The following is a 72,089-nucleotide window of genomic DNA, read 5'->3' on the forward strand; positions in this document are numbered from 1 at the left end:
ATTGGAGGGCAAGGTTCTAGTAGCTAATGGGACCAGGAAAGGCTTTCTATAGAAGGTGGAGGCTCAGCTGAGTCTGGAAGGAAATCTGGGATTCTATAAGACTCTAAGAGTCTTAGAGTGAGAAAAGAGAATATTACAGACAATAGACAAGCATGGAGATGAGAGAAAGAGTATCACACATAAGGAACAACCAATAGGTCAGTATAGTTTATTCATAGAGTGCATGGAGGGGAATAAAGTATAAGAAGATACAAATCAGTATTTTAAATGCTCTGGTGGATCCATGATCTCTTTCATTAGAGGATTTCAAGCAATGCATTTTCATTTTGTGTAATGTTTGTCCATATCCTCTCATAAATTTTCTGTAAGAAGGCCAACATGACTTGCCAGGAGACTTTTCCCTGGATCTCTTGTGCAGAAATTGTGTGGCTACGAATGGAACCCATAAGCCATCCATTGGATGGTATCCATTACTCTGATTATTTGAAAAGAACACTTTCTTTTCTAGTCTTATGGCTCTCTGAGGATCCCCTTACTATATATCAGTAAGTGTTTTATAATTGGGAACAATATTAGTTATAATGGCACATCTTGTAAAAGGATTCACAGTCTTTTAATTTTTCCTCCTACCTTTCTGGCAGTCAGAATGTCAGGGCATTGCTTCAGTTAACAGCATTTAAACTTAAAGTTATAGCTTTATAGTTTCACCCTTTTAAAAAATGGCAATGTTGCCTTTGTAAGCCCACTATGTTTGGATTGTGAATGCCTTTGAAATTTCTCCAGAGGAAAATGGAATTTTTTTTAATATGGTAACTCACACTGTTCATCAAGATAGCTGGAAGTAAAGCCAAGTTGGAGATCAAGTTGGCTGTGTTTGTGTTTTTCCTATATTTGGAATTCACTTCTCAAACTAAGGTTCAGGGTGGTTTGTTTCATCATCAGAGCCTTGGTTTAATAAAAACACTGTTGCTTTCTCATCTCATCATTTTCTGATTTTATGCAATTATCTGTAATGAATATTGGTAAGAAAATGCACACACATACACACACAAAACACCACAATAAATGCATAATCTTTGAATCTCAGAATTAGATGGAACATTTAAGATCGTCTGATCTAAAATGCATTTGATAAGGAATAACTTCTTTAATAACGAGGAATGGATTGTCCCAGGAGGTCATGGAAATAGCCTCTGAATTTCCTCCAAATTCAGTGATTTTGTGATTGGCAGTGATCCAAAATCCACTTAAGGATGTCCAGTGAGAGGGAACCAACTCCCTCTCCCAGGAAGTCCATTCCACTTTGGGATGGGTCCAATTGTTAGAAAATGTTTCCTTTCATAAAGCACAAATCTGCTTCCCTTGTCATCTTCACTAGTTTCTCCTCATTTTGTCCCCTAAGGTCAAGCAGCATAATAAATTTTTTTCCTTCTCTTAAATGACAGGTTCAAATGCTTAAGAAAAGTTCTGGGGTTCACAATCTTCCCTTAAGTCTTCTCTTTTCCAAACCAAATATTCCCATTTCTCCATCAGATTTGCATATGGCATAGTCTCCAGTTCCTCACCATCCTTCCCCTCTTTCTCTACCTTCACTATCATTGACTTCCAGAGCTGAACCTAATGTTCCAGATATGGTCCAACCATTCTTTTGTTCCCAAGTTAGAGATGGGGGAAAGAACCTGTGGATGGATGGAAAGAACCTGTAAGCAAGCAGAACAGAATTCAAATCCAACCTCAAACATTTACTCGCTGAGTAACCCTGGACAAGTTTGTCACATAACTTTTGTCAGCCTCAGTTTCCTCAATCATAAAATGGAGATAATAATAACACTTTCATTCCAGTATTGTGAATTTTAGATAGATAATATTTATTTTAAAAAACTTTTAGAGTAGCTTTGCACATAATAGGTACTATTAGGTTTTTCCCCTTCCTTTAATGCATTCTAAGATCTGACTAGTATTTAGGAAGCTGTTATTTAGCATTTTTTGAAACAAATTGAGTATGTGATCCACTAAAACAAATTCTAAGAACTCATATTTGTCCATATTAAATTCCATCTTATTTGGTCTAGCCTTTTGTTCTAATCTGCCTAGGTCCTAGATCCTTACAAGACCCTCCACTGCCCGAGTTCCCTCTCCCAGCACTGTCATTTTCAAATTTGATGAATACATCATCTATGCCTTTTTCAAAGTCATTGATAAAAATGTTATATGACACAATGCCAAATGTAAAGTCCATTTATTATATATATGCTCTGCCAAGATAGACCAACAGTCCATTGATTAGGCATCATCCATTGATGGGCATGGTCAACAGCTGACCCTCAATCAATAAGATGCCAACCTTTCCATGACATGACTTATTTTGATCAATTTCTGCTGCTTTTCCACATTGGCTAAAGATACACATTGTGCCAGTACAACACAGTTAAGAAAGCCATTGGGATTACTGTTAGGATTATAACCATTTTCTTTATGGAACTCATCCCAATGTTTAGTCAAACCCCAGTGTTCCCCAGACTTTAACATGTGTGATGTTCAAGCGATATAATATCTAGGAAAATAGTCACTTTATTAATAATGCTAGCATTTTAATATCATTTCTGTGGCACTCTCGTATGCCAAAAATAATCATGATGGTGAGCATGTGGTTTATATGCCCTTGGAAGTGGGCTCTTCCTGGAGGTGGCAAACAATTCTAAATGGTTAAGTATTAATGAGAGAATGAATATTACAATGAGGCACTGGATCTATTCTAATGAATGCTGATTATATCATTTACTTCTAAGTTACCCAGCTTGGGCAATCTATTCCAAGAGTTTATCACCACTCAAGGTTGGATAGGGGTCTAAGATTGAGGAGATCTCATTATCAGTCATATCTTTTAAGAGACTGGAACTGTGAAATAATGAAAAGGGGATCTCAGGATCTCCTAAATCATTGGTTATTAATCATCTTTTCACTCATCTGAGATATAAAACCTAAGAAAGTTAGTGGGCAACCTTCAATATTGAACCCATGTGCTAGAGATATCCAATCTGTTGGGAATGGATCATGTGTTACCAAGAAGAGAAATCTGAGGTCCAGAGAGGAAAAGAATCAGACAATTAGTAAGGAGCAGAGTTTAGATTCAAACAAAAATCTTAGGACTCCAAATTCTGTGTTCTTTCCCTTTTCCCAAAATTATGCCTTTGAAGTTTTTTGAGCAAGAAAATAGCATGATCCAGAGTTCTATTTTAGGGCTATTAGTCTGGCAACTGCATACATGAGAGATGAAAAGGGGTTGAGACCAGGGAGGGGCAGAGAGAACAGTCAGGTGTAATTAGTGTTGGATTACCCAGCAGGCATATGTAGGAAGGTTCCTACATATTAGAGCTCCCTAAGTGAAGGGAATCAAACCCGATCTCAGTCTCAAACAACCCATGCCATACCATAGAGAAGTTTCCCTTCTCTCCAATCCAAGTATTCCAGGGTGGGAGTGAAGGAAACAATAATATTAATCCTAAAGGCACATAGGGCAGCTAAGTGATGCTGCACTGGATAAAGCCCTGCCTGGACTCAGGAAGACTCATCTTGAGTTCAAATCTGAACTCAGACACTACCTTGCTGTGTGACCTTGGACAAGTCACTTAACCCTATTTACCTTCGTTTCCTCATCTGTAAAGGGAGGGTAACAATGTCTGGAGGTTATGGCAAGTTCAAAAACATTTGTGAGGAAAAAAAGTTTAAAAAATAATAGAGCAATGACATTAGTTTCCATTAAAATTATAATTTTTAAAGTCCTTCCGTATTAAACAGATTGTTGAGTATGAAAGGGCCTCAGGATATACTGAGTAAAATCGGCTCCTTTTACAAAGAAGGGAACTGAAGCCCAAGAAAATAGCTAGGTGGTGCAGTGGACAGTGGCCTAGGTGTAGTTAGGAAAACCCTGAGCTCCAATTTGCCCTAGTTTGTGACCCTGGGCAAGTCACTAAACCTGTCTGCCTCAGTTTCCTCAAGTAGAAAATAGTACCTACCTCCCAGAGTTGTTGTGAGGATGATCAAATGAGGTAATGTTTGTAAAGTGCTTAACACAGTAACCGGTACATTGTAGTCACCTCAATGAAAAAAATGCTAGTTCCCTCCACCCTCCCCAAATGACTAGCCCAGATTCACATAGCTAGCACATATCAGAGCCAACCTTCAAACCCAGAATCTTCACCCCTACTTACTGATATGCTTATTATAAATAATCACACTATCTCCTCACCCTAGTGTTTTTTAAAGAAACCTTTACAATTTCTAGGTACTGGAATAATCCATAGTCCCACAATGCTTTAAGATTTGGAAAGCACTTGGCTCATAACAATCCCATGAAAATGGAAGACAAATATTAATAACTCATTGTACAAATAAGGAAACTGAGGCTTAAGTCATTTCCCTGATGGAACACAGCTAATGGGGTCAGAGTTAAATTTGAACCCAACCTTGCTCACAACAAACCTAGCACTTTTTCATTACTCTACAGCATATTTAAAAGGAAAGAGCTTCAAAGTTTCTGTGTTCTGACTCCCAGAGACCTTGAATTTTCCATTATTTATAGCAGTCCATTAGTCAGTTAGTCAGCAAGCTTATTGTTATTAAGGCACTCTGGTAAGGGTTCTGACTAGAAAGGAAGACCAAAAACATAGCCCTGCCTTCAAGGAGCTTACATTCTAATGGGGGATGACAACATGTAAGCAACAAGGGGCGTACAAGATCTCTACCTCCTCAATGGAGGCGATCAATAACCCAGCCCTAAAACATGAAGACTGAACAAGGACAAAACCTGAGATGATCAGCCTCCAACTGAAGAAAGGGGGATTGGGAGGGAAGGGAGATTTGTCTACCACCCAAGCACTGGCTAAGTGGACCCAAGGACAGATGTTAGCTCTGGATGAAAGCAGCCGCTCACTGCTGAGGCAGTGCCGAGGCCAAATCAAACCCTCCTGCCAAGGGTCTCCTGGCTCTATCCCCATCTCCTTCCTTCCTCCCCTCAGTTTGTCATTGACCTTTAAAGATGATATACAGACCTTGATGTGGAGAAAGGGCAAGTTGAGATCAAAGTATAAGAAACTGAGACAGAAAAATAGACAGAGGGCAGAAGGCAGGGAAAATGAAAAGGGCAGAAGGAAGACAAGGGGGCTTGGAGGAAAGATGGATATGGCCAGAGGACCATGACCAGAACTGGAGTGGTCATATTAGAATTTGGAGATGACAGGACTCGTTCTAAGAGAAAAGAAACGTTTTAACTGAAAAACAGTACCTGGCATTTCTGTGGTACTTGGAAAAATAAGCCCAAGGCTGATAGCTTTATTGCTTATTACTTGTATGGCCTTCAGCAAGTTGCTTCCCCTCTTTGGTCTCAGTTTTCTCATCTGTCAAATGGGAGTGGGGGAGATGTCCAGTTCTAGAACTATGATTCAGACTAATGGCTGAATGTAGACATTGATTCTATCAGGAAATTCCTTATTTTTCATCCATTCCTTCAGGAAATCTTTTGACAACCATTTAGTAAGTGCCTACTATGTGCCAGTCACTGTCATAGGCCCTGGGGATACACAGAAAGAAAAAGAAAAACAGCCTCTGCCCTCAGGGAGGTTATCAATTGTGTGTGTATTGTGTTAGATAGAAAAGCAAATCCATATCATATGCCACAGAAATACTGAGGAACTTTGGCAGCAGATAAGAGAGGGGACATTAAGTCAACAGTCAACAAATTTTTATTAAATGCTTACTGTGTATCAACAAGCATTGTGGCAAAGAAGAAAGGCAAAAATATGGCCCCTGCCATCAAGAAGCTTACCTTCTAATGGGGGAGACAACAGGCAAGCAACAATGAACATATAGGATGCTCAAAGGAATCAAGAAAGATCTGGACTAGGAGGCAGCATCTGAACTGGACCTTGGAGGCTTCTGAGTCTAAGAAGTAGACATGAGGATGAAGTACATTGCATATAAAGAAAAAGAAAAAGTCTGGAGATGGGGGGAGTGAAATATCTTAAACAGGAGCAGCAGATAAGCCAAAGGCCTCTATTTCCCTTCCCCAGACTGAGCCCCAACACTGAGCTGAAAACAAACTCCCAAATTCACGTCTTTGATCCAAAAATGATTCTAATGATGGTGGTGGTGGAAATGAAAATGGTACTAATAACAGTAACTACCATTTCCATAAGGCTTTAAGGTTTTTCAAAGCATGAGGTGTTATGACTCCTGATTTAAAGATGACAAAATGGAGAGTGAGGGGTTCTGTGCTCTGTTCAATGTAAAGCAGCAAATCTGAGGGAAGATTCAAACTCTTGTCTTCTTGACTCTGCGTCCAGCTTCCTAGCTACCAAACCACCTTGTCGCCTTGACCTTAACCAAGGGGAATGCTACATCCCAAATCTCATCCACAGGGAAAGTGGCACGCAGTCTAGTTTTCGGCAAATGTGAACTGATGCTTGCCCTCCCTCCCGCTGTGAGTCAGACCCCTTGTAAACTGTGAACATTTAGAGTAGAAGCCAGCTTGGAAAGAAGACTCATTATTTACGGTTGAGGGTATATCACTTGAAGGCTTTACTTTGATCCATCATTACAAGTCAAGGCAAGTAGAAGCATCAGCTGGTACATAAAGGATGATTCTATGCAACAAATGGACTTATGAATATGAGCCATTCCAACAAATACTTACAGTATAGGGGGAATCTGACCATGCTTGGCTCACAATCAATCAGTGAGTCACTACCCTCCGGAGCAGTTGGGTGAGTATTGGAGGAGGGACGTTATAAGTTGCCAATCTCTCGTTGGGCCCTGGAGTCTGAGGTGGTTTTCTGATTTTCCTTGCACAAGATCTGAAATAAAGGAAAGCAAAACATAGTGTTAGATGTGACCAGTCCTGTTTATACTGAAATAGAAATGTATTCTAAAATGGCATTTATTCATGTCAAGAAAGGGAATGTAGAGTGCAGGGACAACCCTGTTACCATGGAGCTTTCTAAATTTGTGCTCAGAGTTCTGGGCTGTGGCTAGTATGTATAAGGATGGAGGGTCCCATAAACCTGTATATCTGGGGGCTTGCATGAGAGTCTTCAAGCATGAGCTATCCAAAGGTCTATTTCACAAGATCAGAAAGTTTCTGAATTGGAAGAGATCTTTGATATAATTCCACCCATATGTGAAGAAGAATCTCCCTTCTCTCATACAAGGCAAGTGGCCATCAAGACTCTGCCCCTCAAAGCACCTCATTGTACTTTGGAGCAGATCTAATAGTTAGAAAGTCATCAAGCCAAGTTGAAATGTCATCAGCTAAAATTGGTATCATTGTGCTTCTGCTTGGACCCATTCTTTGCTTCTCTTTCTGCCCTCTGCAATCAAACAGACGATGTTTGTCCTTTGTTCTCTCTCTCTCTCTCTCTCTCTCTCAAATTTTATTTAAGACAATGGAGTTAAGTGACTTGCCCAAGATCACACAGCTAGGCAATTATGAAGTATCTGAGGCTGGCTTTGAACTCAATTACTCCTGACTCCAGGGCCAGTGCTCTATCCACTGCACCACCTAGCTGCCCCTTTATCCTTTGCTCTCAAAGAAGACCATGACATCAGGGAGCTGAGGCCATGGCAAGCACATGATTGGATTTGAGTAAGGGGGGTGCTGGACTAAGTCAACATCCTCACTTTCTTCTCCAGAGTCATCTGGATCCAGTGGTCAGCTATGAATCAGTCTGACTGAAGAGAGCCCTGGATGCCAGGCAATCAGGATGAAATGAATTGTCCTAGGTCACTCCTAGTGAGTATCAAGTGTCTGGGGCTGGACACTTGACTCCTAGTCGAGTGCTCTATCCACTGTGCCATCTAACCAAACAGAAGAATTTCTCCAAAGGCAGCTAGGGAAGGGAAGGGAACAAGCAGCATTTGTTAGGCACTTGCTATTACCAGGGACTGAGCTAAGTTCTTACAATCCCCAAAGAGGGAGAGAAATCACAAGGATCGAGGGCTATTATGATCGAGTCACAATAAGGAAGGGTTTAAAAGGACCTCTAAAACCTAGACCCAAGCAATAATCCTCCTTGCTGTATGATTACTGGGTAAATGATTACCCAGTCTGTGCTTGAAGGCTCTCAGGGAGGAAGAACCCTCTTAGCCCATCTGCCAACTTGGGGACAGCTCAGATTATTAGGAAGCATTTCTTTACCTCAAGTCTAAATGGATCTAACCTCTTACTTTTAGCCACAGTTATAGAAAGCATCCTCTAGTACCAAACAGAACAAGCCCAGGCCTTTCTCCATGAGGGCCAACCCTTCTATTCCTGAGGCACGTCCTGAGCTTTCTCTTCTTCAGCAGACCCTCGCATGGTGTGACCTTGGACTCCTTTATCATCCTGATCTCCTCCTCTAGACTTTCTCAGACTCACCAGGTCCTTTCTAAATTGTATTCCCCCAAACTGAAGGTGGCCTTCCCGGTGCAGCTTCATCTGTCTTTCAAGATGGTTTGCTTTCCTTCAAATGCCCATCCTGCCCTTCTTAGCCGAGACAGGAAGCTATGGCTGTGAAATAGTGAATCTACTGTCCAACATAGTGGATGTGTTGCCAAATTGCTTGTTGTTCTTGCTTCTCTAGCATTTGTTTGCTACAAGGGATGGTTTCCTAGCTGGGAGGGGGGGGTATAGTCAGAATTGAAAGTGAGCTAAAAAACAAAAAAGCATTAAAAATAAGATTAAAGACTTTTAATCTTTTTTCTCTCTTCAGGGTTCAGCAACTACTTCCTTCATGAAGCCCTCCAAGTAATCCCAGGTGTTAGCATTCCCTCTCGCTCTCTCCCTCCTCTCTCTCCCTACTCTCGGTCTCTCTCTGTCTCTCTCTCTGTCTGTCTGTTTCTCTGTCTCCCTGTCTTTCTTTCTCTTTCTCTCTATGTCTCTGTCTCTCTCTCTGTCTTTTTCTCTCTCTGTCTCTCTGTCTCTCTGTCTCCTCTCTCTCTCTCTCTCTCTCTCAAAACTTCTCTTTCTTCCTCCCCCTTCTCCAAATTTTCCCCAAAGAATACAAGCTTCTGACTATCACAGAAAGGTGGGGGGACTCCACAGTATTGTTCTTTCCCTTCTATCATGATACAACAAAAATCAATAAAAAAGCAACTCAGTAAGTGCCAACTAGATGCCAAGATAAGTCCTGGATCCCTGGAAGACATAAATCAAAATGAAGCCAACCCTCTGCCTTCAAGGAGCTTCCATTCTATTGGTATGATCCAGCATAACTTCAGAGAAATAAATACAAAATACAAGCAAAAACTGCAAGTAATTTCAAGATGGTGGGAGAGTTAGCAGCCAAGGAGAGTGGGAAAGGAATCCTGGAGGAGAGCAAATATGAGTTGGGCTTGGAAGGAAACTTGAGATTCCAAGAGACAGAAATGGGGAGGGGGGGTGCAGTCTGGCCCAACTGTGCATGCTAGAGATGGGAGGGGAACCACAGGGTCAAGAGAATAGTCATGGCCAGTTTGATAGGTGATCTCAACTTTGTATCTTCCCCAACATTGAACACAAGACCAAAGTATTTAGAGTGGCCCCCATAGTCCATCCTCTTTGTGCCCCTGAAATGGTTGTTATGCATTTTTGTGAGAAACCTCAGAAAGAATAGGTGCCTGCCCAACCAAAAAGGAAAGAGGACAAAGGTCAGGGAGGTGGGGGTCACCCAAGACAAACTTCATGGGCTTGACGATTTATTCACTCATGGGCTGGCCCTGCATCCTGGATAAGACAGAGAGAATCAGGGCCGGGAGGCTAGAGGGACAAGGAGAGATGGATTACCCCATAAATCAATCCCAGGGCCCTGATTACAAAATAAACCATAAGGGCAGAGGCCGGTGGTTTTTATGATATTGCCCAGCCCACAAAATTTATTTACCGCCTCAGTGATCACCCTCCACCTCCTCCCCCCTTGCCCTTCACTGTAACCATCCTGCTGCAGGAAGGGGGGAATGGGGGTGATGGGAGGGTGGGCCGGTGCCTCCTGACTGGCAGGAAGGAGACTAGCAGGCAAACAACCATGATCAGACATATGTGGAGGAGAAGATGGGATGAATGAGACAGGTTTGTGGCCCATGGAGGGAAGCTCAGCAAACAAGAGAGAACAGGTGAGGCTTGGGGAGTCTAATCACCCCAATACTCATTATGCAGAGACTGGTGACCTCTTTTACACTGGGTGACAGTTGGAATAATTGAGTCTTAGAACCTCAGGCAGAGAAACAAGGTTGGAAAGACACCCTGAGATTCTATAATTCTAAGATCTAATGGCCCATGGAGAGATAGCTTAGCCTTCAAAGGAATGAGGGCCAGCCTTGGAATCAGCAAGCCCCAGGTTCAAATCCTTCCTATGACATCTACTAACTATGTGACCATAGACAAGCAGCATGGTTTGGAATATTCCTAAGCACACTAAGCTTCTGGGTCTATGTTAATATTATGGATTAGAAGTCATATAAACTATGATCAGTGGGTCCAACCTAATGGAAATATGCAATATGAATTCAAATAAAACTACAACATGGGGGGATTCGTTTTTCACACTAATCCCAATCTGGCTATTTACTGGTTGTGGAGTTAGGGGATCTGTATTCAAATCCTGCCTGATACTTCCTCTGTGAGCCTTAGGCCTAGGTTTACTTATCTGTATAATGAAGGAGGGTAGGAGTTGAATTAAATGGCCTTTGGAATCTCTTTCATCTCAATATCTCTATGATCCTATGAACTTCCCAGTCCTCTCCCAGATAACTGCAAGACAAGTTTCTGACCTGCCTTTGTGTGTGTGGGGGGGGGGGGGGGATGGCATTGTCACACCAGGAGTTATCACAAGGAAAAAATAAAAGTTCAGGATCCCACCTCAAAATGGTCTTATGATTCAAAAAATCACCAAGCCTTTATTAAGGGCTTTCTATCTACAGGGATGACTCTGATTCTCAGGTTCTAAGCTTTACAGATTCTCAGGTTCTAAAAACCTGATATTTTAAAATTCTATTACAGAGTATACTCATTCATTCCCTCCCCCTCCCAGTGAGCACCAGATCATCGGAGGGTGCCTGTACCCCTAAGGCAACAGGGAGATGTCACATTCCATTGAGCACAGTAGTCCCCAACCTTTTCAAGGAGGAGGCCCACTTTTCATCTTCAGAGATATCCCCAGCTCCCCCTTCCCACATGATCACCGATGTGCTCTTAGCAAGGAGTAAATTGAGAAAAGCTGCAATGACAAAAGGCTTCTTTGAGTTCAGAAACACTTGCTAATGAATTTGTACTGTCTTCATCCCAGAATCTACAGCCGGTTTAAAAATTGTCTTACATTTTTGTTCAAACTGGATTATTTGCTCAGGCCATTGAAGGTATGCTGGCTTATTTATTAGACTTGTGCCCAATGCATATGTTGTCGGCACCAAATAAAGCTTGAGATGACAAGGCTGGTGGCTCGCAAGGCTTGCCAAACTCTTTGTAATAACTCCTCAGCCTCCCAGGGATCCATGGCCCCCAGCTTGGAAAGCACTGATTTAGCCTGGAGGCATAGCAGTGAAGTCTACAAGCACTCCCAACATCCAGGTGAGCCATGGCCATCCCCCATCAGCCAAGTACCACTCCAATTTGCTGCTCCTCAAACCCAGGTAGCTGGTCCCAAACCAAGGCTTTGCCCACCTGCGAACTCTGAATCAAGTTCAGGGGTCCATTCTACAGTCCCAAGTTCATTCTCACCCAACCTGGAAGCCTCCTGTTGACACAACAAACTCTGAATCCCTAGCCAGGAGTCTCTCTGATTGCTGGATATTTCCACAACCTGACCCCCATGTTTGGATTATCCTTCTTTCTCATCTTTCAGACCTGTTGGAATCTCCTCCTACAAAATAGGGCTCTCTACAGTTTATAGATACCAGTATGCATCCAGTATATGGTATTTATAAACCAGTATACATAGAGTACAGCAGTTTGTACTGATAGAATTGGAGCTCCCTGAGGGGAGGGACTGTTCTACTTTTGCCTTTGCATTTCCAACATGAAGTTCAGTAACAAGCAAATAGAAAATGCTTAATATATTAGAGCTTGACTAAGTTCTGTTTCAAGGGGTTATGAAGTGGAGAGGGACCTAAATGGTCATTGGTTCAACACCCTCATTTTAGAGAGGAAGAAAATGTGACCCAGGGAAGGGAAATGACCTGGCTAAAGTCATATGGGCATAGGGTCAGATTTCAAACTGGAAGGAACCTTAGAGGCCAAACCCAAGACTTCCATTTTGCAAATGGAGAAACTGAGGGACAGAGGGGCAAGTGATTTTTCCTGGATCACACAGCTTTTAAATATCTGAGGCAGTATTGGAACCCAGGGCTTCTGCTGTAGCTGTTCTCAGCTTCTTCTGACAATGAATGAATGTGCTAGATGGTGCCAACTACAAGTTTGATTCTCTTGGCACCATCAAACATCCACTTTTAATTTGGAAAGGAAAAGAGGGGGCTGGAGCTCACCACTGCTGGCTCTGTAAATGTCAAGGCCAGAGTGAAATCTCCTCCAGTTTTATTAAACTATGTAAATCCCACGAGGGAGAGGGGAGGAGAGATCAAAGCCATCCAGGATGGCCTCCAGAACCTCCCTCAGTACCCCCTCAAGTCCAGCTTCTCCACAACCCTGCCCAGGCCAGGAAGCCTCCTCCAGCTGCCCCAGGATTCTCCAAGAGCCTGACCCCACCATCAAACACTTCATTACAAACAGTCTTTGTATGCTTTGTTATTGTTTCCTGTGGACCCATGTGTTTTGTCTCCTTAAAATTCACCAGCTCCAAAAGAGCAGGATCTCCTCATCCACGGCTTGTCACTCACCTGTGTGACCCTGCATAATGTCATCCCTTCTCTCAGGATCCGTTCTCTCTATAAAATGAAAGTGCAGGACAAGATGCTCCCTTTGTTCAAAGGCTCTTACAGGCTCTCATTCTGTTCTGTTCCAAAGCCTTCCCAGCTCTGATGATCTGGGTTCTATGTTGCAACTCGAACGTTCCATTCCAAGGTCCCTTCCAGCTGCTGAAGTTTTGTGTCCAAAGGTCTCTTCCAACTCTTTCACATTGTGGTCAATGTTCTAAAATTGCTCTTGGCTCTCCCACTTTGTGTTCTGTGTTCTAAGTTCCCTCCAGGCTCTCTCAACACGTTGTGTTCTGTGTTCCAAGGTCCCTTCAGGCTCTCAATCTTTGTGTCCTATGTTCTAAGGTCCCTCCCAACTCTCACGTTTTCTATGTTCTAAGATCCTTCCCAGCTCTCACATTTGTGTTCTGTGTTCTAAGGTCCTGGCTCTTGCACTTTGTTCTGTGTTGTTAGGTCCCTCCAGACTCTTACATTTTATACTATGATCATCCCAATGCTAATATTCTCTTCTATATTCCATAGTCCCCCACCCCAGCTTTGCTATGCTTTATTATGTTTCAAGACCCTTCCTACATCTGAAATTCTATGCTCTAATAGGCTCTAATAGCTCAACTCTGAGGACCCTTAGAACCTATCCTCTTCTAAGGCCCAGTTCTCATATAAGATGACTCTAATTTAATGTTCTGTTCTATGTTCTATGGTCCTTCCCATCTCTGATAATCTACATGGTACCATGCCTCCCACATCTTACATTCGATGGTCCATGTACTAGGGGCCTCCCAGCTTCCATCTTTGTTCTAAGGTGCCAGTCATAACATTCTCTGTCCTAAGGTCCCTTTCTCTTCCCAAGGCTCAATTACCTTATCTGTTAAATGAGGGGGGGTAAGTTTTTCCCTCTTGCATCTTTCTCTGACATTTAGCCACAGTTCTTTCACTGTCCTGCTGGGATTATTTTGGGGCTTTATTTTGCCCATGGGACCAGTAACAGAGGAAAGTCTCAAAAGGAAGCCTTGAGAAGAGTTGGAATTGGGGGTGTGCAGCTTGGGAGCCCAAAGAGCTCAGGAGATTGTGTCAGTGACTGCTGAGTGGATCAGAGCCCCACCAAGTGGGCATGAACACCCCTCTTGGAGGATGGATTTGTGCACGGGCAGGAGGGAAGGAGGTTTTTTCTCCTTTTCATTTTTTCTGCATCACAGAAGATCCATCATTTCCTTTTCCTGTAATGATGTTGACCTGATTAAAATTTTTATTGGATTTTTACAAAATAATTTCATACATAACATTCCCCGGAGCCCCTGCAGGAGGGAGGTAGAAGCAAAAGAGGTAGGGAAAGGGAAGAATAGAGGAGGGGGGGTAGTCACGTAAGGAGAGAGGGAGAGATGAGTATATTAAGCACAAGGTGGAGAATGGAAGTATTTGATTTTACACAGAAATGATCTGGCAGGATGGAGGAAAGATTAGATCTCTTCCTTTTTAAATAGTGCTCTTGGAATAGTGCAGCTGTGAAAATGGGTTTGGAATTGGCAATTTGAAGCTTGTGGAGGAAGTGTCTTGGTTCCCACAGAAGGGCCTTTGAGGGAAGCGAGGGATTTGGTGAGAGCCAGAGCCCAGACCTGGGCAAATTCCCGTGGAGATGAAGGTAAGAGGATGCTGCAGCCCAAGTTCCATTCACGTGCCCCTTCTGTGGATCCAAGGAGTAACAGCAGCTTGGTCCTCTAAGCAAAGAAACATTCTTCCCACAAGGCCTCTGTGAGGTAGAGAGAATGTATGTCATTATCACCAATTTACAGATCATGAAACTGAGACTCAGAAGGGTTTAACAATTTATTTTTGGATGATCCTAGGATATACTTGGGGAACTTTCCAGTACCAATTCATATTTAGTTTATTATCTTAAGAGCCAGACTTGGAGTCAGAGAGTCCTGAATTCAAATCCTGCCTTAGGTATTTACTAGCTGTGTAATACTGGGTACTTATTTTCTGTCTGCCTCAGTTTCTCCAAAAATAAAATAGAGGAAAAATAATCTCTCTATCACAGCATTATTATCATAGACATAACATATAGAAAGGCCCGCACAAACCTCAAAGCATCACAGAGTGCTAGTTAGTATTACTATTGTTAGAGATTTGTCTAGAGGTATTGGGAAGTTAAATGACTTGCCCAGGGTCATACATAGCCAGTATAGGTCTTGAACTCAAACTTGAACCCATTTTTCTACCATACTCCAGGACTGGTTTTCTATCAACTATTTCACATTTCCTTCCATTAAACAATTTACTCAATGTTCATTCATTTAAAAAAAATTTATTTTCAGATCCAAATTCTATTCCCTCCTTTTGCCCAAGCCATTGAGAAGGCAAAAAATACTACATCCATTATACAAAGGCAGTCATGCAAAATAAGTTACCCAAGCTTAAGGAAGCCACAGTGCTTAAATGTACATCTTGGTGGAGTGGAGAGAGAACTTGCCTTTGAATCTGGAAGATCTGGGTTCAAGGTGTGCCTCTGACACATAGTAGCTGTGGGAGGGCATCAGTAAACCTCTTAGGGGCCACTCTCTAAACAAGTTGTGGATCCCCATTCATAAAGAGCCCAGGCAAAAAGAAAAAATCATGGCTATTGAGTAGAAATACCAGAATTCAGAGCTTCAGAAGTCCTTAGAGATGATCTCCTGCAGGAATTTTTAACCTAAAGTCTGGGAGTTTATTTAAAAAATATTTTGGTTTTGGGCAGCTAGGTGGCATAGTGGATAGAGCACTGGCCTTGGAGTCAGGAGTACCTGGGTTCAAATCCGACCTCAGACACTTAATAATTACCTAGCCGTATGGCCTTGGGCAAGCCACTTAACCCCATTGCCTTGAAAAAAATCTAAAAAAAAATATTTTGGTGATTGAATTTCAATATGATTGGTTTTCTTTGTAATCCTTTATATTTTTATGGTTTTCAAAACATGATTCTGGGAATGTATCTATGCATAGGCTCCCCAGACTATCACATAGCTACAGAAAACCTTCAGTAGCCCTACCCTTATCCAACCCATCATTTTACAGATGGGCAATCTGGTACCCAAAGAGATGAAGTAACTTGTCAAGATTTACATAGTTAAGACATAGCAGAGGCAGGATTGGAAATAATCTTCTCTTTCTGTTCTATCATTTCATCTGTCCTCTAGCCCAGAATCCTACCATCTCACTGGTCTTCTATTCAAGCCAAGGGGAGAGGAAGGAGGACTGTGGAAAGCTTAAATTTTTAAGTAGGGACTGAAGGACAGAAAGGTGGGGGTCTAGGATCAAGCTGTAGCTAAATACTTGACTCTACATGTGAGCAACCCCTCCCTGGCATACACACACACACACACACACACTCACACACTCTCCACCTCTACCACTCAAATGTTTTTTATGATCTTCTACCCCTGAGGTTTTGTGGACTAGTATTGCCTTCAATCTTTCTTTTGGAACACCCAGGAAACCTGAGAGAAACCATCAGCAGAGAAGACAACCTCTCCACCCCTAGAAGTGATATTCCTGCCATTCTCACCCACTTAGGGCCGTAAATAGTAATTCTCTGAACTAAGATGTCCTAGAAGGGTTCAGCCAAGTTGCTAAACCTTTCTCCCTCCCACTCACACATTGGGCTATTTTTGCTAAGCTACCAGATTTTTAAAAAAAGGGGAAAAAAAACAAGAAAAGTTGCCTCATGTCTAGAGAGTCCGATAAGCTGACTGGAGTGTAAACAGGCCCGACTGGCCCAAATATTTGTTGCGTTGCTGAGTAACTGAACAAACCATCCCTGCTCCCTAGCATTTGAGGAGACAAGGACTTGGAGGAGAATTTCAAACAGATGTCCACTGCCCAGAATCAGAGGCATTTCATGCAGCATCAGGGACCACCCAAGACCATTATGCATCAGCCTGAATCAGTTGAACTTTAAGGTCATGGAATCTCAGAATGTTGAGGGCCATAACTGAATAAGGATCCTCTGTTCAGTGATCCAAACCAGTGCCAATTTAGTCTCAACTCCAGGGACAAAGAACCTATGATGTCCAAAGAAGAGCCATCCTTTTGGGACCAACTCTCCCCGGGACTGACTTTCCCTGATTTTTCCACCCAAATCTGCCTCTTAGAAACCTCCACTCTGAACCCATTCTAGTTCTCTGGGACTAACTAAAAAGAGTATTTCCATGGAAAGAAACAAAATGGTAGAGTCTCAAGTTTCAAGTAAACTGGAATTTTGAAGACCCTATGCTTTAGTTGGTGTAACAGGTCACTAGCTGTGGATCAAGGTAAAAGACTTGAGTGTCAATACTGACATTTGTTACAAGGTACCAGGAGATTCCAGGAGTCTTGGAAAATTACTGGAAGCTATTCAGATCATTCTCTCAATTTAATATTATTTAGAGTCTCTGTAATTTGAAATACTTGTTCTTGTCTTGTCATGATCCATCAAGATACCTTTAACTTGTTTACACTTTCCATTAGATAGATAGTCTGTTATTGATTGGCAACTAACCCAACAGAAATTGCTTAGAAATCTAGAATTTTCTACTAGTCCCTGAAACTAAAGTTCTAGATTTCCTTTGTTCTAGAGACCTAGAAATTTAGGTTGTTAAGGGATTATTGTATCATCTGATCAATTTTTTGTATTCAGATACAAAAATGGACCTGTTATCTCATGGATTCAGGAATTCCTCTTCATGATGTGGATCACAACTTATTGCAATCCTTGCCCGTGTCCTTCCAACATTTTGACATGAATATTGGAGGTCTTTCTTACTTTTTTCCAACATCACAAGGGTACTAGTGGAGCACTTAGGCGCTTCATCCATCATCCCTCATTCTCTTCTCTTTCTGTCATACAATTTTCTGATGACCTCTTTCACTCTTGTTCTTCAGAGCTTCTTTTCATTATATGTTGCAGCCTGCTCAAAAGCATGTACCTCTCTAACACCCTCCAGGTAATGTTCGTTTTTAGTTCGTGATGACTATGGTGTTCCATTGCTGATATATGGTGATACTAGCAAAATGTTTATATTAAAAAGATATGATAGAAAAGATATGAAAAGTTTTAGATCAGCAAAATAATCATGTAATTTCCCTGAGGCAATTCAGACCACTCTTCTCCTTTTCAACCAAGGACCCAGCTCATTGTATTGTGGATATACATATTATTGGACAAGCTCTATGTCTATACAGTATCCACTCAGATGTAGGTTGAAATGTGGGCATTAGGCAAACATTTGTCATCCACTTGATTTTTCCCATGTAGATGTACAAACCAAACTCTCTATATTGAGTACAGATTATTGTAGAAGGTTCAGTGATGGGGACTTGGTTTCAATCCACAAAATGTCTTTCACAAAGACAAACATCCAGAAGATCTCATTATCCTCAGAGAATCCTTCCTTGATCTGGATTCTGTGAGGATGTCCTCCACCATTGTGGTTCCAATGGCACACATGTTTTATGTCCCCACTGACATTAATTATCAGAAAGTCATTGAACAAGGTCATTCCTATTTTTATGTCTTCCAAAGAATCCTGAAAGATGATGACATATTGATAAGAGACACTTGGTGGCAAACAAGCATGGTATGTTTTTATTTTCAAAATACCCAACCAAAAATCTCAATGGGATCTTGTTCGCTGCACTTTTCAGGAAACTGTAACATGAAAAATGTGTGATCCCTTTTTAAATATCATTTGCAAAAGCTAAGAGTCTCATGAACAACGCCCTCAATTTGTGTATAGATGACCCTCATAAAGATTTTGTATAGATGGGAAGTTAGGCATAGAGGTTAGTATTTTGGGATGTTCTTTTGATCATCTTTTTTTGCATCAATAAGTTCTGAGATCGTTTGTCCCGTGCCTTTAGGATATTCTCCTTCTTTAGAGACCTTGTATATTAGTCCCTAAATGACTTCAAAATTTTATTATCTTTGGCACAGATCTCTTCTATATATATATAGACTTGATCCAAACAGGCTGTTTTCCCCGTCTTTGTTCTCTTTCATACCATTTCTACTTCCTTTCCAATCACCTCAGGGATTCTAATATCAGGATCTACATGTGGTGGTTCCACAATCTTTAAAGGAGAAAACAGTTTGTTGCAACTAATTTTTACAAATCTGTTCCATTTTTCTTATGTTTGTCAACCTCTTTCCATTTTCATCCCCAAATGACCTTGGGATGACTTTGCTAGGTTGGATATCTTGCCAAGCTTTCTCTAAACTGGTTTTTTCCCTCTTCTGCTTCTCTCTACTTTTTGAGATACTATTTTTTATGATCATTCATTATCCTTCTCTGTAAGATTTAAGGATGTTTATAATCTCTAGCAGCTTGGTGGATAGAATGTTGGAGTCTTGAACAGCTATTAATGTTGTCATCCTGAACAAATCACTTCACCATTATCTGCCTCAGCTTCCTTGTCTTAAAAATGGGCATAATAATATTGGCTACTTCTCAGGGTGGTTGTCAGAACAATAATTGTAAAGTAATTTGTAAATTTTAAAGTATTGTATAAATATAAACACTTAGCATATAGCTTGGCACAGAATAGATGTTTTCAAAGATGTTTTATATGTATGTTCACACACACATACAACAGGACAAGCTGCGTATGTGTATGCATACACAAGTTATATATTATATATGCATACATAAAGTTTATACACACACACACACACACATAATTCACTGTTTCTCTGGCAGCCATCACTCTTCATTTGGCAAGTAAGTCAAATGGTTTTTGACTACTACGCTTTCTGGGCTCATTTGTTCTTTTTATTGTAGAAATTAGTTTATATTGATTTAACTTGTGGATGAAATTATTATTGTTGATGGCAATGCCACTTCTGTTATCCATTTGCCTTTTCAAAATTTTTCAACTGCTTGTTCAAATAATTAAGGGTTGACTCATTTGTATGCCATTTCTTTTTATCACTAGTAGTCCTTGTTTATTTTTAAATTCCGGCTGTAGCTCTGACAACTCGATAGTCTAACTGTGCAGACAGCTGACTTAAGGAGAGTTCTTACGTTCATAATAAGCTATGTCTGTCAGAATGTAGTCATTTTCATTTTTAGTGAGATTATTTGCTGCTTACCATGTCCACTTCCTACCAATTTTTTAATGCAAGTGTTGGTGATATAGAGGTGTAAGGCTTCTGTATAATCTATAAGTCTTTGGTCTCTCTCATTTCTTTCTCCTGAACCATATTTGGTATAACTTATAAATATGTATTCCTAATAGATCAGAGTCCAGAGGGATTCAGTTTATTTGCTTTGATGCATGTGGCGGTCTCCAAACTCAACTGTTTGGAGGCAGTGAACACATCCCACCCTAAATCCTCCCTTTTCTAGGCTATATATACTTGGTTCCTTCAACTGGTAGGCATATTGTCTCCTCTTGACAACCTTGCCAACCCTGAGTTCCTAGTACAGTGATAATAACTGTTGTTGGAATCAAGAATCTGGGAGGCTATTCCCTCTCCTTCATAACTAAAGGATCCCACTCAACTCTAAATATATTCATTCACTGACCAACTTCAAGGGAAGCTTGACTATGTAAAGAGAAGATTCAGGTTCTTTTCTCATTCTCCCTGATTCTTTATTGCTGTTGATGAGTCAGTTCAGTCATGTCCAACTCTTAATGATCTCATTTAGGGTTTTATTGGCAAAGATACTGAATTGGTTTACCATTTTCTTCTCTAACTCATTTTACAGATGAAGAACTGAGTTTAGTGACTTGCTGAGGGTCATAAAGCTAGTCAGTATCTGAGGACAGATTTGAACTCTAGTTCTCTTCACACTTAGGCCTGGACTCTATCCCACTTTGTCACTCAATTGTCCCTCAAGTCTTAGGGAAAATTATTTATGGTTTATGTTTGGGCTTGTATCTAATGTCTCTCCAAAGAGAGGAGTAGAAAGGTATTCAGTGTCCATTGTAAACAAGGACAGGACCACTATTTATTTCTCCTAAACAAAAGAAATTCTAAACACAAGAAAACTCACAGATATGCATTGATAAAAAAAAAGAAGCAACAATAATAATTTATAACTACTCTTATACTCTCCTGAGGTGATGAGACAAAAACCATCCAAACAAAAAGCAATTTATGAGATTGTTGAATAATCCTTTTTACATTTCACCTTGTCTTTGCACTGTGCAAACAATTCCTTGTAGATGCAATTCTTCTGACGAGTCCAGTCAGGAGCTGATCTTTCCTCCCTGGTTGGTGATCATCATCTCTGATGGAAGAAACTCCCAAGTTTCAAGTCAGCTCCAACCAAAGAACTTGGGCTCTCCAGAACTCTTGAACTCCCAAGGTTGTTTCTAAGGCTAGATACATTTATCTTGGGAAGATCATTTGGTCACCTCTAATCAGGAAAGAAATAGAACAGAGACAGTAGCTAAGGGCCACAACCCAGGCTCAGGTTCGGGTTTGCCTAAGGCTACACATATGTTTTAGTTAACAGTTCAACATTTCTGCCCAGATGAAGGAAGAACTCCAACCATATCCCATCTTATTCCTTCACAAAGTCACTCAAAGATTCCTGCTATGTTCATCATCTAGAAAGAGTTAAAGGATTTCAGAGCAGGGACACTACTTTTTAAAGTTCACTGAATCAGTACCCCTTTCTGTTCAGTGGTCAAGAAAAGAATTTCTCCTTCATCTAAAAGAACAAAGCCTTTCAGTACTGAGTTATCAGAGAAATTTAGCATGCCCTCTCTAGAAGAAGTCTTATAATTCCATTCCCACATATATTCCATAGAATACAACCTAGGATTGTAGGTTCCTGGATACATAGGGGAAGAAATGGAACTAGCAACCATTTTTCTATCTGCTATATCTCAAATAAATAATCATATTAGCCAGTTATTTTGCTTCTTGTTCTCCCTTTGATCTGGAAAGAGGTAGGAGATGTTCTCAGAAATATTTGATGAGATCCCTCAATTGATAAATGTTCAAGGGCTATGAACACACAGTTCTCCGATGAAGAAATCAAAACTATCCATACATATATGAGAAAGCTCTCCAAATCACTTTTAATTAGAGAAATGCACATTAAAACAACTCTGAGATACCGCACACCTATCAGATTGACTAATATGACAAAAAAGTAAAATGATAAATGTTAGAAAGGATATGGGAAAATTGAAACACTAATGCATTATTGGTGGAATTGTAAACTGAACCAACCATTCCAGGGAGTAATTTGAAACTATGCCCAAAGGGTAACTAAACCAAACTGTACATACTCTTTGATCCAATAATACCACTACTAAGTCTATATTCCAAAGAAATCACAAAAAAGGGAAAAGGATCTATATGTGCAAAAATATTTGTAGCAGCCCTTTCATGAAAGCAAAATCTTGGAAATTGAGAAGATACGCATCAATTGGGGAATGATAAATCAAACTGAGGTATTGAAATACTATTGTGAAATAAGAAATGATGAGCAGGTAGCGTTCAAAAAAGTCTGAAGTGACTTGTACAAACTGATGCGAAAAGAAATGAAAATAACCAGGAAAACAATGCACGCGGGTTCAGCAACACTGGATGGTGATCAACTGTGAATGACTCAGCTCTCTCAGTAACACAGTAATCCACAAAAGGTATAAAAGACTCATGAAGGAAAAGATTGAAGCTTATTTTTTCAATGGTTTTATTCTTTATCATAGTTACTTTTTCCTTTTGACCTCTTTCTTCTTCCACAACTGAGACTAATTCAGAAATGTTTTTTTACATGATAACATATCTATAAATTATAGCAAACTGTATCATTTTCAGAAATGGGAATGGGAGAGAGGGAAAGACAAAAATTTGGAACTCAGAATCTTGTAAGAATCAATGCAAAAATTTCATACTATGTAATTGAAGAAAAATAAAATACTATTAAAATATTTTGTTGGACTCCGTGGGCTAACCACTTACTTTCCCTAAAGTTCCAAGTCAAATATCATAAGGCCTTGTATCTTCTCATGGAAATGACCTTAATAATAACTTGGGATATAGAATGTAAATTCTATAAGGTCGATTGTTTCACATTTTTGCCTCCCATCAGAGTTTAAACTCTATTAGAATAACACTTGGGATCCTATGTAGGAAAGGAAGAGTAGCAGCTGTGGTCAAAGATGCTGATGCTGATGACGATGATATTTGTCCTTTGTTCCCAAAGAAGACTGACATGACATCAGGGAGGTGATGCCATGTCAAGCACATGAATTGGATTTGAATGAGGAGGTTGATGTGCTACACCAACAACCTCACTTTCTCCTCCAGGAATTGGGATGATGGGAGATGGCCCTGGATGGGATGCAATAAAAGTTAAGTGATTTGCCCAAGATCACACAGCTAGTAAATGTCAAATGTCTGAGGCTGGATTTGAACTCCCATTCTCCTGACTTCAAGACATTATAATTCTCTATCCAGTTTTGAAACCTAACTCAAACACTGGATTCAGAGTCAGAAGGTCTCAGTTTAGTGTAACTTAGCTAGTCTGCTGTAGGCTTGAAATTGAAGTCTCATCCAGACTAATGTCTATCTTCTACGCCTCCTACCTAGCTATGACCTGTAGTATAAAGGGTTAGCCAGCTTCTCTGCTGTATCTACTGCCTCTTGGCGGCTTAAAAAGGAAGGGAGATCTGGTGACTTCCTCAGAGAGAAGCTAAAGCAGTTGCAGCATTTTCCCTTACAACTCAACTGCTCTGAGCAATTACAGCTATAAAGAGTATCAAGAATAGGTCCTGACCAATAGGGCATTTGTCTTTTGGTAAGGGAGAACATCCTATGGGGGAAGGAGGAAGTGGGAGGGAGCAAATATGCCATAAATTTCTAGAAATTCATCCCTTGTGACTTGGGCTCTTTATGAGAATGATCACTCCAAGTCAGGTGCTCAATCTTATCATGGGTGACTTCATGAAAATTCCTTGCTTGCTTCAGTCCTATATGTTTCTCCTGAGTCCCATACATCCTTTGGGTCCCATGTAGAAATTTTAAATCAGGTGTGCAATCCATCAACTCATTGGGAAATCATTATTGAGCTCATTCCATAGGGCATGGAAAGCCCTAGACTTATGGTGAAGAGTTTTTCCCCCCACACCACTCTTTATATTACAAAGCATTAAGCTGAAGTCCAGAGAGGACAAGATGTTCATCTAAGGTCACACAGTGAAGCTAGGATTAGATTCCAAGTCTGTAAAATTCTAGTTTGAGACCTGATTGCTGATGAGATAATGGATGTAAAGCATTCTGTGAATCTTAAGGTACTCTAAACAGCTCAGCTGTAATTAGTGGCAGAGCCAATTCAAACTCAGATTGTGTCTCTTAGAGGTCATGTTTCCCTTGAATATTCTATATTCACTCTGCAATTGTGTGAGTTCCAGCCTATTTCATTGACTAAAATACAAAACAAAATTATCGACCTGACTCATCAACAGAAACCTCCAGAAGGAGGCAGTGTAATAGTGTCTCTATTTTACAAAAGAAACTGAGTCTGTGAGAAATTTAATGATACCCAGATTGACACACTTAGGTAGTGTTGGAACTGAAACTCAATCTCCAATACTCTGCCTTCAAAGCCAATCGTCTTTCTCCTATACCTTGGTGATATTAGGGAATGATAAGTAGACCCCAAACCAAGAATCTACAGACTCTGAACTTGGAGCCAACAGACCTAGAATGGAATCAAAGACTGATTCCTGCTACCCGTGTGACCACCCAAAAGCTACTTCCCCTCTGAGTCTCATCTATAAAATGGACATAGGAATATTTGCGTCCAAGATCTTCAGAAACGATAAAGCAATAGTGAAGTAAACTTGGAGCAGAAAAATCCCTCAAAAAATGTATTCCATTCCAAAACTAATTCCACCCACTCATCTTAATCCCAACCACTTACTCATTGCTTCCCCTCTCTGGGCTAATTTTCTCTTCTGTAAAAGGAAAGAGCTGGGCTCAGTGATCTCTATGGTTTCTTTTTTGCTAAACAGTCTGTGATCTGTGACCCCCTACAGAGTGCTCAAATGAGGAGACTGGAAGCAGGTTTGTTATAGAAGTCCAACAACCAGAATTCCACTTCATGTGTAGGGAGCTTCTTCCCCATGGTTATCCATTCCCATATTTCCTGTCCATTCTCACCAGCCCAGTCATAATTATCTCTGGGATACAGGTCACATTTCAATTTTGCCACTTTAGATTCAGCTCCATATCCCTATCAAAACTTTCAAGGGGGGCGGCTAGGTGGGGCAGTTGATAAAGCACCAGCCCTGGAGTCAGGAGTACCTGAGTTCAAATCCGGTCTCAGACACTTAATAATGACCTAGCTGTGTGGCCTTGGGCAAGCTACTTAACCCCATTGCCTTGCAAAAACCTAAAAAAAAAAAAAAAAAAAAAAAGACTTTCAAGGGACATGTTGCCCCACCCCAGCTTCACCTATGTGTGGGCCATGTACCATGCCTCTCCTACTGCCTCCTTCCAGTTGGACTGTTCTCCAACAACTTTCTTCCCACCCCCAAATTTCTTTTGAACTGCCATCCCCAGTCCCAACTAGATTTGCCTTGGGCATAAAGATGCCCAGTGGAAGTGGAGGGAGGTATGTGTGGGGCATGAGGTTGAAGAGAGATGCTCTTATGGGGAATATGTCTGAGAGTACTGACCAACCTCAGCCTATTCCTGGACTGAATCAGGCAGAGAAAGTGCTGAGTTGAACATTCAAAGGAAGGAGCCACAACTCAGCACTTTTCTAACCTGGGAGTAATGGAGAGTTGATGAGGGATTTTGTTTGGTTTCCAACATAGTTGTTCTCTCCCTCTCTTGCCTTTTTGTCTTAAAAGACCTAGATTGGACTTCCAGTCCCAAGATGGTAGAGTGAGAAAGGAACTTCCTGAAGTCCTCCCAAATTCCTTTCCATAAAATTTTGAAAACCCCCTCAGAACCAATTTAGGATCAGGGAAGCAGCTTAACAACTCAGCAGGAAAGTTCTGTCTCACTGATGGGAGGGGAGCCTGATAAACAAACAGTGCAGTCCTACAAACAGCAGAGGGCATGCAGCAAGGTTCTAAGTCCAAGGGAAAACCTTTAATAAGATCCTACCCCCATACAAACTAGCAACCTTGGAGGCAGGCAGTAGTGCCAGATCAACAGCACCATGAGGTTCCAGTCCTAACACAGTCCCCAGCAAGGCATCCCCTCAGAGCCAGTCAACATTAAGACATCACCCTTAGGACAGGTCAACAGCGAGGTCCCAACCCCAATAAAAGTCAGCAGAGAGCCCTCTTCCTCCACTATAAGGCAGCAGCTAGACCCTGAGTCCAGTGAAAGTTAGCAGCAAAGCCCTCAGCCCACAAGAAGCTTGGGTGGGTACAAGAGCAGAGCACATAAAAGTATGAAGCTACAAAATAGGTAGAAAAAATGAACAAAAGCAAAAACGCAAAAAGAACTTGACTATACAAAGTTGCCATGATGACAGTGAAGATCAAGGCGCAAACTTAGAAGAGAGCAACAGTGTCAAAACGTCTACATGTGAAGCCTCAAAGAAAAAAGGGAAATTGTCTCAGACTCAAAAAAAAAAGAACTCCTGAAAGAACTTCAAAGTAATTTTTAAAAGCAAATAAGAGAAGATAAAGGGAAAATGGGAAAAGAAATGAGAGTAATAACTTTAAAATGATTTTTAAAAGCAAATAAGAGAAGTAAAAGAAAAGATAGGAAAAGAAATGAGAGTAATGTGAGAGAATCATGGAAAAAAAGAGTCAACTTGGTAAACATATACACATATGGAAAGAGATATACTAAAATTCACTGAAGAAAATACTTAAGAAATCGAACTGGCTAAATTGAAAAGGAGGTACAAAATCTCACTGAATAAAATAATTCCTTAAAAATTAGAATTGGGTAAATGGAAATTTTTAACTTCATGAGACAGCAAGAAATGACAAAACAAAATCAAAAAGAATAAAAAATAGAAGATGATGTGAATTTTCTCAAGTCATTCCTCTGACTTGAAATTAAAGAGAAGAAATCTGAGAATTATTGGGTTCCCTGGAAGCCATGACCAAAAAAAGAACCTGGACATCATATTTCAAGAAATAATCAAGGCACACTCCTCTGATATAGAGTGCAAACATAAATTGAAAAAAGTCAACCTGAATCACCATCTGAAAGTGATACTAAAATGAAAATTTTCAGGAATATCATGTCCAAATTCCAGATAACATATCAAAGTTTATGGGATGCAGTAAAATCAGGAAGAAATTTATACATTCAATAAAATAGAGAAAGAGCAGATCAATGAATTGGGCATGCAACTAAGAAAATTAGAAAAAGAAAAATTTTCCAATAAAAAACAAATTGAAAATCCTGAAAATCCAAGTAGAAATTAATAAAATTGAAAATAAGAATTGAACTAATAAATAAAATTTATGAAAAAACTAATAAAATAGAAAAATCATTAGTTAATTTTATATTTAAAAGAAAAGAAAACCAAATTACCAGTATAAAAAATGGAATCAGTAATTCACCACCAGTGAAGAAATTAAAACTATCATGAGGAGCTATTTTACCAAATTATATGCCAATAAGTCCAACAATCTAAATGAAATGGATAAATATTTATAAAACCATAAATTGTCTAGATTAAGGAGGGAGGAAATAAAATACTTAAATAGCCAGTCTCAGGGTAGGGGAAATGAAGAAGCTATCAGTGAACTTCCTAAGAAAAAATTCCTAGGGCCAGATGGCCAAGACAATTCCACCAAATGTTCAAAAAAAGAATTAGTCGCAAAACTATATAAACTATTTGGGGAAATAGGTGAAGGACTCCTACCAAATTCCTTTTGTGACACAAACATTATACTGATACCTAAACCAGGAAGAGTTAAAAAAAAATACTAGAGAGCAATTTCCCTAATGAATATTGATGTAAAAAATTTAAATAAAATGCTAGCAAGAAGATTGCAGCACTATATCACAAAGATCATAAACTATGACAAGGTGAAATTTATATCAGGAATGAAGGACTGACTCAATATTAGAAAAACTATTCAGCATAATTGACCATATCATTAACAAAACCAACAGAAATCATATTATTACCTCAATACATGGAGAAAAGATCTTTGCCAAAATATGACACCTATTCCTATTAAAAGCCCTAGAGAAGGGGTAGCTAGGGTGGGACAGTGAGTGGAGAGAGCACCAGCCCTGGAGTCAGGAGGACCTGAGTTCAAATGTGATCTCAGACATTTAATAATTACCTATGTGACCTTGGGCAAGTCACCTAACCTTGAAAAAATAAAAACCCTAGAGAGCATGGGAATAAATCAATTTTTTTCTTAAAATTTCTAAAAAAAAATCTATCTAAAACCATCAACAAACTTTATTCATAAAGGGGATAAGTTGAAAACCTTCTCAGTTAAACCAAGGGTGAAGCAAAGATGCCCATCATCACCACCATTATTCAGTATTGTGCTAGAAATGCTAGCTACAGCAAAAGAACAAGAAAAATTAGTAATGTTAAAAGGCAATGAGGAAACAAAACTATAACATATATTTAGAGAATTCTAGAGAATCAGGTACAAAACTGCTTGAAATAATTAACAGTTGCAGGATATCAATTAAACCCATCAATTTTTCTATATATTGCCAACCAAACTCAGCAAGAAGTTATAGAAATTCCTCTTAAAAATTATGGGCAATATAAAATACTTGGGAGTTAGACAAACCCAGGAACTATAGGAACACAATTACAAAATACTTTTCACAAAATAAAGTCAGATTTTAAACTATTGAAAAAATATGAATTGTTTTTGGTTATAGTTCCACCTAAATTAGTCTACCTCTTCAGTGCCATACCAATCAAACTACCAAAGATTATTTGATAGAGCTAGAAAAAAATAATAAAATTCATCCAGAACTAAAAGTCAAGAACATCAGTTTTAAAAAAAGTGTGAAGGAAGGGAGGTCTTGTCATACCAGATCTCAAACTATATTATTAAACAGCAATTATCAAAACACTCTATATGGATTAAAAACAGTGGAGTACATTAGGTACACAGGACTCAGAAGTAAATGACTATAGTAATTTACATGCTTGATAAATAAAAATAAAATCATAGTGTTTGATAAATCAAAAGATCCAAGCTTAAGGGACAAAAACTTTATTGGACAAAAACTTCTGGGAAAACTGAAAAATAGTGTGGCAGAAATTAGTATAGACCAAAATCTCCAAATGGCTAGAGAATTTATATATATATAAAGCATGATATCAAAAGCAAATTAGGAGCTACGGAATAGTTTAGCTATCAGATCTATGGATAAGGAAAAAATTTAGGACCAATTAAAAAATAGAAAGCATTACAGAATGTAAATGGATAATATTGATTTTATAAAATTTAAAAGATTTTGCTCCAGCAAAACCAATATAATTAAAATAAGAAAAGCAAGTACCTCTGATAGACTTTTTCTCAAATATATAGAGAACTGGGGCAAATTTTATAGAATACAAGTCATTCCTCAATTGAAAAATGATCAAAGGACATGACCCGGCAATTTTCAGACCAAAAAAATCAAAGTTATCTATAGTCATATGTTGATTAGGTAAATGTAAATTAAAATAACTCTGAAGCGCCATCTCACACCTACCAGATTGATTATTATGACCAAAAAAAGGAAAATGATAAATGTTGAAGAGGATGTAGGAAAATTGGGACACTGATGCATTCATTGTTGGTGGAGCTGAGAATTGATCCAACCATTCTGAAGAACAATGTGGAACTAAACCAAAGGGCTATTAAAATTGTACATACCCTTGTATCCAGCAATATCACTTCTTAAGGAGACAATAAAAAGTTAAAAGGGTCTATTTGTACTAAAATATTTTAACAAATATTTTTTTAAGGTTTTTGCAAGGCAAATGGGGTTAAGTGGCTTGCCCAAGGCCACACAGCTAGGTAACTATCAAGTGTCTGAGACCAGATTTGAACCCAGGTACTCCTGACTCCAGGACTGGTGCTTTATCCACTGCACCACCTAGCAGCCCCTTAGCAAATCTTTTTGTGGTAACTAAGAATTAGAAATTGAGTGGTTGCTCATTAATTGGGGCATGGTTGAACAAGTTGTATATGATTGAAATGGGATGTCATTGTGCTATAAGAAATAAAAAGCAAGATGATTTCAGAAAAATCTGGAAAAACTCAACGGATTCAAAGTGAAATGAGTAGAATCAGTAGAACATTGTACACAGTAACAGTGATACTGTATGATGAAGAACCGTGAATGACTTAGCTACTATCAGCAGTACAATCCCAAAGGACCCATGATGAAATTTGCTATCCAAAGAAAGAACTGTTGCCTGGATAACGTCAGAAGTGTACAATTTTCCTCATTCTTTCTTCAAATCTTCTTGCATAAAATGAAAATGATTAACATAGAAATGTTTTGCCTGATTGCATGTATAACCTGAGTCAGATTGGTTTTTCTCTCTCGGGGGGGGGGGGGTGGAAAAGAGAGAGAGAGAGAGATAGAATTTGGAGCTGAAAACTTAAAAAAAACCAGCAAATATTAAAAATGTTTTTTACAGGTGTTTGGAGAAAATAGTCCCACTAATCTCAAAACTTAATGGATTTGAATTTGTTCCTTAAGTTTTGAATGGGTTTCAGTTATAGCCAGTGTAAAAATCTATATAGTACTTAGATGGTGTAGTGGCTAGAGGACTGGCCCTAGAGTTAGAAAAACAGTGCAAATTTAATCAGACATTTATTGTGGGACTCTAAACAAGTCATTTAACCTGCCCCAGCAGAATTTCTCACAGGAATGTTATATTTTTAAGCACTTTAGCACAACATTTTGTTTTTCTTTTTTTTTTTAGATTTTTGCAAGGCAAATGGGGTTAAGTGACTTGCCCAAGGCTAGTCAGCTAGGTCATTATTAAGTGTCTGAGGCTGGATTTGAACTCAGGTACTCCTGACTCCAGGGCTGGTGCTCTATCCACTGTGCTACCTAGCCACCCCTACTTTAGCACAGTACTAAGCACATTTTAGACACTTGACAAAGCTTGTTGTTTCTCTCTTTTCATATAGCTTGAATAAGTTATTTCCTTCTGGGCCTTGGTTGATTGGAGTAGATGATCACTAAAGTCCCTTCCAGCTTGGAAATTCCATGTCTCTATGCCTCTCCAGCTCCTCCAGACTTCTGCTAGCACCCAGAGGAAAATGTTGTGTCTTCTTCCTTGGGGAAGGTAGCATGGTGCAGTGGATAGAGTGCTACATTTGAAATTAGAGAGTCTGATTTTGAATTCCAGTTCTGTTTCTTACTACTTCTATGATCCTGAGCAAGTCCCTTCCCCAAGCCATGCCTCAGTTTCTTCCTCATTAGTTATTACTAATAATAACATAAGTAATTATTCAAGAACAGATAAGAAAACTGAGTTGGTTTTTGAAATGAAAGTTTGCTAATCTGGGGTCCTTCCCAAAATGGAAACCTGGAAGAAACATGATCATCAATGAAAGAAGAGAGCCAGTGTGGTAGACTAGTATTCCTGGATAGATGGTTGCAGGGGTAGATGGAAGTTCCAGGGTGAGGAAACGCCAATTGCTGAGCATTGGACAAGATTTATTTTAAGATCCTTTTCGGCACTAAATTTATGGTAACTTTAGGCAGCTTTAGGTAATGTAAATAACACTTGAATGAGAAATAATTCTCTGGATAAAGTCCCAGGAAGTGGTAATAAAGACCTGTGCCAGGGTGAGGCCAGGGGGAACAGAGAGGAGGATAGGAAGTTCAGGATTCAAGCCTCTTCACTAGTTATGTGACCTTGAGAAAGAATCTTGAACATTGTGGATCTCCGTTTTCTAATATGTAGAAGGAGGGAATGGAACAAAAATTATTTTATATCCTTTCCTGTTTTAGTTCTTCTTATATTCAAAGAAAATGATCAAATCTTCTCCACTCCACACAAAACTATACACATTCAAACACATTTATTCATCTACTCACACTCCTCTCTTCCAATTAACATTCTGCATTCAAGAATAACTCTTTTCTCCAATTTTTTTAAACATTTTTATTCAAAGCTTTGAATTCCAAATTCTCTCCATCCTTCCCTCCCTCCCTCTCCTTCCTTGTCCTTGAGATGATAAGCAGTCAGATATAGACTATATATGTGCAATTATGTAAAACATTTCTATATTAGTCAGAATAGGAGTTCTTAGCCTGAAATCTGTGAACTTTTAAAAAATATTTTAGTAACTGTGTTTGACTATAATTCGTTTTCTTTGTAATCTCATGCATTTTATTTAATGCATTTCAAAACCTTATTCTGAAAAGGTCAAAGGAGCCCAAAACACAAATAAATTTAAGAACTCCTGTAATAGACTATCTCCATTTCTCTTCCAGACAATCATACCCTTCAAGTGTTATTATTTATAAATTTTTACTAACAATAACATAAATAATTATTTATGAACAGATAGGAAAGCTGAAGTCCAGAGGGGGTGATTTGTGCAAGGTCACATAGAGGCAGGATTCAAAGGTAGATTTTCTAACCCAAGCTTATTTTGGTAGGGTTATTGCTTTTGAGCTTCCATATCCATCTGGAGAGAGATTAAGAAGACCAGAGTCATAGTAACTTAGTTTTAGAAGGGTGCTCAGGAGCCACCTAGACAAATCCATACCTGAGCAAAATTCCCCTCAACAACAGACGGATGGAGCGGTCTTTCAGGCTCATCTTAAAGATCTCAAGGAAGGAGAATCCACTGACTTCTTTTAAGAGCCTATTCCACTACCCTAAAACACACCATTATGTCTCCAAGGGGATATCATAGGGCATTGAACTCAATCATATGTCAAACTTTTATTGTGGATTTTACAAAACCTTTTCTCAGAAAAGGTTGAGAAGATAGGCCTTAGTGCCTTGCAAGGGTCTCTCAATCTAGCGGGAGGATAGGATACCAAAACACTTACAATAATAAACAGTAAGTCTGGCAATAAAGGAAAGACAGGACAACACACAATTATAAAGCACCAAATTCTAGGCTCTGTGCTAAGATATGGGGGATACAAATTCACATAAAAATAAAAACAGTCCCTACCCTTAGGAAACCTACATTCTAATGGGCAAAGACAAAACTTAAAAGGAAGCCGGAAAAATTTAGAGGTAGAGAGGAAGTTCCTATTCTGGGTACATGGTGTTGAAGTCTGGAAAGTCAGAAGCAGAAAATGCAGGGTAATGAAAGTTGGCTAGTCTGGGATCCTTCCCAAAATGGAAGCCTAGAAGAAACATGATCACTAATGAAAGAAGAGAGCCAGCGCGGCAAACAAATATTCCTGGTTAGATGGTTGCAGAGTTGGATGGAAATTCCAGAGTGAGGAGGCCCCAGTTGCTGAGGGAACTTCCAAAGTGAGATCGTAATTGAGGCATGTGGTAATCCAAACTCAGAAGCAGGAGTGGAGCAGTAAAAGGGGAAATGTTGCTCTCATTTAGTCCCCAGAAGTTCATACAAAGATGAAAGCACTGGGAACAGAAAGAAAATAGACACTAAAACCATCGTAGTGGCAGAAGTTATAGGTCCTGATAACTGATGAGAGGTGATGTTGATCTTGCTGCTTTGTCTTTCATTCTAAAGGAAGATCACGCCATCAGGTAAGTGATGCCATCAGAAATATTTGAATTGAATTTAAGTGAGGAGGGAAGACTATACTAAGTCGCCAGTCTCACTTTCTCTTCCAGAGTCATCTGGGTCCAATGGTCAGATATGAATCAGGACAACTGGAGATGAAGTAATCAGGGTTAAGTGACTTGCCAAAGGTCACACAGTGATCATACAGTATAAAGTGTCTGCGACTGGATTCAAATCATCATCCTCTTGACTCCAAGACTCTATACAATATGCCATCTAGCTGATGAGAAGTAAAGAAGAAGGAAATAGCAAAGAGAACAGCAAAGTTCCAAATATGAGTATTTACATCTGTCCCGGTGTTATAGGACCACTTGAATAGATGTCATGTTAAAGGTCTTGGAGTGCAATACCTATATTCAAATCCCCCTTCTGATATAGAACTCTAAAATGTCAGAGTTAAAGCAGACATTGTCTAGTCCAGAGGTGGACAAATGACTGCCAAATTCAATCTGCCAATTTGTGTGTGGCCCAACAGCTAAGAATGGCTTTTACATTTTTAAATAGCAACAAAACTTTCTTTTAAAATATAAAAACCATTCTTAGCACAGGGCCAAACAAAATAAAATAGCAGTGGCTTTTGATTCTAGCCCAATCCATTCTGTATTGAAATTTTCATCCCAGGTATAGGACTTTTTATTCCTCTTTATTCAATTTCATCATATTCAATCAGCCCAACAGCCTAGCCTACCAATGCCATTTTGATTCCAAACTCAGTCACTCAACTCATTAGCTACTCTGCCTAGTTCAATATATCTGCAATAACAATGTAGCGTATCTCAGCACCAAGGACAGCTCCTAGAACCACCATCTAGAGATCAAGTTAGCATCAGTCTATTAGCTCATGAATTCAACCACCCAAATTTATTCAACAAATATTTATTAAATGCCAACTACATACAGAGAACTAGACTGGTTCCTAGGAAATGAAAGATGGAAAATGGCACAATTTTGTCCTCAAGGAACTTAGAGCCTACTGGCGCTAGGGAGAGGGTTGAAAGAGTCCTAGCAATTGGAGGCAGGGTAAGAACAGGGAATATATAATAGTATAGAAATGATATATCATGGAATATATGAAAGAATGACTGAATGAATGAATAGCATATATTAAGCACTTACTGTGTTCCAAATATTATGCTAAATGCTAGGAATACCAAGACAATAAGTAGTCCCTGACCTCAAGGATTTTATCATTTAATAGAGGAAGAGAATTCATATATAAGAAAGGTGTTTTGGAAACAGAAAGCCATTGGAAAGTCATTGAAAACAGTTGACCATCAGTTGAAACACCCTTTACAGATAGTGTTCCCAGAGCAAGAGATAAAGGTCCCAACCTTTAGAGGGTAATGCATGCCTTGTGGTATAGCAGAAGATAGTTGATGAAGATGATGGTGGGGAATCTGGATGGAGCCATCTCTAGGCTCTCACCAATCAGGACTGCATTGTTCTCTAGGGTAGCTGAATGACTCAGCTTCTTCAAGGCAAGACTTAAAGGAAGTGGTGGCCACAAAGGCAGGTTAGGATGACAGGAAGATGGCCTTTGGAGAAGAAGCAAGGTTTCATGGAGGAGGTAACTCTTGAACTGAACCTTAAATGAAAAAACATTCTGAATTTCAAAGAATAGAAAGTCATGTGTTGATTGCATGTACCTTATAAAGATTATGTAAAGGCACAATCTAAAGGCACCTTATAAAATTATATGAATGCTGGAGATAGAACCCTGAACTCTAGGAAAAGCTCCCACTCCAGTTGGACTGGAATGTAAAACACAGGAAGATAATTTTTAAACAAACTTATTTTTTATTTTATTTTTCCAATCCTTTGCTTTGATAGCCTTTCAACATTTTTCCATTTGCAAATTTATAAGTTACACATTTTCCCACCAGCCTTCCTATCTCCCCTTTCCCTTTGATGGGGAAAGTCTGGAAAAAGTTGTTTAAGTACATTGCTATTTAACATATTTACATATTAGTCATTTTGTGTAAGAAAAATTAGAACCAAGGGAAAGGAAAGAAGACTATGCGATAGGAAGGAAAAATGTAAGAGAATTTTTTTTAAGTGAACACAGTATACATTCAGATTGTTTCCCCCTCTGGATAGGAATCCATAACAAGTTGCCCATGGTTGTCCTTGATCAAACAGATCATAAATTTATATTAACTGGAGATCTTCAAGTAAAAATTGAATGTTCACTTATTAGGGATGAAGTAAAAGGAATTCTTGGTTAGGATTGGACTGGACTAGAGAGCTTCTCGTCCCCTTCCTACTGTTAGATTCTATGAATAATGTGAAATAAGGTTAGAAAGGGAGTTTGAAGTCAGGTTGTAGAAGGACATAAATGCTAGGTGAAGGAGATTGTACTTAATTTTAGAAGCAATACAGAGTCAGACACCTACTAGCTGTGTGACCTCAGGCAAGGCATTTAACCTCTCTGACGCTCATCCATAAAATGGGGATGATGATGTTTGCATTACCTAGGTCCCAAGGCTGTTGTGAGAAAGGAACTCTGCAGGCCTTCAAGCCTATAAAAATGTCAGATGAGGTTATTAAATTCATACCAAGTCAGGGCCCCTTGGAGGAGAGGATGGCAGCTGATCAAATGAGGGTAGGGCTTTCTCGAGCCTTTCTCATGACTGAAGAGCTATCTGGAGGGAGAGCAAAAGCCCAGGCCAGTACATGCTACAAAACACCGGGAGGGAAGGGAATGAAAATTAAACCAGAGGTGTGGTCAAGAACCAGAGGAATCAGTTGGAACAGAGATGGGACATCAACTCTAGCAGAGTCATTGACTCTATTTGCATGTTCCGAGAGATGCAAGTCATAAGCTGTTTGTTCTTATGTGTGGCTTTGGTCCCTGCTCTGAAGCATTATCACCAGTGTACAGGACCTCTGAAGGGAAGCCCAGATCCTCAGCACAGTACATGTACTCATAATATTTTGTCTTTCACTCTCAAAGAAGGTCATGACATTAGGGAGGTGATGGTATGACAAGTATGTAGAGTGGATTTGCATCACCAGTCTCGAGTTCTCCTCCAGAACCCTTTGGGTCCAGTGGACAGATATGGAGATGGCCCTGAAGGTCAGATTCAAATTCCTGTCCTGACTTCAAGGTCAATGCTCCATCTACTATGCCCCCTAGCTGCTCATGGCAGTCAGATAACTCAACCCCACTCATTTTTCAGTTGATAAGAGACCCACAATTAGGACCTCATCATGTGGACTCTTACAACACTCTACTAGTTGGTTTCCCTGCCTCAAGTGTCTCCCTTCTCCCAGTCATCCTCCACATAGTTGCCAAAGGGGCAGCTAAGTGATGCAGTGGATAGAGCACCACCCTGGAGTCAGGAGAATCTGAATACAAATCTGGCCTCAGACACTTGACACTAGCTGGGTGACCTTGGGTTAGTCACCCTGATTCATATCTGGCCACTGGACTCAGATGGCTCCAGAGAAGAAGGTAAGGCTGTAAACTTTGTGCAGCATCCTTTCACTTAAGTCCAATTCACTTACTTATCATGGCATCATCTCCCTGATATCATAGTCTTCTTTCAAGAATGAAGGATGAACACCATCATCATCATTATCATCATCATCAGTTGCCAAAGTGTTGTTCCTTAAAATACAGGTCTGATTATGTCACTCCCTTGCTCAGTAAACTCAAATGGCTCACAAGGATCAAATAGAACTTCTCAGTTAGACTCTAACCCACCTTTCTAGTCTCATTACATCTCTCTCCATGGTCTGTCCAAATTAGCTTTCTTACTATTCCTTATACATAACACTTCATTTCCATTCTCTTTGCCTTTGCATAGGCTATGCCCCTTGTTTGGAATCCCTAGCCTCCACTTTAGTTTCTGTCAAGGTTTAGCTCAATTATTGCCAAAGATGTAAAGACTTTTCTTACCCTCTCCAGCTCCAGCCTTGCATCTCAAATTACCGTATTTCCATTACTATATATTCTACATTTGTATGCACATTTGCCTGTATATGTATGTGTTTCCTCCCACAACTAGCTTGTTAGTCTTTCATGGTCAGGGACTGGCTCATTGTTGCCTTTGTATCCCTAGTGCTTAGCACTAGGATTGGATGCCCAAGTTACCAAGTGGCAGAGCCAGAATGTGGACCAAGGTCCTCTGACTCCAAATTCAACACTCATCACTGTAGCATTATGCCCCAGAAAATTCATGAGGGGAGTTTGGTAACCATTCAGGTAAGAAAAAAAGGGAGACTGGACAAGAGTTATGGTAGAGATTGTATGAATGAATCCTCTCAATTTCTTTCTTTGTGGTAGTGGGGTGGGGACAGACTCAGGGTCCTGGCTCCTTTAATTTTATAATGATGCTACTTATCTGTCAACCAACATCCCTAAGAAGACATTGCAAGAGAGACTGAAATGTAACTTAGTGGAGAGAACACTGCACTTGGAGTCAGAAGAGCTGGATTCTAATCCTGATTACTTATTCATCATGTGGTTCTTCTCACTGAACCTCAGTTTGTTCTTCTGCAAAATGGGTGTGGATTCAATGATCTTTTAAGTACCTGAAAGTCCTGAGTTTCTATGACTTTTGTCGGGGGTGGGGATAGGAATGGAGAATAAATCATAGTTCTAAATGCTAACAAGTAATCAAACACATTTCTGCTTATAGCACAGGCCTTCTCAATCTCAGATCCTATTCTCCGGTTTCAGACTAGTATCATCTCTATGGTCTATGGGGAAAGACTCGGGATCCCCAAGTTCTAGGAAGGCAGGTGGGGAGAGCTTACTGAGAGAGACATTAGAGAGTAAAACAAAGGAGAGAGAATAGAGACAGGGAGGAAGAACAAAGAGACTGAAATGCCGGAGGGTCACAAGGAAGAACTGGGGACAGGATAAGAGAGAAGAAAGAGGATATAGAATATGGGGAGAGAGGGAGAGAGGGGGGAGAGAAGGAGAGAGAGAGAGGGAGAGGGAGGAGGAGGGAGGGGGAGGGAGAGGGAGGGGAGATAAAGCAAAAGGGAGTGAATAAACATATAAGAGAAAGCAATTTCAAAGCTCATGAAATTGTCTAAAATCTGACTGCAGGAGATGAATACCTGCTGCTTCCTAAATTATGCATATTTATGCAAATACATATGCAAATTGGGCACAAAGAGGTGGCAGGGGGCACTTGCAGATGGCCCAGATCATGAGTTGTCACAACTGTTCTCAAAGGAGGGTCTGGAATAGGGGGTGAAGCAGGAGCATAGTTGCCACCACAGGTCACCCAAAGATCCTCAAGGGAAGAGCAGAGCTGTCAGCAGGGTGCAATGATAACCAGCACTCCACTTCAGAGATACCTAGATGGGAATCAAGGTTCTATTCTCTCCCTATCACCAGAGATATCTAGGATCCTGAAGTTCCCCTGGGACTCCCATTTAGCGGTCTTCAAATTCCTTGTGCCCTGAACCCCATTCCCACTGTCACAAACCATTGATTAACATAAAAGGAGGAATGAATGAACTTAGTAGTTAAAGAAGCATTTCCTAGTTAAAGAAGCATTCTATGTGGAATAATAGAATGTCAGGGTTCTCATAAAATGGAATATAGTAAATAGAAAATAATAGTTTGGAGAGGGTAGGGACCTTAGAACAATAATCATAGAACTTCAGACTTGGGAAGTGCTCTAAGGCTCATCTAGTTCAACCACCTCATTTTACAAATGACAAAACTGATGCTTATAGAGGTTAGGCAACTTACCATAGTTCTCTATGTGCTTAAAAGTACCCAGACCCTATCCTTTCAAGAGAAACAGAAAACCCAAGACATTCATTTGTGTTACCTTTGCTCAGGTTATATCTGTAAAAATTATTCTCTCTTTCCTTCCCCATCCCCTCTAATTCTTTTGGGGATATTTTTGGCAAAGCAATGAGGTTAAGTGACTTGCCCGAGGTCACACAGCTAGGAAAATCTCTTATTCTTAAGGTCCAGCTTGTGCAGCAGAAATAGTTCTAAATCTACGCCTAGGTTCTGGTCCCTGCCCTGAAGCCTCACTGTGCCTCTGTTTCCCTATCTGGGGAATGAGGGAGTCAAACTTGATAATTTCTATGATTCCTCTCAGTTCAAAACATATGATCTTATGATTCTATGACTTTCTTAGGTCCCTTCTAGTTTTCAATCGTATGATTCTGTAGGTTACAGTTCCTCTGGGGATCTTTCCATTCCTATCCCCTCTTATCTCTTCTTCCTCTGGATTCATACTGATTATCTTCTCTAAGTCGTAAAGGCTCCTTGAAAATTGAATTGTCTAATTTGTATATAATTGGTCTTCCTATCCTGCCTGGGAAGTCCCCAAGGCAAGAATATGTTCTCTTCCTTCTCCAATCACCCCTTACATAGAAGCTAAGAACTGTGATTCTAGAAAGAACAAATCAGATAACCCTTGTTTTTCCATTCCTAGAATCATAGATTTAGAGCTGATAGGGACTTTAAAACTTATCTAAGAGAACTTTTTTCCTTTTACAGATGAGAAAGCTGAGACCCAAAGAGGTTAGTGACTTGTCCAAAAATCACACATTTGTAACTGGCAGAGGCAGGATTCAACCTCCACCCTCTGAGTCCAAAACTAGCATTCTTTTTGCTACAGGATGCTACCATTAAGTAAATGACTTGGATTGGCCCCCATTTATTGAGCTCATGTGTGTGCATTCACACACACATATATTTACATGCAGCACATACAAATATAAGAACATGCATGCACACATCCTGGTGCACATTCATACCACCTGTTTTTTGCCAGGTCATTAAGTCAATCAGATCTTTTCCATCTTAGTAGAGATTTCTGCACATTTCATCAACTATCAGGGATCTTCAAGGTTCTTATCACAAGATCATACGTTAGTGCTAGAAGGGACCTCAGAGGCCATTTTGTTCATTTTATAGATAAAGTTAACAGAATAAGTGATATGCTCAAAGTCACATAGGCAGTGATTAGCAGAAGAATTTGAACTCAGGACCTCTGGCATTTAGGTCTTTCTCTACAACATCATTCCTAAACAACATACAAGCTTCTTAGGGAAGAAGACCAGGAAAGGGGAAAAATAGTCACAGGAAGGGGAGACTATCAATGGTGGAGATACATTTCACTGTTCTTTCCATTTGACAACATTGCAAAGAGCTATCTCTGATGGCAGGGATGTCTCCTGGGCCCATGTTCTGAGAGACAGACCTGGAATCCTAGCATCCCACAACACCTCCTTCTCCAGTGGTTATGAGCCAAGTGTCATCATTCCCTTCCATCTTTATCTGTATCTCTGGCTGGCAAATGTCAGTTGTCTTTCAGCATCCATCGATCAGTATATCTCAATAGTTTGCCTCCCGGGCCTTGGTCAGTCATGCTGAAAATCATTGCTTCTAACCAAAGCCGCTCTCTTCTGCCCTACACAGGGTGCCATGCTTTCCATTGAGAGACCCCTCCCTGCCTGCCCAGAGATGAACAACAATGTTGTTGGCCACAGCTGGGGGCAAAAACTGAGATTTCGTACCTCCTCATTCAGGGCTCATTTAATTTCAGAGCCAAGTCCTATTCCTTTGCCAGAAACTTCTTACATCCATCAACCAATAAATCTTTATTGAGCATCCCTCCTCTACTCTTCCTGCAAATTCAATCTTGTGCACAGTTGTGTTATGAGGAAGCTAAGCAATGGAAGAGAGCTGCAGTCCTTACCCTTGGAGTATTCCCAGACTCAGGAAAAACAAGAGTAGAATCATAGATTAGAACTTAGAGACCACCCAGTTCAATGCTCTCCTTTCACAGATGAGGAAACAGAAGACCAAAGAAAATAGCTAAGTTAGAACTGGAACATCCAATCCAAAATCTAGTGTGTTTCTCATTACAAGTGGAACCTTAAGAAGGACCTACAAGTAACAGTGGCATTTGAATTCAGGTCTCATGACTACAAATCCAGTATTCTTTCCACTACATTAATTGTCTCACAATGCATGATATAATAGAAAGGCTCCAGAAGATAATCCTTTTGAAGTCAGAAGACCTGGTTCAAATTCAGGGTTTGTTACATATTATATACACATAGGCCTTTTGGTCAATTCTTTCCACTCTTCTGATGAAATGATTAGGTGATTTTTAAAGCTCTGTCCACTTCTGACCTTTTGTGGTTCTTTAGTTCCTTAGTAAATAAAGACACATTGAAGAACCAGTCCTACTACGACTAAGTAGGGTAGAAGTGTCCAGGTGCACCTAGGCACACCTGCAAACAATCAGGTCTTATTGGCTTCAGGACTTGCCATCAATTACAATACCTTCCCTTGGAGGTCTCCATGTTGCTAGAGTTAGTCTTTGCCCTGGCTTGGAGCTCTCCGGAGTGCCAGCCTCATTGTTACCCAGGCTCTTGTCCCTTGTCCCTGATTCTTACTCAATTTCCTGTCTTCCTGACCATCTCCCTGCTATGATTACTATCTCTTTCCACCACCTCTCTCAATGATTTAAAAAAACACATCAATAGTGGTGAAAATAACAATGCTTCAAGGAACTGTAATTCCATAATCTCTCAATTGACACAGATCATAAATCCTCTATGTTTTACAGGTAGACTATAAAGGGACAGAAAGAGAATTCATATCTATCTCCTGTTTCCAAATCCAGAGAGCTCTTTCCACTGTGCCATATTGCCATTTATGTAAGTATTAGATCTACTTCTCTTCTAGGGGTGGTTTGGTTCTCCTGTTGTCTTAATGGGAAGGCTCTCCTGTGTGACAATTCATTGATAAATTTCTTTAGTATTCTTAACCCTATTATATATACACAAACACACTCACACACACACATATACACACAAACACACACACACACACACACACACACACATACACTCCTACCTTTTTCATGAGTTGGGATCTCTTATGACTTCACAGACTCAGAGAACTAAATAGAATTCCAATTCTTTGAAGACTTTCATTTTTGCCTTTATATTCCCAGTGCCTAACTCAGGGCCTGGCAATTAATAGACACTTAATAAATGCTGATTGAATTAAATTGAATTAAAAGGTACCATGAGAGTAACCTAATCTCACTCATCTTGAGTAGGAATCCCCCTACAATATTCCTCATGAATGCTTGTCCAGTCTCCAGTCCACCCTTGAACAACTCCAGTGACAGGAAACTCATAACCTATCAAGGCAAGCCATTTCACTTAAAACAACTTCAAGTGTTAAGAAATTTTTTTGGACATCAATCCTACCTCTCTCCCATTTGCACTCAATTCTCCTAGTTCTACTCTATTTTCCCAAGGAAAACATAAGTCTAATCTCTCTTCCCTATGACAATTCTTTAAATAGTCAAAGACAGCTATTATGTTCCCCTTAAATCTATAGCTTTCCAGAATAAACATACCCCATGATGCTTGCCATCTTCTGGATTCACTTCATTCTGCCAATAACCTTCTTAAAATATGATGCCCAGAATGAAACTTAATACTCAAATCAAATGACTTAACGTAAATAAAAGCATACTGCAAATGTCAAACACTATCTAAATGCCAGCCATTATCATCGTTATTGTTACTCTAGAGAGATGGCCCAATCAAGATAAAGAATATCAGGATTCACATGTCCCTCTATCTTAAATCTCTGTCTAATTTAATTCAGTCCAATATCACCCCAGCATCTCTGACTGCCATGTTACACTGCTGACTCAAATGGAGTTGGTGGCCCATTCAAATCTCCAGATCTTTTTTGTACAAACTATTGTTTAGCTGACCTTGCTCATCGTATACTTCAAAAATTGTTTTTTAAGTCCAAGGCTGGAACTTTAAACCTACCAATGTCCTATTAATAAATGAATCCATTCTTTTTTATCCGTTGATTAACCTAAATGTGGGGTTGTATATCCATTCCTATTTCATAGTCTTATGGGATATGCACTATCTTTCTAGAATGCAGAGATATTTCTGTTATCAAACGCATTAGTTATCCCCTCTTAATTTTCTGTCATATTATATAATATAGATGTTTTATCTATTTTATATAATATCTTATAGACTTTCTATTTAGTAATTAATAAATTATATTTTGTATTTTATAAATAAACTCTGCAGACCTTGTAGAAGCCATTGGTAAAAATGCTCAACGATACACAGAAGGTCAATGAGGGCTCCCTGGGACATTCTTCTAGCTAACATTAACTCATTAATCAATACTCTAAAGCCACCTAACTGAATTGTCATCTAGTCCTAATATCTCTCTCCATCTTGTCCATGGCAATGTCAGGAGCAAGTGCTGAAAATGACTTGCTGGAATCTAATTGTACTATGTCTACAATATTCCCCTGGTTCTCTAGTATAATTACACTATTTTAAAAAATAAAGAAATGAAGTTAGCAAGCACTGTGATCTATTCTTGGTGAAGTCACATCGACTCTTGGCAATTACTGTCTCCTTTTCCAAATGCTTATTCACCATCCCTTTCCTAATACTTTCTAGAATGTAGCCAAGAATAGAAGTTTAGCTTAGTAACTTATGGTTTGCAAACCTCACCCTCTTCCATTTCTATAAATCAGGACTTTTACTTGTCCAGTCCTCTGGTCTCTCTTCTGTCCTTTACTGTCATTTCAAGATCACCAGCAGTGGCTCAGAGATCACAAGCATCCTTATTTTGGCACTCTATTATATAGTTCCTCGAGACCTGGAGATTTGAACACATGGAAACTAGGTGTTCTCTTAGCATTTTTTTTTGTTTATTTTGGAGGTAGATAACACAAAGTAGAGGATAATTTCCTGGACACTGTCTAAGGTTCTAATCCTACCTCTAACACTTACTTGATATGATCCTGAAAAAGCAATTTATAACCTCTGGGCCTCATTTTCTCTTCTGTAAAATACTTGTGGTATCTACTTCACAGTGTTGCTATGAGGATTAGAAGAAACAATATAGTCAGTCAATGGTCATTTCTTAAGCAGCTACTCTATGTCAAACACTATGCTAAGTTCTGGGGAAAAGAAGAACAAAAGACAATCCCTGCCCCCAAGGAACTCAAAATCTTATGGAGTTTGCAAACAAGTATGTGCAAATCAGTATGTGCAAGAAAAAATGAGAAATAATCAACAAGGGCAGAGCATTGAAATTAAGATTGAAAAAGGCTTCCTAAAGAAGAGAGCACTTTAGTATTATATGAAAGTCAGTTTTTTAGTATTTTTTGTTTGCATTCCCTATTAACTATTTTTTGTTCTCTTCTTTCCAGTCCAAAGACCATTTTCTTTCTTTTTTGTTGTTTTTTTGCAAGGCAACAGGGTTAAATGAAAGACCATTTTCTTGACAGAAAAAAGGAGAAACATAGAAACAGAGTAGTTCTTCCCTCTCTCTGTCATATGTAATCAATTGTTCCATCCTCCATGAGCATCAACATTTCTTCTTTGCTGCTCCTCTTTCTCCTAAAATAGGTTTTTTAAAGTCCTTTTTGTCTTTGCCTCAGATAATTATGAGCTTCTGTGGTCCTGCCTTGATTCTATATTTCATAATCTCAGTTTCCTACATAATTCCATTATATTATGTGCCTTTTTAAATCAAAAGTTGATGAAATTTTGGTGAATCGAAAAGAACACTATTTGGAGCAGGAAAAAGGGTCCAAATCTCATCACTTGCCACTGATGATCTTAGGGAAGTCATTATCTACTCTGGACTTAGCTATCTGCTCTGGAAAATGGGTATGGGGGACTTCTAAGGTCCTTTGTAGCCATTTGGTTTGAATTGTGTTGTCTTTTTCTGTGCACTCTCATGTACATCCTAAGTTAGCCTGGGCAGGGAGCCCCTCACCTAGGCTGACTGCCACTAGAACAGGAATGTATGTAGTACTAAGGCAGCCTAGGGAAAATATTGACTTCCCAGCTAACAAAACTAAATTCTATGAAAGATATACCTTCAGACCAAGAAAATCCATCAAGATTTCATAAATATTTGAAAGTGCCCAATTGATTACTGCCCTGTAATGGCTGGAGTACAGGGTTTCCAGTTCTTGGAAGGAAATTCCATGACGGGGTGATACAGAGAGGTCAATACCTTTGCCTACCCAAAGGGAAGAAGCCCAGGCTAGTACAAATAAAGGACTCCATGTCTATTTCCATAATTATGGAGCTATATAGCTTCTAGAGCTGAATTAGAAGGATTCTAAAAGGTTGTTAAACTCCTGTCCCCTTATGTTGTAGATGTGGAAATGGAGACCTAGACTATGACAGAGCCATGATTTGAACCCAAATCATTTTATTCTAAATCAATACTCTTTCTCTATCATCATAGAACATAAAATATTAGATCTGGAAGGGGCTTTAAGATTCTCTAGTCCACAGTCATTATTAGAAAAATGAAGAAACTGAGTCCCCAAAAGATGAGGTGATTTATGCAAGGTTGCATAGATGGTGGCAGAACTGCCTTCAATTCAGTTCGTTGAGTTCAAATCATAAGAATAGCATTCTGAATTTGGAGTCAGGAAGATCTCAGTTTAAATATTATATTTAACTTTCTTGAGCCTTATTTTTCTCATCCATTGAATGGGAGAAATAAGGGAATTTCCTTCACAGGGTTTTTGGGAGGTTCAAAGGAAATCACAACTAGGGAAATACTTTGTAACTTATAAAGTTCTTTATAAATCCTAGTCATTACTGTCCATTCATCCTTCAGCATCCTCTGGGCATCCCCTATGGTCCCAAACCAGTACCCAGTTATGTTAAGAGCAACAGTTGGGAGCATAGGGTCCCTGCCCATGGAAGTCAGGTTTGGGGAAAAGGAAAAGATCTAAGACCTACAAAAATAGAATAATTCCACAAGTCAAGACTACATGCCAGCAGATTTCAAAACATTCAGGCTATACTGTAGCTGCTAGAATTCAGACCCTGAAGATGTCAATCAATCAATAAATATTTATAAAAATTCTACTCGATGCCTATTGCTCTGTTATATGCTGGGGTGTAAAAAACAGGAACTTTTGGTCAGAGAGATCACAACTATATATATATATATGTACAATACAAAAATGCAATCTTTGGAGTGGGATATGTGGTGAGAAGGCATTAACAACAGGAGCAATTAGGAAAAACCTCATTTATGAAGTGCTGTTTAAGCAAAATCTTGAAGGAAACTCAGTATTCTAAGAAGTGACAGTAAAGAGAGAATCCTAAACATGAGAGACAACCAACGAAAAGTCAGGAAGTCGGAGCTAAGGGAAATGGATTGATTCTTGAGAGGACCAGTAAAAAGGCAAGTTGGGCTAGTCCAGGCTGTATAGGAAAGAGAAATGTAAAAAGACTGAAAAGGTGAGAAGATGAATTATGAAGAGTTTCAGATGGTAAGTGGAGGAGATGATCTAATTGATGTAATTGATATTATTTCAATTATTTAACTGAAGTAATAGGGAACCACTTGAATTTATTGAGCAGGCGAATGACATACTCAGACCTGTGCCTAAGGAAAATCACTTTGGCTTCCTAGATGTAGGCAAAAACATGGACCACTCAACTGAATCTTTGAAATTTCCCCTCCCCCTGCCTTTCTACCCTCTAATCCCAGCTTATATGCCACCATGTGAAGCAACAACTAAACGGATATCTACGCATACCTTCATTGAAATTGTTAATCAGATTAAGCCAGGGCAGTTCCTGGGAGGATGTGAAGAAAAATTGGTCATTATGAATGGAGTGATGAAGTAGAAAGAAGGGAAGAGGTAACATGATATTGTGTAAGGAGGACTAGATTCAGGCTCAGAATTTAGTTTCCTTCCTATCTCTGCTTCCTACTATCTCCAAGACCCTAAGCAAGAGAGTTTACCTCTATTAGGCTGGGTTTGATTCTGTAAACAGTGAGGGCTAGACTAGCCAATCCTTAAGCTCTAAATCTATGGTCCCATGATCCTCTTTAAATAATCCAGTGAACACAATTGTTTGAAATAGTTCTCTTAGTTCTTCTGGAACATCTTTCGTTAGACTGCTAACAAAGAGACTTTACATCTAGTCTACCTTTCAGCCACTAGTGTGGCTGATTCCTGGAAGGTCCCTATCTTATTCTTCCTTTTGTATTTTTATTTTATTGTCCTCAGTTAAATTCAAAAACAAGTTTCAACATTCATTTATAAAATCTCGAGTCCCGCATTCTCTCCCTTTCTTCCACCCCAATCTCCCTCACTCAGAAAGCAAATTATTTGATATGGGTTAAAAATGTGTAGTCATGAACTACATTATCCCAATAATCATGTTGTAAAAGTAAATATACTCCCTCCAAAAAAAGAAACTCAAGAAAAATAAAGTTTAAAAAGTATGCTTCAATCTATCCAGACACTATCAGCTCCATCATTGGGATGGATAGTATTCTTAAAAGCAAAAATATAGGGTCACCAGTCTAAAGTCATCAAGCCCAACTTTTTCATTTTATGCATGAAGAAACTGAGTTCCTTCCATAGCTAATAAGGGTCTGAAGCTGACTCCAAACTTAGTGTTCTCCCTACCACCTAGCTATCTCCATGTCCAGGGAGCAAAAATAGTCCAAGCTCCTAGAAACTGTTGTTCGTCCTTCATTCTTGAAGAGGACGGATGGCATCAAAAGGGTGATGTCTTGACCCATAGGTAAATTAGATTTAAGTGAGGCAGAGATAAGCAATGTCATCAACATTGCTTTCTCCTCCAAAGTGATCGGGATCTAGTGGCAAGTGGTAATGGCCTTAGAAAATGAGGGCAAGGTAGGAGGAGGAGAATGAACCCAAGGTCATGCAGACAGTAAATATAAAAATTAGGACTCAAATCTAGGTCATGGGATCACAGGGGGAAGAGACTTCATATACAATCCTCTTGTTTTTCAGTTGAGGAAACTGATACCCATGGAGGTTAAGCAATTTTCTTAAGATGATATAAGTAGTGAGGGTCAGAGGTGAGATCTGAATTCAGGTCCTCTGATTCCAATGTTAGTTTTCACTCTAACATACATTAGATAGGAAGAATACTATACAATTGCTGAGTCAATAATACTAAATTAGACTGACCATTAGCTCAGTGCCCTTAAAATGAACAAGAATCAAGTTAGCCTTTGAGTTCCAATACCCCAAGAAGTTTCCCCATCAGGTCTGTATTTCTACCCCTCCCCCTATCATGGGCTCACTTGAAGTTGGTCATTTTTCCCTAGTCATGTTTGGAACCTGCCATTGTCAGTGCCAAGTTTCTGTTATGGGCTAAATACATGAAAATAAAATCATCACCTCCAACTGAGGCTGCATTTTTGTTGAGGAATTCGCATTTTAGATGATTTAGTGATTAAAATGACCTTAGAGACCATTAGGTCTAGCCCAACCTTTTGACTAATGAAGAAAATGACCCAGAGAGTTTAGTTAACTTGCCCAAGGCTACAAGGCAATTAAAATCTGCCAAGATTTAAAAACATGTCCTTTGTCTCTAGATCTCATGTCCTTTCCCGTATATCATGCTAAACTTGTTCTGAAACTCTTCTCCATTTTCCTAAGGCTGAAGGTAAAAATCTATGTTACACCATACTTCATTAGTTTATCCTGAGATGGAAATATGGAGTGGGTGAATATTATTTCATCAAAGGTACAGTTAAAGGGATAAAGTCTTCAAAGACTATACTGCAAAGTTTCTTTTTTTACATTTCCCAACTCTTCTCATCCATTCCAGAATTCTTCTCCCCATTTTTGCTGATCTGGTCTTTGAGACTTCCTTGTTTGAGAGAATGAGAACTCTCTTGCTATCCCCTGAATTTTCAAGGAGACTTGGAAAAAATATTAATCTTCACTAAAGTATTGATGATTGATAATGACTCGAGGAATGTTTTGCTACAAGGGATTTTGACGTTTTATCAAAAAGGATTGAAGCTCTAATGGTGAAACTTTAAGACTAGAGACAGTTGGACAGGGAAGCTCTTTGGGGTTGAGGATTCCTCATTACGCCTTTCACATTGACTTAGGTAGCTATCTACTCTTGCTATACAAAGGATATACAGTCTTAGATATACTATACAGTCTTAGAAAGTCACCAATCTCCTTTCCCTACTCTTCTGGTTCTTTCTGAGGTTTGAGTCGTCTGTGAGCTAGGATGGTGAATGACTTGAAACTGTGAGTCAAGGGGGAGGTTAAGGGACTCCAGAAAACTCCCTTCCATAAGATAGCTCTCCATCATGCTTGGATTTTCTTAAATCCATTATCTTGCTTGATATCCCACCAATCCATTAGTTTTTTCCTGCCTACTTAGTGATTCTCCAGGGAAGTCTAAGGATCTATGAATCATTTACATTTCAGTGTGAATTCACCTAAGCATATGCTAAGACTGAGCTGTCAGGTGTGTTGAGGGGGAGGAATATTTCTGAATTTCTTGATCTTTGGGTGTGGGGTTGATTGGTAGGATTTGGTAGAAAAAGAATAAGAGATCCAGGTAATTCAAAAGGGGCACAAAAAGGTAAGGAGACAATGAATATACAGTTACACAACAGGATACCTTAGGTGGCATCCCTTGAAACTTTGCTGTTCCATCTTACCTTCACAGTCCCTGAAGAAGATCATATGATAAGGGTTGTTAGGTTCACCACTAACTTAAGTTATACTGCATGATACTTATCAGTATATGCAATGCATCCTCTGAGTGGAATGTAAACTCATTGAGGGCAGAGACCATTTATTTTTTGTCTTTGTATTCCAAACCAGAGTGCAGTGGTTGGTACAAAGCATGTCCTTCACAAATGTTTGTTGAATGAACCGAATTGTTGAATCAAAGTTAGCAACCCTGCATCCTAGCCAGAGAATTGTCCCAAGAATTGTCCCTCCCTTCTCAGAGGAGATAACAATAGAGCCTAGATTGAAAGGCCAATTGATACAGGTGCCATTAGGTGGTCAGTTGGTCCCTCATGGGTTCCATTCATCTGAACAGTAGGAGGACATCCAAGGACAAAAGAGAGAGAAACAAAAAGAGAAAAGAAAAGTCAGAGGGGCGGCTAGGTGGTGCAGTGGATAAAGCACCAGCCCTGGAATCAGGAGTACCTGGATGCAAATCTGGTCTCAGACACTTAATAATTACCTAGCTCTGTGGCCTTGGGCAAGCCACTTAACCCCATTTGCCTTGCAAAAAAAAAACAAACTAAAAATAAATATTTAGGGGCAGCTAGGTGGCGTAGTGGATAAAGCACCAGCCCTGGAGTCAGGAGTACCTGGGTTCAAGTCCAGTCTCAGACATTTAATAATTACCTAGCTGTGTGGCCTTGGGCAAGCCACTTAACCCCGTTTGCCTTGCAAAAAACCTAAAAAAGAAAGTCAAGCAGGTGGAAAGAGAAGATGGAGAAGATGATAAAAAGAATGAAAGCATATAAAGGATTTTTAGAGGAATTTGTATTGGAAGGGATTTTAGAGACCACATAAACCAATTAACTCATTTTAAAAATAAAAATATACCCAGAAATGTGAGGTGATGACCAATATTACACACAGTAGGTTAGTAGAGGTAGAATTCAAATGCAGGTTCTCTGCTTCCAAACTCAGTGATGCTGGGGACAAGAGGTGGGAATAGAGATGGAGAATCAGGAAAAGCAAGAAGAGATGGAAAGAGAAGAATTGCAATGGAAGAAAGGGACTAATAGAAGGAGAAACAATTCAAAAAGATGGGAAAATGATGAAAGGCATAAAGGAGAGGATTGGAATTGAAAAGGAATGGAAAGATGGAAGAATGATAAAAAGGGAAGGAAAAGGGTAAATGGAGGGGAGAGAAATGGGGAAAAGGGAGAAAAAGGAAAGAGGAAGAAGCAGTAGGAGGAGCAGAGATGAAGTGATGGTTAAAGAAGATGGGAGAGGGAAAGTAGAAAAGAAAGAAGCAAAAAGATAAAAGATGAGAAAACTATTGAGAGGAGAAGGATAGTGGAGAGAAGGGAGGAAGGAAGCAAATAGAAAGATAAAGAAAATTAGGAAGAAGAGAAGGAAGAGGAGGGAGAAAGAAAGCTAATGAGGAAGAGAGATGGAAGCATTTGAGAAGTGGGAAAAGGAAGCAGAGGAAGGAAAAGAAAGGAGAAGAAGGGAGGGAGATAATATGTGAAGGAAGGATGAGGTAGAAGGAAAAGAAACAAATGGAGAGAAACAGAACTAGAGAGGAAAAAAGGAGAGAGGGGGTGGGGAGATGGAAGAAAGATTATGTTGAAGGAAAAGGAATCTGAAAGAGGGAGTTGGGACAACTGAGGTCCCACCAGCAGGCACTAGGCAAGAGCTGGCTTCTCTGAACCACAACCAGCCCCTCTGGGGAACCTGCAGTGACATAAAATGTCATCTTCAATTTTCGAGCAGATCTTCAAGTGACAGTTACCAAGCGAAGACTGGGCATCAGATCCTCCCCCAGGGCACCTCTCAGGGGTGGATCCACAGAGGAAAGCTTTCTAAGGTCTGTGATAATGCAAACAATCTTACATAGACCCAGACTTGGAAATAGTACATGCATCCATGCACTCATGCGTGCACACACACATACACACAAACACACACACATCACACATACATACACACACACACACACACACACACACACACACACACACACACACACCCCTCTCTGCGGCTGCTGAGCCAGTTAAACACACAGAGATTCCTTCCCATGGATAGAGTCCTGCTGGGATGCTGGTTCCTGGGGACAATGATTTAATACTAAGCTAACTGGTCTCAGCATGGATTGAGCAGCTGAGGACTCCCAGAGGCCTTGAGGACATGTCACAATCAGCATGGACCTTGCGGGGAATACCAAAGCAGTGCTTTATGTATGGGACAGTGAGCAGCATTGTCTGACTGGATCACAGATGCCAGGGAAGCAGGACTGTGTCAGAAGACTTCACTAGGAGGTTGGAGTCAGAATTTTCAAATTGCAAACAGAGCAGTTATATTTGTTGCCAGAGGTACTAGGGAGCCACTGAAGTCTATAGAATAAGGAAATGATATCCATTTTAGGGAAATCATTCAGGAATGATATTAACCTGGCACAGGCTTCATTCCCACCTTTCCTTCCTCTGTCCCATTACTAATATTAGGCTTCCCCGACATGCAGTCTGCCTTTGTTCCTCAGACTCAGGCTAATTAACCTAACTCCCACTGGATACTAGAACAGCTGAAGGCAGACAGATCCCAGGAATAATATAATACCTCTAATTTTTTGGACCCTGAATGATTCCCAGAGCATTTTTGTCTATGGTCATAGTAATACCATCCCCTTTCTACAGGTAAGGAAACAGAGAGGTTAAGTGACTTGGCCAGGATCACCCTGGTATGTATGATAGTACATATCACCACCAGATGATTCAGTCAGTTGAGAGTTTCTTGATTAGCAGTCCAGTTCAAATCCAATATTTACTAAGTGCCAAGTATGAAGCAGCACTGGGAAGTAAAGCACAGGCAAAAACAAGACCAAAGAGCCAGAAAGATCTATTCAAGTCTTGCTTCTGACATTGTTGCATCCTTGCTGGAATAAAGTCATGTCTGGACCAAAAAAACCCCCCAAAGTTCTGGGCACTATATTAGATACAAAGGAGATGCAGAGATAAAACAGAAGTAGGACCTGCCCTTGAAGAGCTTCCATTCTGCTCACACTCCCACTCAAAGTTCAGCCCCCTTCCCCTCCTCTGCCCCCTCACAATATATTACTACCTTTCTTTTGCACAAGCTCCATTTTTCAAAGGACTTTTATCTCCCTGATCTCAGGAATCACCCAACAGCCTTTGAGGTAAACTGAGTGAGTAATATTCTGCCTCTAACAACTGCCAAAGCTTGTCTTTCTTCTTTGCCAACATCTCTTGCAAATATGCCCTCCTTGGGGCAGCTCAATGGCACAGTGGATGGAGTAATGGCCCTAGAGTCAGGAGGTTCAAATCAGACCTCAGACATTTAATAATTACCTAGCTTTGTGACCTTGGGCAACTCAACCCAATTGCCTTGCAAAAAAAAATAATAGTACCATGCCCTCCTCTCTGCTCACAGAAACACCCCCTTGGTTCAGGTTATCATCATCTCTTACCTGGGTGGTTGCAATTGCCTTTTAAAAGTATTTGCTTGATTATTGCAATTCAATGATCATAGACATTTCAAAACATAACAGGAAAGAAAACTAACAATTCAAGAACTGAACTACCATACCCAAGTTTTTGTATATGCATAGATACCATCTCTAGTTCTCTAGGCAGCTCATTAAGACTTAAGGACTAGGGACAGATCTGCATTGGTAGACAAAATTTCCACCTCTGTGAGTTCATAATACACTGAAATCTCCTGTCTAGCCTCCTATTCTCATCCTATTCTCACACACACACACACACACACACACACACACACACACACACACACATATGTCATCAGCTATAACAAAAGTTCTCTATTTCTGATCTCGACTTTTCCTCCCCTCTTTTCTCTTTGCTTTGTTGATGCTTTTTTCCCAGATGTTATTGCTGCAGATGGTGGCGTGAAGGCAGCATTTCCCAGAAATTTCTTCCCCCCCAAAAAAAAAAACTCCAAAAACCAACAAATTATGACTCTAACCAAAATTTAGAGGGGCAAAAGCCATAGAAAGACTGAGTGATACATTTTCCCAGTCCAAGATAACTCAGAAGTTCTGTGAGAAAGGTGTGTTTCACCAAGACCAGGGGTTGGGAAAAAAGCTGCGGCCACTCAGTCCAGCTCAGCTCAACCCAGCCCAAGGATCACCGACAACAGCTTGAAGGGACTGTGGGAGAACTCTGTGACACCAGAAGGAGTATGGAGTGAGGAGCCCCAGCCATAGAACCTGCAGCGAGATTTTGGGGGGGAACCAGCCTGCACCTCCAGAGCACAGCCCACAGATGGTAGAGGGGTCACGGGAGACTGCAGAAATCTCTCTGCTCTCCCTGAGGCAGGACTCTACTGTTTGCCCACACTCAGATCCAGATTGCAGTTTGGCCTTCCATACAAAGATAGCAGGGCTCCTCCTCACAGCTCCAAGGCAGAAGGGAGTGTCTGTAGTCATCTACATATTAAAGCACAGGCAAGAGAGCATAAGACCTTGGAGGAGTAAAGGTCCCAGTGAGGCATCCCCCAAAAAACCCCAAAGTGGGTGTCCCAATAATACTCAAAAGTTCAGGAAGTGCCCCAAAACCAAGCACAGGCTGGAGAAATGAGTAAACAGAGAAAAGAGAGGAACACCATTGAGAAATACATTGTCTATGATTGTAAGAATCCTCCTCGATCTGAAGATGAGGATGTACAAGCTCCTGCATCTAAAGACTCCATGAAAAACAGATGTTAGGCTCAGGCTATAACCGAGCTCAAAAAAGCTTTTGAAAATCAAGTAAGGGAGATAGAAGAAAAATTGGAAAAAGAAATGAAAGCGATGCAGGAAAAAACATGAAAAAGAATTCAGCAGCTTAGTCAAGGAGATCCAAAAAATGCTAAGGAAAATAACATTAAAAAATAGATGTTATTGCCCACCAATCCACTTCCCCTGTATTTCCATGTAGAAGCTCGCCTTTTTTATAACAAAACTGTATAGTCAAGAAAAATAATCAAGATACACATCTGGAGAAGGAAGGAAGGAAGGAAGGAAGGAAGGAGGGAGGGAGGGAGGGAGGGAGGGAGGGAGGAAGGGAAGGAGGGAAGGGAGAGAGGGAGGGGACTAAGTGTCTATGATATGCCAAGCATAGGTGCAAAGTACTTTACAAATATCTCATTTAATCTTCATAAAAACCCTGGGAAGATGCTTTTATCACCCCTGATTTACAGTTAAGGAAAATGAGGCAGCCAGAGACTAAGTGACTTATTCAAGATCACCCTGATAGTATCTATGACCAGTTTTGAATTTAGGTCTTCCTGACTTCTGGTCCAACTTACTATTCAAAATACCTAGCAATCTCTGAGGCTTTATAATCCCCAATCCTGTAATGTCCCCCATTTTGTACTCTATTCAGGAACCACAAAAGGGAACTAGTGCCAAGCACATGTCTGGTCATTTCAATCTGAGATTGAATGTAGATTCCAAATTTACCACAGTTGAGTCTCAAGAAATTGAAGTAGGGCTGATTCACAGGAAAACTGTGACACTATTGGATTTCCCAAATATGACCAGTCTGTTCCAAGGACATCCTGACTGACCACCAATGCCATACTTGCCCTGCTGCTCTAGCCCTGCTCAGTTTCTCTCTTTACAATTTTTAAATTGTCTTATATTGTTCTCTAATTGGTTCAGGTGTGACCATCATAGAGGATGAGTCACAGAGGACCTTAGAGGTCATATAGTCTAACCCTTTCATTTAACAAATATGATCTTACACATGAAGAGAAGGAAGTGGCTTGTCCAAGGTCAAACAAGCAGTAAATAGCAGAATCAGGATTTGAACTCGAGCCCTCTGAATCCAAAACAAAGGTTCTTTTCTCTCTGTACTATGTGGTCTGAGCTCCCCAAGGAAAGGAACCTCCCTCCACCCCACTTCTGTCTCCTCTGCTCTACCACAAAGATAGGCACCCAGTATGGCATAGTAGAAACAGCACCAACCTGGGAACCAGGATACCTGGGTTTACCACTTGGTGGTTATGTAACCTTAGGTAAATCACTTTTTTTTTCACTTAGTTTTTCCAAGGCTTAGTATCTCCACACCTAAAATGGAGATAATCTCACCTCATGTAAAAATAGTGAGCTTTCACTTACATTATCTCATAGGAGCCTCACAACCTTCCTATAACATTGTGGTCCCTATTTTATAGGAAGCATTTACCCAGGATCATATCACCAACCAATTGCCAGTCCACACTTCTCCAGGCTCTTAGACTCAGGCTCTTTCCTTTGTTTACTGGTTGACAGGATCATCAAGTCATCCCTCTGACTTGGCCAAACCCATGCAGGAAATGGGTATTTCTTCACCCTGATCCCCTTCATTAGTTCTAAAATGTAAACTCCCTTAGGGTAAGAGGCAAGTCTTCTTTGAATATCCTGCAATTCTTAGGACAGGATGGTGCCTATTGGAAATGATCAGCAAATGCTATTTGAATGAATGTTTTGCTGAATGTTCAGTGAGATGACTGTGGATCCTCCCTCCAGTGCAGATTACAGCCCAACCATACCTTCTCTTTCTGTAGGATTCTTGTTCCTGTTATTCTCCTATTTCTATTCATTTTTCAAGGACAGCAGTGGAGCCCTCAGGCCATCCAACCATCCATCCATGATCCTTTGCCCCTGAAACATGACCCTCCCAATCTCCTTTTCAGATCGAACTTGCCCACAATGTTCTCTTTTAAGCTATTTCTCACTTGCAATGAATGAATGAGTGAATGAATGAATGGAAGGAAGGAATGAACAAAATGAATGAGTGGAATGAAGGAAGAAATGTAAGGAATGTGCAAGAACCCTATTTCTTTCCCTAAGCTTTCCCATGACTCTCACCTTCCCCTGTAGGGCTCAATGGCATGTCCAAGGAGAAAGACAATGGATACAACCCATGTTCAGCCAGAGAGGAAGGCAGGCAAGGGGGTCTGAAGGTTGGGGGTGGTGCTTAGTGATGCAGATTTGTATTCCTGCCGACTTTTATTTCAGGCCTTGTTTATTTCTCCTTAAAATGCCACAGCGATGCCAAGAACCGTCCCCGAATTAGCTGCGAGGGTGTAATTTTATAGCTATTACCCGGGTGTTTTTGTGACTTGGGTAATAAAGAGGAGAATATAAACAAACAGGCGGCAAAGGGAGCTTGGCAAGGATGGAGGGTTTTTTTTTTTAATTTCATATGGCTCTTCTTTAGGATGGAACATTTCTCCTTCCTGTGTTCTGGCTCAGGATATGAGTGTTTGTGTGTGTGTGTGTGTGTGTGTGTGTGTGTGTGTGTGACAGACAGACAGAGACAGACAGAGAGGCAGAGAGAGAGAGGCAGAAAGAAGAAGTGGGAGAGAGAAACAGAGACCAACAGAGGGAGAAAGAGGGAGAAAGAGACAGAGAGAGAGAAAGAAAGACAGTCAAGAGACAGAGAGAGGCAGAGAAAGGCATCAAGACAGACAGACATAAGAGACAAAGAGAAGACAGAGAGGTAGAGAGAATTGACAGACAGAGATGGGAGAGAGAGATATAGAGACAAAGAGACAGAGAGGAGAGACAAGAACATGTGTGAATGCATAAATATGTACATTTATACATATATGTTATATATATATATATATATGAAATTATGGGTGTGACAGGTTTGGTAAGAAGATGGAGAGGATGGTGAAGTTACCCAAAGGTCATTTCCTCCCTCCCTCTGCCTATGTATCAAACTTCCATCAGTAATCTGTTCCATTCCCTGGAGGGGAAGGGGACCAAACAAAGATGGAGCAGTGTCCCAAAAACAAAAAAGGAAAACAGAAAAACTGGTAGAGCTATCATAATTTTATTCCATTGCATTCAAAATTTTCATCCCTTTTCTTTGAAACTGACAGTGGAAATTACAGCTTCAGACCTAGGGGTCATCTGTGATTACCCGGAGAAAATATCCCCCAAACCAGTTTCACCCTCTGTCCCTGACCTTCCCCCCACAATCTTCTCTCTTTTAATATCCTCCTCCCCTGCTCCAAACCCACATAAAAGGGCCCAGACTAATTGTGTGATATTTCAGATCTGTGTTGGACTAATGGCACCAGATCATGTGTGACATTTCTTTCTTGTTCCTCTATTATTCTTGCTTACTGTTATCTTGGCAGCCCTGAATTCAGGCTCCAGAGCATGGGGAGTATGTCTGAGCCATCCCCCCACTTTCTCCCTACAGACACCCCTATTTCTCATTCTATGTTCTTCTTTCTCTCCCCAATGTCTGACTCCCCCTATTTATACCTCTTCAGTCTATTAAACTTCACAGTGGGAGGGGTGCAGAGAGAAGTCAAGGCAAAAAGGATCAGGTTCAGTTAGGGTTAAGTACAGACAACTAGCTGGGATTGGAGTGGGGATGCTCCCTGCCTTATTAGTTATTGTTCAGGTGTTCTAGGAAATGGACCTCTCTGGTCCCTGGGGCCACCACATCTGCCTCCTTCCAACTTGGAAAATGAGTTTGGTGGCTAAATTGTCTAGAAAATGACCTCTAAGATTTCTTACATTCTGGGCTTCTAAGGTTCTGTTATTCTGAGACATTACAATTCTAAGGATCTATTATCCATCTGGCTATTCCTCACCCAATCCCTGCCTCCATATCTTTAAAAGGTATGGCTTTCTCCCCATATCTACAATGTCGTTATTTTTACCTCAACCTGCCTGAATGCCTTACTTCCTTCAATACTCAGTTCAAGTGCCACCTTCTATAGCAAGGTTTGTTTAGACTAAATTCTTTTTAGCATTCTTTTCTTTTTAAAATTTTCAGTTCCAGATTCTCTCCCTCCCTCCTATCCATCCCCAACCCACTGACACGGCAAACAGTATATCAATTATACGTGTGAAATTATGTAGAATATATATCCATATTAGCCACACTGAAAAAGAAAAATGCAAAAAACGTAAAGAAAGCGAGAAAATGATAGTTCAGTTTGCACTCATGAATTCATCAGTTCTCTCTCTCTCTGGAAGTAGATAGCATTTTTCCTTCATGAATCCTTTGAAACTGTATTGGATTATTGTATTGTTGAAAATAGCTAAGTCATTCATATATCATACAATATTGCTGCTAATGTATGTAATGTCCTTATTCTGCTCATTTCATTTTGCATCAGTTCATAGAAGTCTTTCCACATTTTTCTGACAGCATCCTGCTCATCATTTCTTATAATATTCCATTACAATCATATACCACAGTTTGTTCAGCCATTCCTCAAATGATGAACATCTCAATTTCCAATTCTTTACTACCACAAAAAGAACTGCTATAAATATTTCTGTACATATGTGACTTTTTCCCTTTTTCTTAATTCTTTTTTGGGGAACAGACTTAGTAGTGACATTACTGAATCAGAGGGCATGGATAATTTTATAGCCATTTGAACATAGTTCCAGATTGTTCTGTAGAATGGTTGTATTAGTTCATAACTCCACCAATAGTTTCTTAGTATACTTATTTCCCCTTATCCCCTATGTCATTCCTTTTAGGTATAGGTGTTATCTCAGAATTGCTTTAATTTGTGTTTATTTGATCAATAGTGATTTTCATATAACTATACATAGCTTTAATTACTTCTTCTGAAAACTGCCTGTTCATGTCCTTGCTCATTTATCAGTTGGGCAATGGCTCTTATTTTTATAAATTTCACTCAGTTCTCCAAATATTTGAGAAATGAGGTCTTTATCAGAGAAACTTGCTATAATTTTTTTATGTTACTTCATTGTCTATGATGTCTTTTAGCAAGATGAAGTTTCCACGTTTATCTCTTTTAATTAGGTCAATTTTTGCTTTTGCACCTCTGGCCTTTTTCATTCAGTTGAAGCATAATAGACTCTGTCCCACTCGTTCATTTAAAATCTATGGGTATCTTTCTATCCCAAGAGTGTCTCTTGTACACAACATATTGCTAGATGCTGGTTTCCAATTCTTTCTGCCATCTGCTTCCATTCTTTGGGTTAGTTCATCACATTTTCTTTCACAGTTATGATCAATAACTATGATCAATTAACCCCATACTATTTTCCTCTGTTTATTCTTCTCTCTTTTAATGCTGCATTTCCTCGTAAATTTGTCTTGTCACCCTCCCTCTTGTCATCTCTTCCTCACATCTTTTATCTCCTTTCCCCTCTTATTTCTCTATTGGGTAGAAAATTTCTATAACCAAGTTTATATGTATATATACATATATAAATACATGCATCCTTTTTTCAGAGATCATCCTAACATAACCAATATACACCCATGCTGCCATCTAAGCAGACTCCTTCCAACTTCCCCAATAATGATAAAGTTCTTAGGAGTTACATGTATAATCTTCCCAAATAGGGATGCAAACAAGTTACTACATTGAGTCTCTTATACACTTTTTATCTTTTTTTAATGCTTCTCTTGGATCCTGTATTTGAGAGTTAAATTTTCTTTTTCATCAGGAATATTTGGAAGTCTTTTATTTCATTAATTATCCATTTTTCTCCAAAAGGCTTATAACCTCTTGTTTGTGATCCTAGCTCCTTTGCTCTTCAGAATATCATATTCCAAGCCCTCTGCATCTTTGATGTGGAATCATGTGTGATCTTGTCTCTATAATATTTGTATTGTTTCTTGGGAGGTCTGGAATTTGGTTATAATATTCCTGGGAATTTTCATTTTGGGAATGTCTTTTAGAAGGAGATCAGTGGAGTCTTTCAATTTCTTTTGAATTTCTAATTTTATTTAATTCATTAAATTTAATTAATTCTAATTCTAATTTAATTGCTTTTTAAATCTCTGGATCTAAGACAGTAGAACAGTTTTCCTTGATAAATTCCAGAAAGATGATATCTAGCTGTTCGGTTTGGGTTTTTTATCATGGTTTTCAGATAGTTCAATAATTCTGAAATTACCTCTTCTTGATCTATTTTCCAGGTCAGTTTTTTCCCCCAATAAAACATTTCACATTTTCTTCTTTTTTCATTCTGTTGACTTTGTTTTTTGCTTCTTAATGATTCATGGAGTATCTTCCAGTTCCCCAATTCTAATTTTTAAATAATTTTATTCAGTGAGATTTTGCACCTCTTTTTTCCACTTTGCCAATTCTACTTTTTAAAAAGTTCTTTTCTCCAGTGAATTTTTGTGCCTCTTTTACCACTGAGTCAATCCTGTTTTTGAAGTATTTTCTTCAGTATTTTGGGTTCCTCTTTTAGCAAGCTGTTAATTTTTCATAATTTTCTTATATTCTCTTATGTCCTTTTCCAGTTTTTTCCTCTACCATTCATCTCTTTACCTCTTACAGGAATGGTCGGTAGCCTTGGTACAATTAGCATTTCTCTCTGGGGCTTTTTTGGTTGTTTTCACATTATTACCTTCTGAGTTGCAGTCTTGGTCTTCTCTGCCATTGCAGTAGTTTTATAGCCAAGGTCTTTTTTATTTGTTTGCTTGCTCATTTTCCCAGGTCTTCACTGTGAACTTTTGTGTTAAGATTTGGCTTTATTCATCTAAGACTAGGAAGCGCAGTGCCAAGCTTCAGGCTTTTGGGGCTGTTTTTAGTTTTTTGCTTCCAAAGTAGTGTTATCCTGGATGAGGTGTGGTCACTCTTTCCTAGTTTACACCTTTCTTCTTTAGCCAGGATGGGTAAAATACTAGTTCAGCTCTTGGCCTGGGGTTCTGTTTGTAGCCAATCACAAGCATCCCTCTCTATTCTGACAGAACTTCTTATGGGTAATAGAGCTGCCAGTTAGCCGAACCTGCACCAGCAAGGGGTCCCCTATACTATCTGGCCCTCTTACTATCTCTGAACTGAGAGCTCCTGAAGCTGCTGCTCCTGTCGCAGCCACCTCCAAGACCCACACTGATATTCCTGCCATTCTCCTGCCATTCTCCAGGCCTGCACCCACTCCTGGGGTTACAGACCTCTAGGCTGGAAAAATGTCTTCCTTTACTTTGTATTGATTCTGTCACTCCAAAATTTGATTTGATTTGATATTCAAGTTGTTTGGAAGAGATTATTGAGAGTCTTCAGCTAGATTCCAGATGGTATTCCAGCATCTTGTAGCAAGGTTTTTTAACTGAAGTCCATGAATAGATTTCAGGGAATCTCTGAACTTGGATGGTGGAAAAAATTAAAATCTGTATTTTTACTCTACCTTGAATTAAAATTTTGCATTTTCTTCAGTTTCTTAAAAATGTAATTCTGAGACAAGATCCATGGACTTACCAGATTGCCAAAAGGAAGGAGGGCATAACACAAAAAGATTAAGAACCCTTGATGTACAGGAGTCTCTTCCTGATTTCCTTCACTCCAGAACTACTTTTTCCCTGTCCTCTCAATCAAAATATAGTTTGTTTCTGTTTTGCAAATTAGAATTCTGCTCCTTGAGGGCAGGGACTGGTGTTTTTAGTAGTACAGCATATAATATAAAATGTTTAATAAACTGGTAAAAAAGTACACACACACACACACACACACACACACACACACACACACACACAAAATCAGGATCTTTAGTTTACAAGAATTCTATTATGATTTCCTCCTCTCCATGAAAGCTTCTCTTCTCCTCCTCCCACCTTAAAAAAAATAGCTTGTATTTTTTCATGTAGTACAGTATATGACCCTTGAGGGTGATCATTTTTCCCTTTTTTCCTTTTTTGTGGGTTCAGCACTTACCACTGTACCTGATCGTGTGGTCGATACTTAATAAATGATTATTGATTGATAACAACTTGATTGATAACAAGTGATTATTGATTGATAACTGCATTTTGTATATTCTTACATCTATGTTGCGAACCCTGACAGATTATGAGTTTGTTGAAGGTGGGAATCAGTTCATTTTTGTGCCAAGCATAATGTCTGGCACATAGGAAGTGTTCCACCTGTTGTTTGTTCATTGGTTCTGTTCTTCAGGATTCTCATATTCCAAGTCCAGCATCTTCCATAGTGCCTCTCCCTGGGTTGGACATACAGCAAGTGATCAATAAACACCGATTGATTGGTTGATTGATTAGACAAAACACAATTGCTCCCACAAATCAGGAAAAGGGATTCTCTATGATTCAGACATTCCCAGATGTTTTGGTGCTGATTTTTGGTACAATATGATATCTCTCTGGCTGTGTCACAGAGATGAGGTCGAATGGGGAGGAATGAACTGGTCTGTGAAATTACATCCTTGCCTTTCCTGGGCCCCCTGCTGTCCCACAGGCCCCTGCTGCACTACCTCAACCTCAAGCACAATGGGGCTCTTTTACCATTAAGCAGCTGCTGGAGCTAAATGTGACTGAGTGTGAGCAGCAGGGGAAGAATGGGGAGATCCTGGGAGAGCTTCTCTAGAGAAGGGTAGCTGGGGACACAGGGTAAGGTCATGTTCCCCATACACTTTTCATTCTAGTAAGAGATGGGGGCTCTAAGTTTCCCCATAGTGAGACAGAGAGGTGGCGGGGATTGTGTTAGCCCCATTTAACAGATGGAGTAAACCAATCCAAGTCCCTTAGCAAAACAGCAAGATCTTGACTGAGGATCTCAGCAACAAAAACATCCAGTGATAGAAGGGATCTCCAAAGTTCAGACTTTACTTGAGACTACAGTACCCTCTTATGTTTCTGGAAAAAGGCCTTGAAGATCTCCAGGGATAGACAACCCAGTCTACATTTAAATAGCTCTAAGGTTAGGAAAGTTTTAATTTAATGACCCAAAATTCGCACCTTTACCATTTCTACCCATTGTTCCTGATTCAACCATCTGAGGCAAAGGTGAACAAATCTAATTCCTCTTCCTCATGACAACTCTTCAGATATTCCAAGAGAGTAATCACATCCTTCCTAAGGCTTCTCTTCTTCAAAATAAGCATCCTTGGTCCCTTTAAACTATTTTGATGCAACATAACCCACAACCCTCTCACCATCCTGGTCATTAGTCTCTGGATGGACTCCAGCTTGTCAATGTCTTTCCTGAACTGTGGCTACCAGAACCAAACACAATACTACAGATGAGATATGACCAGGACAGAGTGTCATGGTTTTTTATCACCTGTTTCATTCTGGATGCCTTTTTGTCTGCTGCTGATTCCTCCTGAGATTATAGTCTAGTAGAACAGAGAGATCTGTTTTTCTTTCACATTAAATATGGTCAGTACATGCCTCCTTGATCCTTTCCTTGTTAAGTTGAATTTTCTGAACCCAAACATGACTCTGGAAAATTTTCTAAATCAAATTTCATATTAAAAAAATCTGACTCAATCAGCCTTAATATTGCTGTATCCTTGGGGCGGCTAGGTGGCGTAGTGGATAAAGCACCGGCCTTGGAGTCAGGAGTATCTGGGTTCAAATCCAATCTCAGACACTTAATAATTACCTAGCTGTGTGGCCTTGGGCAAGTCACTTAACCCTGTTTGCCTTGCAAAAACCTAAAAAACAATATTGCTGTATCCAGTTTGGTCATCCACAACAATGGCTACCCCCTCCAAACTTACATAAGTTGCATAAGTCTGGCATTTTAGCCATCTAAGTCATCATTGAAAAATGTTGCATTATTAGTACCAAGGATAGATCTCTGGAGTACTCCACTGAAGACCTCCTTTCAAATTCATAGGATCACAGATTTAGAGTTGAGAGTTACTCTACTATAATAGTAAGTTGTCTTATTATATACAACATAGTGACCAGGTGGTAGGAGAGTTGGGTTTCAATGCTGAAATCCAATGCAGATCAGTCTTGGGAGCTTAGGTAAGAAGCTTCCTTTCTTGAGACTCAGTTTTCTTGTTCTAAGATAAGAACCACAATACCTATTCCACTTGCTTCATGGAAGTGTTTAGAGGAAGGTACTTTGTGAGGCTTAAAGTAGTTTCCAAATACCTTTTTCCCTTTCTTTTTACCAAAAATTTTTCCTTTCACAAAAGGATTCACCACAGGATCCATTAAATGATGAGTGCCTTCAATGCATCTAAAAAAGACATCTATTTACAGACTTCAATTTACACTCTGCTTTTCAGGGATTTAGTGTTTATGTCTAGTAAGTTACAGATGGGTGATGGAACTCTTCCTAAGACTTGCAGAAAGAGGTTCTGGTTTGGAGTCTAAACAACAGTACTTGCTAGCTCTGGGACCGAGGGTGAGTTTCTTGGCTTCAGTTTCATCATCAATAAATAGGGATAATACTTGTACTTACTAATGATGATTTGTAGTTAGAGACTATTTACAAAGATCTCCTTAAAATAATATGGTAGACAATAACCTCTCCCCCCCCAAAACTGTCCCAAATTCTCTAATTTCATAACCTTGAAGCCCCCTTGACCCTTCCCTCTCCCTTGTTACCACTGTCCTCACCATCAATTAGATGTCAAGTACAATTGCTTCTAGCTCTCCAAGTCATCCCCTCCTCTCTAGCCTAGAGAAAGAAGACTCTGGGGGAACAAGAGACCTAGTTTCAAGTATATCATGGGATTATAGATTTGGATCTAGAAAGGACCATAGATGTTAATAAATCAAACTCCTTCATTTTACAGCTAAGGAAATGGAGCCACAGAGAGACTTAAGGGCTTAACCGGGGTCACAAAGCAAGCAAATATCTGAGTGGAATTGGAGCCCATCTCTTCCTGGCTCCACTTCAATGCCTTTTTCATTAAGTCATGCTGTCTCTCAAAAGACTATCATCAGGAAGAGGGATTATATTAGTTTGCATGGTTACAAAAAACAAACTTCTTTAATGATTGGCTATTCCAAAGGAAGTGAGCTCCCCCTCACTGAAGGTCTTTGGCTTGTTGTAGGGTGCATACTGAACTAAATGGTCTCTAAACTGACTTCCAACTCAGAGATTCTATGAGTGTGGTCTTTTATCCCAGTGTAAGTAACCATCACCTCTTGTCTAGTCAATTCAACTAAATTTCACTGAAGTAAATCCTTGAATCCCCTGCACCATAAAAGAAAATGCAATTTATGAAATGAGTCATTTCTACGCCCGTAGCCTGCTAGTACATCAAGTTTTTCCTTCCTGTCTGACATTTCTATGGGAGAAGACCTGTCATGCTAGGGAGTTGGGATCCACTATTGGGAGCTGCTATAGTCTCAGAGGCAGTCTCAGATCTTCAACATTTCCTTCCAAACCCAACTCCTGAAGGAAGAATGAGTCCAATAAGAGCAGTCATAATCTAGACCTCTCTCTTTCTCTCTCTTTCTCTCATTCTCTCTCTCTCTCTCTCTCTCTCTCTCTCTCTCTCTCTCTCTCTCTCTCTCTCTCCCCCCCTCTCCCATCCCAGACTCAGAGACTATTTAAACTATACTCCAAATATTCAAACTCAATGAGTACAAAATTCTTTTTTGGAGGTGGGACAAAAGAGTTGAGTGACTTGCTCAAGGTCACACAGCTAGTAAGTATCAAGTGTGTAAGGTTGGATTTGAATTCAGTTTCTCCTGATTCCAGGGCCAGTGCTCTATGGACTGTGCTACCTAGCTGCCCCAGAGTGCAAAATTCTTAATTCACACCAAGGGAAAATGGAGACCAAAGGTACTGACCTTGAATCTGGAGGTCATGTTAAACCAATAAGTTAAAGTAATATTTTCAAATTCCTTGATATCGTCAGTTAAGACACACAGCATAAAACTATCACAGCAGCCTTGTATGCCAAGGAATGACTTTTCAGTAACCACAAACTAAAATACAATAGGAAAAACACATTTAAAGCAATCAACACTTAAGCCGTACCAATTTTAACAAACACTTTCAGAAATGTGAAAGGGATCACAACAGATGTGGAAAGTACCCCATCAAAAACTCATATAATATTTATGAAACATGGAGTTGCATCACCCTAAAGCTGTTATAGAAAGATGAAGGAATCTTCATCAAAAAAAGAGGAAAATACTTGACAAGTGCCTTCAGATCATAAACTAAGCAGATTAAAAACTTACCAAAAGATTTCTAGAGCAAAGTAAAAGAAAGGGTTGACAAAAGTATATGCTAGAGGATTTGTTAAATGTAATTTAAAGTGGTGTACCTTCATATGCAGCCAATGACCCAACTATGACTCAAGAATGGAATCAAAAAGCCCACCATGGGCAACATCCACATAAACTCACTCACAATTTATCAACAAAGAAAGCATCAACAAATGACTGATACAAGTGAATTTGTTTGTATAAATGGAAGAATTATAATGAAAATCTGGAATCAGAAAATTGCCACCATAAATTACAGAAGGGACATCCTTAAAGACCTCAGACTTAATGATTTATGTGAATTATATAAATCTAGCATCTACTAAATACTCAACAAGCCATGAACTGCAGACTAGAATTATGCATCAGAAACTTGGTATCTTTCACAAACTTAAAAAAAAGATAAACATCCTTACCACAACTACAAATCCCCTAAAGAGCCTTGAGAATTCAATAAACTGTTTTTTAAATTGAAGCAGCAACACTGATAAAACATTTGCTCACAGTCACCCAGACATGACATTAATTCATAAAAATGTATATACAATCGTAAATAGAGGTCGCCATACCGAATACTCACTCCCTCTAATTCACATGGAATGAAAGCTTTCACTATACAAGTTATCCCAAATGACTTTTTGTAATTTTAAACTTTAAGCTCTCAGACTTTTGAAACACCCTGCATAAGTACATAGCAGAAGAAATCAAAACCATGTGGGAACCGACTTGAAGCACATATCATTCCCATCATCCTGTCTGCTACATCTTCAGTGAACCTAAAGATGAAATTGTATTCCTACACTTTTCTTATTTTTAAATAATATTTTATTTTTCCCCAATTGCATATAAGAAGAATTTTTAAAATTTGGGGGTTTTTAAGTTTTGAATTCCAAATTCTCTTCCTCCCTCCCTCCCTCCCTCCCTCCCTCCCTCCTCTACCCATTCTTTAACATAGCAAGCAATTTGATATAGCTTATTCATGTGTTTGCCTAGACTTTTATTCAATTATAAAATCATTTTATCCAATGGCACAATAATTTGTTTAATATTAAGTATATAAAGAATGGTCATAAAATAGAAATCTGAGTCAGACCATTTTATCTGAACTTCACTGAATATAAGATGGAGAAAAATAAGCACAAGAACAAGGAGGAGGAGGGGAAAGAATAGGAATAGAAAAGGGAGGAGACTGAGAAAGACAAGGAGGAAGAAAAGAAGGAAGGAAGAGGAGGAGGGGAGGAGGAAGGGGAAGAGGGGGAGGGAGGAGAGGGAGGGAGGAGGAGGGAGAAGAAAGAAGAAAGAATTTTTACTAGTGCTACAAGATTTACAAAGAAATACAAAGAAAGGAAAAAGACAATCCTTGGTCTCAAGGAACTCATGGTCTAATGGAGAAGACAACATGCAAATATGTAGAAATAAACCATCTCTGGGGCAATTTAGCAATAATCAACAGAAGGGAAAATTCCAATCAAATGGAGAGGGATCAGGAAAAGACTTCCTGTAGAAAATAGGATTTTAGCTTTCACTTGAAGGAAATCAGAGATGTCAGAAAGCAGAGATGAAAAGGGAGAAAATTCCTGACTTGGGGACAGTCAGGGAAAATGCACAAAGTCTAGTTTGAGGAACAGCATAAAGGCCAGTGTCATTGGATCAAAGAGTACGTGGGGGGGGCAGTTATGGGGAAATATAAAATGTAAGAATTGGAGAGGTGGGACTGGAGGGATTATAAACAGCCTTGTATAACAAAAAAAGAGGATTTTGTAATTGCTCTTGAAGGTGATAGGGGGCCCATGGAGTTTAATCAGGAGGGGGATTAACATCTTCAGACCTGAACTTTAGGAAGATCACTTTGACAGCTGAATGGAGGATGGATGGTCTGGAGTTACAAAGAGACTTGAGACAGACCTCCTAGTAGCTATTTCACTAGTCAAGGTGTGAAATAATGAGGACTCCATACTATGGTGATGACAGGATCAGAAGAAAGGAAGTGTAAAATGTCAAAGTTGTTACAAAGAGAAAATGAACAGACTTTGGCAGCAAGCAGATTAGATATTTGGGCAGACTGGATATTGGACCAGGTGGGGGAAGGGGGGAGAAGTGATATGAGAAAATGAGGAGTTGAGGATATCAAAGTTGTTAACCTGGGAGACTAAGGATGGTGGTTCCTTTAGTGGTAAGAAAGCTAAGAAGAGGAAAGAATTTGGGGAAAAGATGATGAGTTCCATTTTGAATATATTGAGTTTAAAATAGTTATAGGACATCTTGATCAAGATATCTGAAAGGATCAAAGCAATCCATAGTCATATGAAAAATTGCTCTAAATCATTACTTATTAGAGAAATGCAAATTAAAGCTTCTCTGAGGTACCACCTCACACCCCTCAGACTGGCCAATATGATCAGAAAGGACAATGATCAGTGTTGGAAGGGATGCGGGAAAGCTGGGACACTAATACATTGTTGGTGAGCTGTGAACTCATCCAACCTTTCTGAAGAGCAATTTGGAACTACACCCAAAGGGCAACAAAAATGTGCATACCCTTTGATCCAGCAATACCACTACTGGGTCTATACCCTGAAGAGATGAGGAAAAAGGGTAAAAACATCACTTGTACAAAAATATTCATAGCAGCCCTGTTTGTGGTGGCAAAGAATTGGAAATCAAGTGAATGTCCTTCAATTGGGGGATAGCTTAACAAACTGTGGTATATGTATGTCATGGAACACTATTGTTCTATTAGAAACCAGGAAAGATGGGAATTCAGGGAAGTCTGAAGGGATTTGCATGAATTGATGCTGAGCGAGATGAGCAGAACTAGAAAAACATTGTACACCCTAACAGCAACATGAGGGTGATGATCAACCTTGATGGACTTGCTCATTCCATCAGTGCAACAATCAGGGACAATCTGGGGCTGTCTGAAATGGAGAATACCCTCTGTATCCAGAGAAACAACTGTGGGGTTTGAACAAAGACCAAGGACTATTACCTTTGATTTAGAAAAAAAAAACATATCTTATCTTGCTATCTCTTATACTTTATGTTTCTTCCTTAAGGATATGATTTCTTTCTCATCACACTCAATTTGGATCAACATATACCATGGAAACAATGTAAAGACTGACAAATTGCCTTCTGTGTGGGGGGGGAGAAGTCAGATTAGGGGAAAAATTGTAAAGCTCAAACTAAATAAAATCTTTAAGTAAAAAAAATGCAGGTCTTGATAACAGCACAAAAGGAGACAAAAGTTTACAGAAAGACATTAAAGTATCACCACAAGACTGCATAAAATCCAACCAAATGAATAGTTGTCCAAATCTTGATAGTCTAATGCGACTTTAAGAGATGTAACCACAAAGTGAGCAGGAAATTGCCATAAAAACTCTATCTTCAATATTGAAATGGCTAAAGGAATATGAATGTGGAGTTCAGGTTACTGTCTTTAATTCCCAATGAGTTAATTCTATATGATATTGAAAATATGTAAGCATTGTGCTGGGTATTTTGGCACCCAATCTCTCTAAATTTCATATTTGCTGTTGTAACTCTGATATAGGGAAAAATATTTAAATAAAATCTGTAACTCAAAAAAAAAAGATATCTGAAAGGCAGATGGAAATGCAAGTCTGGAGATCATGAGAGAGGTTAGGACATAAGTAGATAAAGAATCAATCTCACTCAAACAGCAAGTGTAACAATTCAGGCTTGAACCTAGAACTCAGCTCTAAGGTCAGTAGGTTTCTTTTTTTCATAACAGTAGCAAGGGGGTCCAATGGAAAGACCATTTGACCTGGAATCAGGAAGATCTGAGTTCAAATCCTAACTCAGATACTTCTTAGCCAGGATGAATCTGGGCTAGTCACTTAATATCCATCTATTTCATGTGTCTTCCCCTGTAAAATGGAGATAACCACACTCCATATGCCATTAACCTACGTGCCAGAGTTGTTGTGAGGATCAAATGAGATAATATTTGTAATATCTTTTGCAAACCTTAAAATGCTCCATAAATGCTAGCTATTAGCCTATATAAACAAAAATAAAATTTAAAGTATTCTATAAATGTTAGCTATTATCTTATATAAATAAATATAAACCTTGAAACACCTTATAAATGTTATCTATTGATCCTCACAACCCTTCAAAATAGATGCTATTATTATTCTACATGTGGGAAAACTGAAACTATTGATGATTATCATCATCATCATTATACCTCATTGCCTTCTTCGCCTATTCCATTGGGATTAGATCAGTACCCCCTCCTTCCCTTGCACTAGGGTTATCTCCCCCCCACCTCTAATCTGGGGAGAATGGAGGGAACAAATTTGAGTCACTGACCCCAGCAGGTTCCCTTCCTCCCCAAACTCTAAGACTGACTTCCTCTCTAATCTCACCATGATAGATCTTATAAATACATACTCAGCATCACAAAGATATTTCTAAATCACCCATTGTAAAGGATCAGGCAGTAAGATAGCAGCCCCTATGTCCATGGGAACCCAAATGTAGAGGTTTTCCCCCTAACTCCACAAGGAAGGCAGATGGGGGAGTTATAGAAACTGAATCTCCTACACCTCTCTCCCTCCTATATTCCTCCATATTGTTAGGAAAATATTCTAGCACTTCATGGTTTTCCAGGGTACAGAACAAAATCCAGCCTGTTTCGAAAGGAAGGGTGGTCTTACCCCTAACAAGAAAGTTAGATGTTATGATGAATTGATTTAACTGGAAATTCCAGATGTTTATTTAAATATATGATTCTCAGCAAGTCACTTAACTTCTCACAGCCTCAATTTCCCCACAAATAAAATGAGATAATAATATCTACTTTGCAGGGTTGGTGTGAGAATCAAATGAAACAACATATGCAAAAGACTTAGAAAATCTGTATAGATATAACCATTATTTATTGTTGCTGCTATTGCTATTCTTATTCCTATACACTGTCCCCTTCTTCCTAATTTTCTTATTTCTATCAAGGTTACCACCATCCTCCCTGTTACTTAGGTTCATAATCTAGGGGTCCTCCTCAACTCTTCCCTATCTCTCACCCCCAATAGCCAAGCCCAAATCTCATCGTTTCCCTTCC

At 39.6% G+C, this 72,089-nt stretch overlaps 1 long non-coding RNA gene across 1 annotated transcript; it reads right to left on the minus strand.

Moving 5' to 3' along the window:
- Positions 1–14,189: 14,189 nt before the first annotated feature.
- Positions 14,190–55,658, minus strand: LOC141523014 (uncharacterized). The gene is made up of 3 exons (XR_012478306.1): positions 55,531–55,658; positions 21,024–21,251; positions 14,190–14,623 (listed from the first exon to the last, which is right to left on the minus strand). It is a non-coding gene; the product is annotated as an uncharacterized LOC141523014 (long non-coding RNA).
- Between the last annotated feature and the right edge of the window lie 16,431 nt (positions 55,659–72,089).

This window comes from Macrotis lagotis, chromosome 4, assembly GCF_037893015.1.
Source record: "Macrotis lagotis isolate mMagLag1 chromosome 4, bilby.v1.9.chrom.fasta, whole genome shotgun sequence".
Taxonomy (NCBI): domain Eukaryota; kingdom Metazoa; phylum Chordata; class Mammalia; order Peramelemorphia; family Peramelidae; genus Macrotis; species Macrotis lagotis.